The 72089-nt window shown below is 36.9% G+C and overlaps 1 protein-coding gene and 1 long non-coding RNA gene across 2 annotated transcripts; one reads left to right on the forward strand and one right to left on the reverse strand.

Annotated features, from left to right (window-relative positions):
- The first annotated feature begins 1268 nt into the window (after nt 1-1268).
- LOC127168683 (uncharacterized) lies at nt 1269-3628 on the forward strand. Its single transcript, XR_007828130.1, has 3 exons — nt 1269-1375; nt 1601-1668; nt 2092-3628. It is a non-coding gene; the product is annotated as an uncharacterized LOC127168683 (long non-coding RNA).
- Nucleotides 3629-23735: 20107 nt separating this feature from the next.
- sall1a (spalt-like transcription factor 1a) lies at nt 23736-36967 on the reverse strand. The gene is given in 4 exon segments (XM_051114964.1): nt 23736-24627; nt 24629-24991; nt 26233-29642; nt 36092-36967. Coding segments are annotated over 4 exon segments (3924 nt in total). The 5' UTR covers nt 36165-36967; the 3' UTR covers nt 23736-24549.
- Nucleotides 36968-72089: the final 35122 nt, after the last annotated feature.

Genomic DNA, 72089 nt, shown 5'->3' on the forward strand with positions numbered 1-72089 from the left:
TTAACACATTTCCTTGGTTAAATAAACATTACTTACACTATCATGAAAAGGAAAAAAAACGATTTTTACATTAACAATGTAATCAGTATGCTGTTTATTAAAGCCAAGTATGAACAAGTATGAAATAGTTAACAATTAGATAACTATTATTAGATAACTATTTGGATCATCAGTCATTAAAACTCAGTAAATATTGGTCACAGACACAGAGATTTACTCTAAGTTTAACAATGTTAACAATGACAATGTTTCTTCAGACAATGTCATATTATTTTTTCTTATTTTGTACTACAATTTCTTTTCTCATTCAGTATTTTGAGGAGGCATTGCCTCCCTTGCCTTTGAGCCCAACTAGTTTCCCAGTCAGAAAATGGCAAAAACCTTTTTAAAACAAGCCAAAAGACCAGCATGACCTGGCTGAGACACCAGAACTAGCTTAGACTGGTTAAAATGTTTTTGATTTAGTGAAAAAATAGGTCTCCACCTCAATGGATGCTTGAATGAAGTTGTTTGGCCGTCTAAAGCAGGGATTCCCATAATCTGTGGAAGGACAACAGATGAAAAGAGGGTCAAATACACACTTGTGATTCATCCAGCACACACACACATGTAACGTCTTTTGCCAGCGGCCACCTGTTGCTGCTCTTAAGCACTACCTCATCCTGGCATCTCTCTCTCGTGTCGTGTTGACTCTCTCTCTCTAACAGTCCTTCTATACTAACCTGATCTCCAGATGTTATCGTACTCAGAGTGCACTGTTACTGTCCACAGCTGGCCACCTACCACACTCAACTACCATTTATAGACCCTCTGGAGGAAAAAACAGCCGTTTTAGCTTACCGCCTCTATGGATGATAGAACCAAACAATGCCTGTGTTTCTGCCCATACAGAAGGTTTGTAAAACTAGAGGGCGATATCTTCCCTCGGCACAATGCTCTGAAGCACAGAGAAGATTTAATCACTCTGTGACTTTGGACATTTCCAATCACTTACATGCCTTTTTTTGATCAAATTTAATTAATGGATTGCAATTACCTGAGCTGAAATTAGTAGCATTTAAATGCATCCATTTACTTGATTAAAGTTAGATGATGAGAGAAAGAGAGAAAGAGGTAAGCTAAGCCTGGAGGAACTGAGAAGAACAGAAAGAAAAGGAGAGGGGAGTCGGGTGTCAGGCGCACACAGTGAAGCAAGCTACAAAAAGCCACAGGTAAATAAATGACGAGGGACCGTCGTGTCACTTCCTTGTCGGTTGAGCTCGGCTGAATATCGTGTAAGGCTCAGTCATCACGCGCTCTCGGATTCTCACCGAAGAGCGTAGTCTGGTAGCGTCACTCAAATCCGCTGTTCTCGCTATGTTCGTCATGTTTTCTGGTGAGTGTAACTTACATGTGAGAGAGATTTATTGGGTTCAGCGAAGTAAGGTGAAGCCCAGTGTGAGACACTGAACCCTGGCCCTCAGCGATAATCACCCGATTAGCATCAAAAGCTAACATCTGAATCACTCAGAAAAGTCTCTTTTTCTTTTTCTCTTCTCTTTGAAAGCAATATCTCATATCTCTTTATCTTTATCTACTAATTTGCCTTTTCTTTCTCAAGGTCCAAACCAACCAAAGACTGGGTGGAATGAAAATATCCAGAAGGCTTTCTGTCAAGTCCTGCTATCGGTAACTGTGGGTGTTTGGGACTTTATGTCACATTTCAGAAGCTGCTGCCCTAAAGTCACCTTTACAGAGCTGTTTTATATTGGCGTTGATATCTTTTATATTATTATTATTATTATTATTACATCCATTATTACTGACTACATAAGTAGTCAAATATGTGTCCCACACCTTCTTTAAAATTCTCTGCCGCTGCAGAGCTCTCTCTCTTTTGCCCTCATTTCTCATCCCTCTGTCCATCTCTCCCTCGTTATTTATTCAGTAAAATGGGAGATTGATCAGATAATTGCATTAGGAGGGGCAGATTGGTCATAATCATGGTGGTATTGGCAGCTCGGGGCTGGAGGCTCAGCACTGACATTAACTCAGACTCAGCAGTCAGAGGTCAGCACCACTGAGATTAAACTCTTCTCTTTCTATGGTCAGCATGGTTCGGGCCATTTTACAGCCTCGCATCACCCCAACTGACCCCTTGATGACCACTTGACAAAATGGAGGGGAGGGTGAGGACAAAAGAGAGCTGACCAAGGAGGATGAGCGGTGGGATGAAAGGAGGAGGGAGAGGTAACTGAGAGGAGAGGTAACAGTGGGATGAGAAGGAAAAAATTGCACAAAGACCGATGCGGCATGCCAAAGTAGTGAGGTCATGAGCCCTTGCTTTGCATCAAATTCATTCCAAGCATATTTTATTTTATTTTATTTATTAAGCTTATTAAGATGAATGCTGTCCATTAGGATTATTTTAAAATTTAAACCAACAGAGACTGACTATATCAGACAAGGTCACTTCTTAAGTCGTGACATACTTTACTGATAAAAGCCCTCCGCTTCTCTCACTTCTGCCCCCAAACTCTCTATGGAAGCAATTACATCATATTAAAAGGTCTAAAGAGGCATCAGTAATCAGAGGACATCTCAAACACAACACAAATTAAACCCATGGGCTAATTGTTGCACAACTCATTCTAAAAAGATGGAAATAATTGTAACCAGGAGGATGGAATATTCTGTGTACTTTTTAGGGAAGTTATGGAGATTACAACAACATGTACATATTCAAGGATCCCCCAAAGCAACATGACTGATCCACAGATTAGATAATGTTTCTAATTTACTTTTTATGTGTATATCTCCTCAAACAGGGCTGGTAGAAAAGTAGGGGTTGTAACAAGTACACTGGAATTTTACTTCAGATTTATGCGTCACATTTAAATGTAACACTGGGAATAATTTGGACTCACCATAAATGTTTTATATGTGTTCAAGCAATACTTTTCTCCTTTCCCAAAATAACAGACAATTTTAGTAACAGCAGGCAGAAAAAAAAAAAAAAGTTTGGTTTTGACTACATAGTTTTATATGTAATGTTTGGTAACACTTTACAATAAGGTTCATTAGTTAACATGAACTAAGAATGAACAATTCTTCTACAGCATTTATTAATCGTAGTCATTGTTAATTTCAGAATTTACTAATGCATTATTAAAATCACAAGTTGTGGTAACATTAGTAAATACACTGTGAACTATCATGAACAAACAATGACTGTACTTTTATGAACATTAACAAAGATTAATAAATACTGTAATAAATGCATTGTTCATTGCTCGTCCACGTTAGTTAAAACATTAACTAATGTTAACAAATGACATCTTATTGTAAAGTGTTACCTTTTTTATTTTAAATAGTTTATATATTATATATTTTTGTATAATATTATTTTTAATGTATTTTCTGCACAAATTACATGTTTTTGAGTAATAGCAATATTTCAAAATCTCTCTGATATTGCTGTCTCCTTGATGTTCAATGTCAATGAAGCAGCTGACTCCAGGTTAAAATACATGTTCTGCTGAAACAGCAAATGCATAAAAACATTACTCAGAATAACTTTTTATAACTGCTAAGGTTGTTTTAAGAATTTTATAAGGTAAATCAAATGTAATGTACCACTGAAATCAAAAGTTTACATACACTTTACAGAATCTGCAAAATGTTAATTATTTTACCAAAATAAGAGGGATCATACAAAATGCATGTTTTTTTTTATTTAGTGCTGACCTGAATAAGATATTTCACATAAAAGATGTTTACATATAGTCCACAAGAGAAAATAATAGTTGAATTTATAAAAATGACCCTTCAAAAGTTTACATAAGCTTGATTCTTAATACTGTGTTGTTACCTGAATGATCCAGTTTTTTTTGTTTGTTTGTTTGTTTTTTGTTTTTTTTTTAGTGATAGTTATTCATGAGTCCCTTGTTTGTCCTGAACAGTTAAACTGCCCTCTGTACTTCAGAAAAATCCTTTGGATTTTCATCATTTTTGTGTATTTGAACCCTTTCCAACAGTGACTGTATGATTTTGAGATCCGTCTTTTCACACTGAGGACAACTGAGGGACTCATATGCAACTATTACAGAAGGTTTAAACACTCACTGATGCTTCAGAAGGAAACACGATCCATTAAGAGTCGGAGGGTGAAACCTTTTTGAATTTGACGATCAGGGTAAATTTAACTTATTTTGTCTTCTGGGAAACAGGTAGGCATTTTCTGTAGTTTCTGAAGGGCAGAACTAAATGAAAAAAATATATATACACTGCCCTCCAAAAGTTTGGAACACCCCTGGCAAAGTGTGGTTTTGGACGATATCAGCATAAATTCTTATCATTTTTTTGGTGCAAATACATTAAAATAACTTGACATTATCACTATAGAGCAGCAATAATAATTTTCATTTTGATTACATAATAATGGCAATATATACACATGTCAAAGTCAGACATGCCCCTTTGCCTGCTGTGATGCCTGGTTACTGGTTTAAACTTGGCTCAGGTTTTTAAAAGATTTTTGGGTCAGCACACCTTAATAGCTTCAACAATTGATTGCCAATTAAGTTTAGAATACAATGAATTTAGGCCCAGATTATGCAGAGCTGGAATAGCTGCTAATGCTGGATATTTTGATTAATTGAAAATGTATTTTTTTTTATGTATAAACTGTTTATGTAATAAAATATGTTTTCATAGTTTGTGTTGTCCCTTATCAGTGCAAAATTATCACAAATTAAAAAGGATTCATGCCAATATTGCCAAAAACCCCACTTTTCTAGGGCGTTTCCAAACTTTTGGAAGGCAGTGTAATGTTTATCCAAAATAAGAAAAATGTACACATATTCATTCTGTTTAAAAGTCTGTTCACCCCCTTATGCTCTTAATGAATATGTTTTTTTCTTCTGGAGCATCAGTGAGCATTTAAACTTTTGAACGGGGTGATTTTTATAAATTCAAAATATAAAATTATTTTCTCTTGTGGACTATATGTAAATACCTTTTATGTGAAATATCTTATTCAGGTCAGTACTAAATAAAAAAGAACATGCATTTTGTATAATCCCTCTTATTTTGGTAAAATAATTAACATTTTGCAAATTCTGCAAGGTGTATGTAAACTTTTGACTTCAACTGTACTTTTTAATTTACTGATGCCATTACGCATTTAAAAAAGTTGAAAAAGTAAATTTGAAAAGTTGAAAGTAAAAATAAAATATTTTCTATTAAGTAAAGCATTTCGGTTTTCATGTATTTTTTAAAGAAGAAAGAAAGAAAGAAGAAAGAAACTGTTTAGTTTTGTCTTCATTTCTGGCCTTTTGAAATAAATTAATCAAGACTACTCAGCATGATGATAGCCTTTTTAGTCAGTTGATTAATGTATTCATCTTAGAAACATACTCTCTGTGATCTATTTGTCTTTTGTTTAACCACAATAATCTGGATATTTCATATGTCATATAAATGAGCTTAACCCCGTCTCTAAGCAGTGTTCTGTCAAAAAGTGTTGGTTAACTAATTTTGCTCATGTTGCTCTGTCTGCTGTGCACACACTCTTTGTGTCTCGTGGGTGTGTTTAGGGTGAAAACATCTGTATTTAAACTATTCCCCTTCCTCAGGCCTGAATACAACCACTTGCTCAGCAGAGCAACAGGAAGCCAACCATTTTTACAATAGCTGCACTTAAACATGCCAGAAAAATGCCACTGCGCAGATGCATGCATGCAGATAAAGTAATGGGGATAACCTAAAACAATGATAATAAAACAATTTTGCTTCATCTCTTGAATATGTGTGTATTGTACTGATTTGTTGATTCATTCTTCCATTTCATTCGTTCTCGTTTATTTGTTTATTAAGTCGTTGGAGGTGAATGTGTTTTAAATTGTATGTTTTTGGAACAAGGGAGTAAAACGTTAACTGATGTGGTAACTTAGATGCTAGAACACATGCAGATCTCCAAAACCTATTTTGGAAAATCTGTTTTTTTTTTTTTACTATTTTCATTACATCTATACGTGTATCTATAATCAGTTTATACAAACTGCTGTCATTCTAAATTCATTATTACAGCTCGCCATTGAGAGATTTCCTTCAATGCGGCTTACTTCAGCTCCCTACGGATTTCAGCCCAACAGTCGGATGAAAAGTGTGTGTACACACATGCCGTTTAGTTACTCAAACATTGTAAACTGTATAACTAAAGATTAGGTGTGATTCATATAGAGTTTACCCTGTCGATAAATCATTCAGTGCCTGCTGGGACGCTGAAGACTGACAGCGAGAGAATGGAGAGCAGAGGAGTGAGAGATGGCCACTGCATGAAAATACTTCATGTTTGCTTTTAAAGCAAAACCTAGCTTTAAAAAAAACCTGTTTTATATTTCATATAATTAATGAATGCAGAAGGACAAACCATATTAATTGTTTTGTTGCCCCTTTAATATGACCATAATTTAATCTTTGAGAATTCATGGTGACACTGCAATAAAATTATGGAAAATTGGATGACTGACCTTTGACCTTTTGAAACAAAGCAGCTCATTCTTCAAACTCTTAAAATAAAAGCTTTCGCAGATTCATCATCTCACAGTGAGCAGACATGTAAAGTAGTTCTATGTTCCTGTGAGTCATAAACAAGACCATCCTCACTGCAGGTCTTCACCATACAGCAAAGAACAGCATCAATCAAACAACAGGACTCCAGTACATACAAACGTGTAAGCAGAGCCTGAACAAGCCCTTTCTGCACACTCACAATTTCAACAGTCCCCCCCACCTCTCGTCTCTCCTCAGGGGCTAATGTAACCCCTCACAGGGCACAGGTCTTCATTTACATGCTTTACAAGTCACTTACGCCTTCTCACCTGATAAGGTCAGAGTTCAGCGTGATGTGGGCGCCCTCGGGCTGCAGGGTCTGTGTGAGAAGTATTTAGCCATTTTATTACGACTGCTCCCTGGCTGTTTTAATGTAAAGTTTAAAGAGACACACTTTACAAGGACTGGGTGTCTGATCAAAACCAAACTAAAGACCTCAGCTAGAATCGGCAATTTGAAAAAGTAAATCTTTATGTGGAATTAAAATATATATTAATATTATTTGTGGTATAGCCTTTATATTGACAGAAAAAATAAAGCTAACTAAATAAAGGCTGTTCATGAGATTAATCATAATTATTTTAACCTACTGACAGCCACAGTTTTCTATCTGGGGGTCTGCGGACTGAAAACATTTGAAAACAGCTGTTCTTAGCGACATATGTGACACACTCACTCTTACCAGAAGACGCCATAGTGGTTACAAATGTTGAAAACTAATACTCTTTGTTTGCATTTGATCTGGAAACCTCAGTGTTAGTCATAGCCACTTCCTCCTGTAACACCATACTAACTTACATGGGTATTTTGGCAGACACATAAACATGATCTTGACCATGCCTATTGTTCAAGCGCAAACGGCCTGGAATCCATCTGGTATATAACCATTACAGTAAAATGGGATGCCCTGACTGGAAATAGAAGAAGCATGATTACTTAAAAAGCACAATTTGAGATTAGTTGTATCAGATTTAACATGGTCCAAAATTTATAATCTATATCATCTAGAATATACAGAGCTAGGGAGTAACTGATTACATGTGATCTGGATTATGTAATCAAATTTCAAAAACTAAGTACTTGTGATTAGACTAGATTACATTTTAAAATGTCATCAGACTAGTTACATATTATTTACAATAATTGGCAATAATTATTCATAATTTATTGATTCTCCCTAATTCCTCTTTTTTTAATCTTTTACATTTTCCTATCTAAAATAGCCTACTGCTTATATACATTTAGAAAGTCTTCAAGTTTTGTGGACATTCATACAAAGATCAGTCGGTCACACTTTATTTTTCAATTATTACAAACCATTAACTATTAATTTTTGCCTCAAAAAACTACTAATTTGCTGCTTATTAGTAGTTAGTAAGGTAGTTGTTAAGTTTAGGTACTGGCTAGGATTAGGGATGTACATTATGGTGATGCAGAATATGTGCTTTATAAGTATTAATAAATAGCCAATATGTTATGAATAGGCATGCTAATAAGCAACTAGTTAATAAAGAACTGTTCCCGAAACTAAAGGTTAACCGGTCAGTCATTAGTCAGGTGGTGACACAGCATTTGACCACTAATTTATAAAAATCATTTCAGGTTTAAGAAGTGTTTCAACATTGCATCAGCTACTGATGAACACATTATTTTTTTCTCCACTCTGTAGGTTAACCATGTATTATTATGTCTTTGGAAGGCTTTTGTTTCCCAAGCAAATTAAAATGCATAAATAAGTTCACAAACTTTTTTGTCATCTGATCCTCTTTAACCTAACGAGTACCCTTGAGATTTTAGAATAAATATTTTAATAATTAAGAATCACATTTGCATGTTCATTGGTTCTCTGATGATGGTTATGGTCACATGACATGCAGGTAAACAAATAAAATATTTCATTTTTGTAGTAAGTTTATAATTTTTATTATTATTTTGATTGATTTTAAAATGATTGATATTAATTTAAATTAAGTGAAAAATAATCTAAATAATCTAAAAGTAGTCTGATTATACCTAAAATGTGCAATGTTATGGATTACGTTACTACAATACATACATACTACTGACAATGCATAATATTTAAAAAAAAAAAAATGAATATTTAACAAATGGTTTATTTATGTTTTATTATTTTAATATACAACTTCATAAAAGCGCCTTACCCCAGATTTTTAAACATTATTAACATTTTTAGATTTTAAAGTAGTGAAAATGCACAGCTTTCTTTGAAGAACAATGCTGTTATTCATAGTGCTCAACTGCTGTAGATCAGTGTGCATATGTGTGTAGATAGTCGGGGTGTTGATAATGCTGTAAACCCCGGGTAACTCACTCTGCCTCCTAGTCAGTGTGGCCCATTTAAAAGCCTTTGATCCAACCTGGGGTGAATGAGTCACTGACTAAAGCAAAGACACACACACATACAGAGCACCAGGGGTTGCATACTCTCACATACAGCATGGAAACCAATGATGAAACACGCACACATAAAATGAGATCACCATTGTCCACAGGAAACACCTCTGCCAACCAGCTATGACTTCAAAACAAGTGTATCTGTGTATGTGACGATATTAAAACACACAGATACAAACGGAAAGAGAGAGAGAGAGACCCTGAAGGACAGGTCTGCTCCCCGAGGAAGGCCATTAGCTCAGGCCTGGGTTTCATTAGTCTGAATAGTTTAACATTTTAACATGCCACTGCAATGTGTGTGAGATCAACAGCTACAGACCTGACACCTTCTCATCAACCTCTCCACGGGAGTCACACACACACACACACACACACACACATGAAATTGCATGCAAACCAATCCTTGACATATATCACCTATTCAGTACTAAAATATGCATATACAGTGTTGAGGAGCAACTAGTTACAAGTAACAGAGTTATGTAATGTAATGACATAAATCTACTGAGAACAAATATGTAATTAATTACAGTTACTTATGAAAATGTCAACTATTACAAAATGGGTTATATCAGAATTTCTTCCCAAATTTCATTGACTGCCCTAAAAAATGTTACAGGAGTTTAGGACACAGAATAGGACACATGTGTATTTGATAACTGTTTTATTTCCTATTTGGGTTTGTTTATATGCATTGTTTTTTAGGATTGGTTACAAGGTATTGTTAGACGCCAGTGTTTCCTGTCATAGCGATGCAAATATTTGATTTTAAAAACAGTACCTTAAAAACTTGTTATGATTTTAAATATGTATTTAACCTCAGAACAATCTCAAAATAAAAAAAAGATCCTAAAGTTTTATTTTTTGGTGGTTTTTTTTTTAATGTAATTATTATAATTTTAATTCAAGTGAAGGATTTTGAAAGTCTGACAGTAATCAGTGTTGAGTACTACTGTAAAGTTAACCCTGCCTGTTTTAAATGTTTCAAAATAATTAAGTTCAAAACATTTATTAGAAATTTAGAAAAGTTATCAAAAGTAATCCAATGTAATCAGTTACATTAATTTAATAAAGTAATTGAAATAGTTACACTACTTATTACATTTTAAATAGGGTAACTTATAAAAACTTCCCAACACTGTGCATATATATAAATATATCTAAAAAATTCAGAAGGTGATATATGTATATATTTGTCATGGATTGTGTTGCGGAATACAAACGGAATACAAACATATATTTTTAATGAATTTCTGGTATAAAAATAGAAAGATGAAAAGGTTTCTGTATTGTACTAATGAAAAATAGCTTAAAAAACAACTAAATAATGTAAAAACAACATCCAGATACAGTTAAAAGTAAAAAAAAAAAAGAGCGAGAGAGAGAGAGAGAGAGAAACTGTGTAAAGGTGGGGGGATAAAAGAAAACTGGCAGAAAGAAAGTCATTATTCTCTCTGTGGCTATGGATAAGATTATATTGGATTAGAAGAATTTTGCAATGCAAATGAAAGCTGGTGAAATCAATAAACTCTGTTCAACTCAATATGCAAACTAATTAAGAGGTAATATAATCAAAGTAGAATAACATGAGGAGCGAGGGTTCTTTAGAGAGAAAACCCAATCAAATCTTTTTATGAGAAAGATAAAATCTAAAGCGATCTCTCTTTGTACAAATGATGACCTGTTCTTTGTGCTAGCTTAATAAAGGAGGCTTGTCTTAAGAGGTTGTATTCAATGTGCATATTCCAATCAATATGAATTACATAGTCTCTTATCTATGGTATCACCAGCAGACGGCTAAACTAATTAATGTTGTATTGAGTGTTTAAACTCAATTATGTTCCAAAGTCACAGAAAGACACAGAGAAATGTTCTGCTCTGTGGGGATACAGGCCCTGGGTTGTTTCGTAGCGGTATGAGAGAATGCTCGTTCTCCCAGCGTGATGTCGTCAAATGATTTGAAATAATTATGAAGCTAGAATCGGTTGATAATTGATGCTTTTACACTCTTGAACAATTGTGAGATTTCTGCACTCCTTGTGTTTTTGAACAGGATGATGAAATAAATTAAAACCTGTTTGTTGATACTAGAGTGTTTGTGTTTTATGGTAAGCTATGCTAACCACTTCTTTCTCTCTCTCTCTCTCTCACACACACACACACACACACACGTTCTGTCGCTTTTCCATCTCGCTTATTCCAGCTGATAGCCCATTTTCTAATGCTAATGGCAGTGTGTGTGTGAGCGGGAGATGTGAGCATCTTTGTGGTATGAGCGCATAGTTTGTTCGTCCGTTCGCGTGTATGTGTGTGTGTGTGTGTTGGCCTGTATCTAATGTGCTCTGACAACGGAGACAGATCTGATTCAGTAGGGGACTGGATGTGGGGTAAGTGTGTAGCCACCCTCAATAGACTTGTTAAAGATTCTTATCACTCACTCACACACACACAAACACAAAGCCATTCATGACACAGGCACATACACAAAAGCATTCACAGACATGACGCACAGAAACACACACACACACTCATGAAGTTTGTTTCCTCGATTCTCTGTGCAGTCACCCAATGCGTCACTTATTACTTATTAACCAGGTTCACCGTGCCTGTATTAAACATCAGAATTTCTGTATGTAAATAATTTGCAAATATTATAATGTATTATAAAACAGTTAGTTCAGGTTCTCTAAATGCAAACTTGATGCTAACAGTGTTGATATATACTTTTCACTGTTTGTATTGCTCTACATGACCAGTTAAAAGTTCCAGAAATGCTGCCAGTCTGTGTGTTGCTTGGATTTATTGGCTGTATTATATTATATTATATTATATTATATTATATTATATTATATTATATTATATGTGACCCTGGACCACAAAACCTGTCACATTCCGGATTTTCAAGTAGTTGTATCTCAGACAAATATTGTCCTATAGTAACAAACCATGCATCTATTGAAAGCTTTATTCAGCTTTCAGATGTTGTATAAATGTCAATTTCAATAAAAAAAAATACCCTTATGACAGGTTTTGTGTTCCAGGGTCACATATTATATTATGAAAAATATACTGTAATGAAAATTTGTTAATTTATTCAGTACAGTGGCATGATTGCAGTTGTGATGAGGTACAAAATATATTATGTCAAAGTTAAACAACAACAAAAACTAAAAATATAATAAAATAATAATAGTAAAATTATGAAATTATAATTAAATTAATATACTAAATTATAACTTATAGTAAAATTAGTTATAAGCTTTAACATTACTGTTGTTGTTGATGTAATTATATTATATTATATTATATTATATTATATTATATTATATTATATTATATTATTATGCTTTCTATTCAGTAAATTTCTCCCTTGAACAGTAAGAATGTGGCTGTAATGCAAGCAAGCCATTCTTCTAGGTCAAACATTGGCTTGATCTAACAAAAGTTGGTTGTTACTAGTACTAAACCGATATCCGGAAAAAAACTGGAAATCATACAAAGGTGGTAAACTAATAAATCAAATAGCTATCTATGTGTAGTTCATGATGTTTTAGTTTACATTTTCCTAATCACTTTTTTTCTTGTTCATTCTCAACTTTTAATAAGAACATTGGGCAGCATGTGTGTCTAAGATGTTGCGATTTGGCAAGACTGGTGTTTACTAGTTCCTCCACGACCGCGTGTGTGTGCGTGTGTGCGTGTGTGGATGCAGAAGCTAGGTATGCGATGTGTATGTGTGCTAATGGTGTGAGTGTGTGTCTGAGTGTGTGTGAGGTCTGAGGTGTCATGTGACAGCTGTACAGGATGGCATTTCTTTGACACTAAAGAGTGTGAGCAGCTCTCCAGAATTTAAAATTCAGATTTCAGATTCTGTGCATATGTCGATACGGCAGTCACATCCGCACTGTGAGACTGCCCTTCCTTGCCAGGCAATCTGTTCATCTCCAGCCCTTCATTAGTTCTCATCTTTTCCCTCTCTCTCTCCTGGTCTCACACTTCTATTAGCTACTTTGTAGTTGTACTTATTCTGATTATCTAGCAACTTTTTTTCCCCTCCTAAACAGCACATTTAAGTGATTATTAAATGCTACATTCACAGTCTGATAGAGTTAATGATTAGAAAACAGTTGACTTAACACTTCGTATGTGTCTTGATGTAAGCAAAGGCCAAAAGAAAATCTGTTAAATAGAGAGAAAGAGGAACAGAAATAGAAAAAGAAATTAATTAGCACAAAAAAACTAAGAATGAAGAATACAATTCTATACATTTTTGAACTTAGTTCCGTTACTGATCCACCATTTCACACACCATGTTTTTCCTTTTAATGTTTGTGTGAACGCAACTACAATGTTGACAGGAAATCCTGTAACAACCCTCATCAACCAATCCCGGCTCAATGGAACAGTTTAACACACAGAACCGCTTTTCTCATGTCACCTCAGGGTACATGATTAACTCCCATTAAAGAGGTCTGTTGCCGATGGTTACCAATGCCAAGATGGTGACCCCACTGAATGTCTGTTGGTGGTGCGGTCTGGAAACACACATACTCCTATGAAAGCATATAGATCTTGTCTAAAGTTATTTACAATAAATACATTTTTCTTCAGTGTTTAACTGACTGTTCATTTGGCAGTGCTTTTACTTTTGGTGGCATGAAAACTAGAACTACACTAGAAATACTGTAGTATAGATAGTTTAGGTAGTTTAGGAAGCTCTCACACTGTGAGACTTCGCAAGAAAATACGTCAGCTTCTTTCTGGATTAATCACAACAAAAGCAGGTACAGAAAGGGAGGGAAGGAGAGTAAATTAAGCAACTCTCACTGAATGATGTCATGAATATATTCAGGGGATTTGCTTTTAAAACTATGACATGTATGTTAATGAATGCACATGCATTTCAGAACATTTAAGATTTGCATTGTTCAATTTCACTGCCAACGCAATATCAAAACAAGGATTTTTATTAATTATGCATCCTGAGAAATTGTAAATAGATTTGATCTAGCACTGTATTTCACAAATGCATGTGTGTGTGTCTTTCATTGTATTTTTACTCTCTGTGTGGGCCTTTATTCACCTGACTTACCCAAGAGATTCTCTTTATCTAAAAAAAAAAAAGGTTATTTCATTCAGCCGTCTGGCTTACAGCTTTGAATATAACTGGCTCCATCTTTCCCTCACAGAATTCATGCTTCACTTCACTCCAATAAAAGCTGGGCCTGGCCTGCTGCAGAATGGACCCTAGTGACTGTTTGGAGGCTATTGAGAACGTTCTCCGTTTCATACAGTCCCACTTACAGCTCAACGTTTTCATTAATGGTGGTGAGCGCATTAACCCAGGCCAGCACCCAATTACTGCCAACAAGGGACTGATCCGTCTCAGAGCGCAATCTGAAAATGTTGTCATGCAAAAACAGAGCAGAAAGAGAGAGAATTAGAGAAAGAGAGGGAGGGGGGTGGAGGAGGGGATGGAATTCTTTCATTAATTTAACACTCATTAAAGCTTGGGAGGTAGAGCTGATTTTAAGTCCATTAGTTGTGAATGCAGGTGACACTGACAGGACCTCTGAGATTCCTCAATCTGACCAAATGGGGTGGTTGTTAAAAAAAAAAGAAAAAAAAAGTTTGTGTGTGTGTTTTTTTTCGTATACTCTTTCTTCCTCTCTATCTCTCCCTCTCCCCGTCTCTGTCTTTCTCTCCCTGTAGGAAAATGTACCAAATCTCCATCCATATTTAATCACTGCCATCTGACATCACTTAGGGGTTATGTTACAGAAATGTAGAAGTCAGGGTAGAGTTACATTAATATATAATCTAAAACAAAAATGCAACATAATGTTCTGAAGAGTCTCAAGGCAACTGCGCCTTCTGAAATTAGCACGGACCAGTTCAGAAACTCCTCAGATATGTAAAAGCGAAGCTTGTGAATTGCGGTAAACTCCGGTTTGAGGCTGATCATCTATCACTGAGTGAGATGTAAATAACACCGGCCGTTGAATATTAAATATCGGAGATGTTTTACGGGTGTAAGTGTCACATGTTCGTGTGTTGAGTTTCATGACATGGCTCCTTGTGGAGCTGGGTGATAGCGCTGACTGATTTGAGTTATGTGGTGAGAAGAGCGGATAATCTTACCTGGGTCAGGCCTACCTGCCTCCATGGTCAGGGAAGATGACACCTGTCTTGTGTCCGCACTGCTGAGGAATGGAAGCGACTGGACCGAAATATAGGCCTGCATTACTGGATGAGTCCCAGGCATCCCAGGCATCATTTATGTGCTACTAAATGTCAAAAGGGATGCGCTTCTGAAAAGTTCTAAACAGTGAAATGACGTTTTTAGCATTGGTTGAGTCACAGTGGCACTGTCCACAGCACAGTGTTCTTAGGCAAAATAGTGTTATCATTTCCAGGCTATCAGAAATGTTTTCATAGTAATGACAGCTCAAGGGTTGTATTTCACGGCAAATCTCTCAGAGGAACACTGACACCCACACAGCAAACTAAATAAACAGTGATAAAAAATCCCCATCACAGATAACACACCCCAAACACACATACAGTATTCACATACTGCAGACTCTCTCTCTCTCCTCATACGGTGAAATGAATGCCTCAGCAGATCTATATAACAGTAATTCAACAACATAATCAAATTGTTAGTGCAAATGCTGAGCATCCCATTCTCTTTCCGCTAGTTTCCACCGCACACACATACACAGGGCAATCATACAGTGGACCACTGACCACAGGAGGCTTGGCCATTATAGTACAGCCATAACTAACCCTGATTAGAGCCGTATTGATGGTCTGTGACATGCAGTTTGCTAAAATATGCTGCCCGGTCAAATGGCTGCAATAATGAAGTATATGAGAATCACTAAGTTTACTCTGTTGTTTTAATATGGACGGATCGATTATCTAATAAAAAAAGCCAAAGGCCTCTAAGAGGTTTTAAACTACAGGGTGGACTCTGTTTCTATTGGTAAGTAAATGTTTTGTGCTGCAGATGCAGAAAATACAAGTACTCTGGGAACAGAAGTGCAAGTAAACCATCCCTTTAATTCTGGCTATTCATTAATATTTCCTCTCTCTTCATGATAGTCATAGCTGATTTTTAAATATTTCAGATTATAAAGGTTATTATAAGCTAATTTATTGGTAACGCACATCTAAATAGAATCACCTGCAGAACATGTCTTCAGGGTTAATTTAGAACTGTTAGAACTAGGCTTTAGCCAATTAAAAATTAACCTGTGAGACAGGATATTTGTCATTCATGCCAGATGTCATGGTCACGTCTGGTCTGAGAGCATTATAACATCTTTTTGAGGCATGCGTTGGATCAAACTTCACAAAATCGTATTTGGGTTAGTCACCCTGACGACTACTGCATCCGTAACACGCAAAGCTTCCATGCAGGTGTTTTAAATCTTAGTACGGGTCATTCGTGGTATACTGGAAAGAACCCGCTGATATCTGTATGAATGTCTACAGGTTTTTTTCCAGGCCCATAATACAACACTGGAAACTTAATGGCTCCTGTGAGAGACTCCTAAAAAGACCTATCAGGGCCTGTATCTCTATTCCCACCATTCAGAGGTGACAGAGAGAGCTCAGTATCCATTTAGAGTACACGCATACATATTCATGCTGACAAGGTTTATTGCGCTGCCTCACGGCCCTCATCGCAACAGGTTAATATTAAAACTCAGCCGTTACTCCCGAGACCACACCGGAGAGGAAGAAGGAGAATGAGATGGATTAGGGGAGAAATACAGAGAGAAAACAAGAATGAAATGAACATAAGTGTGATAGACAACAACAACCGCCAATAAATAAAATTAAATAAATAAAAACACATACAGATCTGGTGCGAAGATTAAAAAAATATTAGGTGAGAGGAAAGATTATTAATATTGGCTGAATAAAACAAATGGGTTTACAGTACATTTGTGACCCTGGACCACAAAACCAGCCTTAAGTAGCATGAGTATATGTGTAGCAATATCCAACAATACATTGTATGGGTCAAAATGATAGATTTTTCTTTTATGCCAAAAATCATTAAGATATTAAATTAAGATCATGTTGAAGAAACCTTACCAAACTTAATTTTTGATTAGTAATATGCATTGGTAAGAAATTCATATGGACAACTTTAAAGGCATTTAAAGTATTTAGATTTTTTTTTTTTTTTGCACCCTCAGATTCCAGATTATCAAATAGTTGTATCTCTGCCAAATATTGCCCTAAAAATGACCCTTTTGACTGGTTTTGTGGTCCAGGATCACATTTATTCATGTAGCAGTGGCTTTTGTTGAAAGTGATTTACAAATGCAGTAAATCATAAGAATCCAAGTACAAAGCCCTGCAGTGAGAAAAAATTAGCAGCATTTTTTGAGTTTCTCATACTGTTCATATGATAAGTATGATTAATAAAGAATAATTTTGTAATATTGAAAGCAAGTTAAGGCAATTTCCAGCATAATTAAGCAGTTTAAGCAGTATGATTGAGAGATTATACCAAACTTCAAATAACTGTTCCTGCTTCAACTAATTACAGTCAAAGAGCAATAATCAGAATTATGCTTATAATCATTTAATACAATAATTTTAAATTTATTATCGTATGAACGGTATATTTTATAACTTCTTTTTGTTAATAAATAAAATAATATTGTAGAGGACTGATGTCAACATAATGCCGCTCAATAAATAAATAAATAAATAAATAAATAAATAAATAAATAAATAAATCCTAATACACAAAACTCATGAGTGATCAAATGAGAACCAAACAGCGAACCAAATAGAGGAGATGGGATTGAATAAAAGTAGGCAAGGAATATTTATATTTTATATTAAGGATATTTTACGTTCACTACCAATCAAAAGTTTTCGAACAGTGATAGTTTTCATGTTTTTTTGAAGAAGTCTCTTCTGCTCGCCAAGCCTGCATTTATTTGATTCAAAGTACAGCAAAAACTGTTAATTTTTGAAATATTTTTACTATTTAAAATAACTGTATTCTATTTGAATATATTTTAAAATGGAATTTATTCCTGTGATTTCAAAGCTGAATTTTGTGAGTATGTGAGCTATTTAAATGAATGCATACCACAATCAGTGAGGCTGAGTGTATAGAAATGCATACGTTTATATGCATATGTCGCTTTCCCTTCTTTCGGACAACAGTTCCTCCGTTGTCATTGTACAGTAATTGTCAGGATTGAAGAGGAATGCGTGTCCTTACAGTGCATCTTAAGACACTTTGACGATGAGGAAACGTAATCTACAGGATGACATTAACGGAGGAGTGAGCATCTACCTGTCTTTGAGCCCCATGGCAGACAGTGCAGGCTAAGGTTACCGGCCCTCATTCTGATGGTGAAAGGAACACAATCAACCTACTTAATCTCCCACTGCTCTTAAAGGAAGAGGAAACCGATCTGGGCTCCATTCTACAGACAAACCACACAAGAGTACATGGGCTTCATCTTAAAATGGACCTACACATTAAATTACACTCAAGCACTGGAAGCACAGATGGCCTAAATGCAGGCCTTCTCTTCTTTTATTCACAAGGGAAAAAAAGAAAGGAGGGAGAGATAGAGGGAACTGTTTTCATAACGGACAGTGTCACCACCCTTGCGGCCCTGAGACTTGGAGAGTGAGCTCTGAGCCCCTAAAATTTAAGGCATTAGCATCAGAATGAGGCTAAATACCCCTCCTGCAATAAAACCCCAACAAAAGAACTTCCAGCAATTTCAGCAGTGATGATAAACCCAAGCCTGAGACAGCCATCGCTCTGTGAGAGGGACAAGACCTTACTGTACGCCCTCCCCTCGTACTGTTGGGAGGCTTCTGCAGGCATGAGTGCACTAATAAAGTACGCACCCAATGTCTGCCCACTGCCGCCTGGTTTTTAGGACCCCACAGTGAGAGTCCCACCTGTCTGTCTAGGGACAATGGCAGCTGTAATACAATATCTCTGTGTGTGTGTCGTTCTGTGCCAGGAGAAAAGCTGAAGGAGTGGACAGATAAATGACTCGCACACTTGGACCGTGGCCAGGCCCCTGTCCCACCTCAGGAAACCATGTAGAGTGAACCTGTGGCTAGACTGAGCAGAAGACAGAGCCCTGATTCAGGATTTACCGGGAGAAAGATAGAGGGAGATATGGCCTATAGAGAGAGAACGAGACGGAAGGAGCAAAGAGAAATAGAGAGATTAAGAAAGTTGTACTTTTTTTTACTGAAGTGTTTCCATAGGTGGCTTCGCACCTGCTCCGAATTCTGACTTCAGATGCAAGGCTGCATAAAAGCGCTCCTAAAATGAGAGCCGCATGTGCAAAACTCAGAGTTGAATAATTGGTCCCTGAGGTTTTTTTTTTTTTTAATTTTAATTTTAATTTTAATTTTAATTTAAATCAACACAATGTTTTTCCACCCTGGTCCACAAAAGCTATTGTTTCACAAAAATAATAAGCCATAAGTCACAAAAGTAATCATAAGTGGCATTTCAGATATCTGTCATTGTCTTGACAATCTTTGCTTTTCCAAAAACAAAAATTCTGCAACCTATTTACTACCTCAAGCACTTTTTTCATTTAAAAAAAATATGCATCCATTTAATTTTGAATAGTGCACTAACTAAAACACTGTTGTTGTGGCATGAAAATTAATATAGTTTTTCATTATATTTAAAATATGTATTAAAAATTTCATAAAAATGTTTCTGCAGTTTGAAATTCCATCCAAATGCATTTATACTCCATTTCTGCAGCGTTAAACGTATGTGTGAACTTATCTTTTCATTGTATGCAACTTGAGATGCAGCTTCTGTCCTGTTCTTGCCGTGTAAAGATGGCATATGTTGGCTTTGATTACTCTGCCATGATAACACAAACACACAAAGACAGGCTGAGAAATCTTCCTCCATGTTTGCTCTTTCAATCTAGAGGTCCTCTTTCAGCCAGCTGTGTACACGTCTCAGAGACTGAGACTCTTTCCTCAGGAAATCATGAACCATGAGAAGCGAGGGCGGGAGTGAGTTAAGAAAAAGGGAGAAAATACTGGAGTAGTCAGGATGAAAGTGAGGATAAAGGACAACACTAATAACATAGACAACGAACAGATGAAAAACAAAATGAGCAGTGGATCCATGAAGCACAAAAGACAACACTAATTGCCCTAATTGTATCCTTTGCTCCTACACGGCCCACTACTGTCACGCTCGCCTGTCACCTGGGAATGATTGACAGGTGGGCAGGTGTGGTGCTGAGCTGTGGCTCGGTCGAGCAGCGCTTCAATTGTCCCAAATGTGTCTTTGATCTCCCCTGCGTAGACCAAAAACACAGCAGGGAGTCACAGCCAGCCCTCAGGGCTAAAGCCAGCACAGACAATATAGAGCAGAGGTGGGTCCGTTACGTGAAGAGGTCGCACACTCTGTTGAGAACTCCCTGAGGCTCATACACGGCACTGAATCCTGTCAGATCTCATAACCTTCCTCTTTGATAAACTGAAACAACAGCCACCTGCCTTATTGTTCACTCATTCACAGCACACCTCCGTAACTGTACAGCAACGCAAATGCAAAAACTAAACAGTGAATAGAATTAAATACAGTCTATTATTACATCAGCCTTTTCTAAAACTGTGTGATCTTAACAAGATAAATCTACATAGCATCAGTCAACCTGAGGTATTTAAAGCCTCAGATTATAACTTGTTCTTTTTCACATTCTACCACTTTTAATAAATTTAAAGTTAATAGACTGATATGCACATAATATACTGTTAACCAACATAATTATTACAGTTAACAAAAATCTAAAATAAAGTGTCCTAGATGCACTACATATGACAAACTGACCGGTGTCATAAAACGTAAAAACAAGAAAATGATTATAAAACAAGAATGGGGGAGAGGTGCACTCAGTTCCTTCATATTTGTGTGTTTTTAAAAATGCATGAAAATTAGTTTTTTAAAAATTAGTCTCAGAATGCCTGTGGATGTTGCAAGGCAGGGGGTAAAGGGTGCCCTTATTCATATTATTATTATTTTAATGATTTTATTCCCAGCTTTATTTTGTGTCATTATTATTAACAGTGACTTGTTAGGTATAAATAATTTCTCACTTTTTCATAGTCTTTCGCATATACATGTACAGAAGACCTTTATACAGACACTCACATATTATTTCTTTTATGGATCGTGCCTGCATCTCATCCTGTGTGTGTGTGTTTTCAATAAATAAATAAATAAATAAATAAATAATCTATTGTTTCATATAAAATTGTCTACTTCATAAAAAAATTCAGAGAATGTTCAGTTTCAGTTTAAATCATATTACTAGACAGTCATGTGTTTTGAGTTGGTATAAATAAGTGAAAAATTTACTCTGCATTGAATAATAATAATAATAATAATAATAATAATAAATTAGGCAGTCATACAACAATTTACAAACATGCAGTGTGTGAACTGCAGACAGAGAACGTGACTGAAGCTATATATTAAAGATTAACATTTATCTGTTTTTAGTGCATGATATATTTACATTTTCTATGTACTCATTGTGTGTATTTGTTATTTTTTGTTTAAAGAGAAAAAAAAATTAAAAGAGGAAAATATTACTGAACAGTAGAACATTACAATTTAATGAATTATGGAACATTGAAGAAATGATTTGGAACATTTCTTCTTTTTTTAAATAAATTGTTCAGATATCCTTATTATTATTATTATTATTATTAAATAAAATATTAAAAATTAAACGATTCAAATAGCTATGTCAAATGGCTTTCTGATTTAAACTGCAATTTGGTAATATCCGAAATTTGTTTTTATTCTTGCGTATCGACATCTTAATGTTAACATACTTATACAGACATAAACATTTCGTTGTTTCATAATGTTTACCAATATCAAGCACTGCAACATTTTTTTTTTTTTATAATATTAAGGTTCCCATAATTATTTATACGGTATAATTAAATTATATATTGGCGTCACGAAATATAAACCATAATACGTTTTACAAAATTAAAAATAAGTAAATAAGAACTGCATTCGTCCTGGAGCACATTTTAACGGGTGTAATCAAAGAAGTTTAATTTCAAACACCGATGACAGATGTCATAATTGAGAAGGGTTTCGTGTCAATAGTGTCAATAAACTACGCGCGGTCTGTCACTGAGGAATCCGGAAGCTGACGAGATGTTCAAACAAAGCGCCTGTCTCGGGGTGCTCAAAGAGAGAGCACAGATTGAGAGGGGCGGGGACCCTCTGCCGCTCCCGGACTGTTTGCAAGGGTCATTTAGCATCGCGATCTTGTAAATATTGGGGAATTTAGCCAGCTATAAAATCCGGGGAGGAGGCGGCGTGGGGCGAGAGGATGCAAGCCTCGAATTAACAGATCCTGCGTTTCAGGAAGTGCATTGGTGTGTTAAATTAAATGCAGCTGGTGAAAAAGCAGGACATATATTTTATTTTAAACGATGATAGATTGATGGTTATTATTTTTATTTTTAGCTTTTTTAAAAGCCCACTATTCATCCATGTCATTCCCTTAAATGGTTTGTATGTTTTAAAAGAAGTTGAAAAATTAACAAGAATTAATATTAAAATTATAACAATATAATAGCCCGATAACAGTATATTTTATACTCTTAAAAAATTCTGTTTAAAGGGCGACGATACAAAATCCTGAGGCGAAAGCAAATGCAGCGCAAAATTAATATAAACAGGCTATTTTATATTGTTATAATCTTGACATTTACAGTCCGGCTAAAACCAAAATCTCCGGGTAACATGAAACAATTGTAGTACCAAATTAAAGTACAATATATAAAATAGTTTCAGCTAAAAACCTATTAAGTCAAAGAAAACGGGTTAGCCTACATAAAAAGTTTTCCTTATGAGACAGGAACGGTGAACCAATCCATCTAAACAAACGCTGAAAGAAAGGGGCTTCTAAAACGATCGATTGTTTAATTAAAGATGCTGAAGCCTGTCAACCGGCAGAATGATGAACTCAGAAATGTGACTTACAGCGGAGCTGCATGTGTTTTAATGAAGCGCTCTGTAATTGCATTTGCATCCTGACGGACGCGGTCTGACACGTTGAAGTTAAATATGTAACCGACTTTGGATTAACATTTCACACGTTTAATGCACTCTGTCGGGAGAAGAAATCCATAGTCCATCAGCCAAAGAAATTCTGCCTGAGCTAAAAACAGGATTATCGACTGAGCAAACTCAACATTTAGAAATGAAAAATACGTATATCATTTTAAATAGTTAAGATGGTTGAATAAACTTAAAAAAAAAAATGCAATACAAATGAATCATCAAGACCGACACTTTTTCTTTTGGAAAACTGATGTATTTGATTATTAGAGTAAAGAATTACAGTATCGTAGTTGTTAGTAGGTATTAAACTGTAGAGAAACTGGGCCCTAAAAGATCTTCCAACTTTTCAAGAAAGTGCATGTAACAGTCCATATATATATATTTATATAATATTTATAAAAACACTATCATCATTTGTCCCCTGGCCGAGATGGACCTTGTCTTCGAGTAAGACTATGTACAATTGCTGTAAAGGAATTTGTTGCTCCACATCCGAGAAAAAAAAATGTATAGGGCGCGTCAACACATGATGTGCAGTAGATGTCAAACAAAGACGCTAGTACCTAGCAGCAGTTCGAAAGCCCAGCTAAACCTCAAAGATCACACAAGGCATTTTCCCTCCCATTCTTAAGTGTGTGGACCTCTTCATGTCGTCATCTAAAAACAGTTTATGCTCTGTATCCTATAAGCACAAATAAAGAGTGTGAACTGAATGTAGTAAAAAGCAAAAAGAAGTACTAAGGTCTAAATAAACAGCTGAGGTGAAAACTTTTTTTTTTACTTTTCTTTTTTTTTTTTTTTAACTTCTAAGACAGAGAGAAAAGGACTAACCTATGTCCCTGGATTTATGAAATGTTGATATTTCTCAGAGGAAAGTTTCTACACAGCTTGTAAACCATCTAGCACAGATAAGTGTACAGTATTTACAGCCTTACGTTGCACTTTTTAAGCTCTAAATCATTACATGAACATCAAGTTTTGTTAACACATACTACAGATAGAAAATAATTTAATGCCATGGTGAAGTCTTCTACCAAGAAAAGCTAAGTTTCAAAAGCACACTTTAAAACACTCATACAGATTCACTCTGCTGATAAAACAGAAAATAACATAAAAACTAAGTAACTGTTAATATTTCCACTTGGTTTTTCGAGCAAGGTTATAATCACTAATAAATAAGCTCCATAAAACTATAACATGTTGTACATTGTACAAAAAAAGCAAGTTCTTTTCAAACTCCTCTTCATAAAGTCTTAATGGCAAGCAAAAGCAGATAGTTTTTTTTTTCTTGCTTTTCATTCTTTCTTTCATGGACGCATATACGGGAGCATGTGTGTGTGTGTGTGTGTGTGCCAGTTAAAGAGTGTATGTTTGATCATGAGCGCAACAAAAACGGTTCTCTAGTTGGTCACTATCTCCTTGTCCTCCATGAAGCGTGTGAAGCGAAAGTGAGTCCCGTTCTCGGTGCTGGCCATTTTTTTCTAGGCCAGCCAGAGCAGGATTGGGCTCAGAGTTATGCAGCTTTTCCATGCTGCCTGTCAAGCCTCCGATCGGAGAACTGCCCCCATTGCCCACGCTCCCTGACAGTGGAGGGGGCAGGCCTCCGTTCTGGATCACAGAGATCTCGTTGGTCTTCATGGCCAGGCCGTTAGAGAAAGCAGCTGCGTACTGATTCCAGAAGCTGGTCGGGTCTCCGTTTCCTGCCCTACCGGTTAGGTCCTTTTGGAAGAGCTCAGGGAACTTTACAGGGTTCGTGCCCAGGAAAGCCATGGGACCATCTACCGAAAGCCTGCGACCACGCCGTGCAGGAGCGCTGTTCCACATGTGGGTACCCATATGCACCTAGTGAGACAGAGGGAAAAAAGGAAGTGGAAGCAAAGGGATTAAAGAGTGTAAAAACAAAGGATCACGAGAGCTACGACATTTAAAATTTGGAAACATTAAAATGAATAACACGTGAGATGATGCAATGGAAAAAGAGGAGTAGTATGATAATTAGTATTAAAATAGGCCCACTGGAAGCAGCATTTGTCTAATTATTAAAACAAGGTTAAAATGTTGTAACGTTCACTCAGTGAGAATGGTGGTCTGCATATGAAACAAAGGGCCTGTGGAAGACGTGTGTTCTGAGAAAATTGCACTGTCCACTCTCATTGTGCTGGACAGCATTGTATCTGACAGTTGCCCCCAGTTCACCCTTGAAGCATGCAATACATTCTTGTTTAATTGTTGCAACCCTTACAGCACCGAACATCTGAGGTGTAAATTTATACCTCCATATTTTCACATCCTTACGCTACTTTAGCAATTTACAGAGCTCTAATATGATTTAGTGATCCCCCTTCCCCTTTTCAAATTCTTAACGTGTAATGCATTGCTAATTCATTATTCGTTTTTTTTTTTTTTCAAAGCAGTACATTTACAAAATCAATACATATTTATTCAGAGGGAAATTTATAGTTTGATATTTACATTTCTTCCTGAAAATGATGTCTATTGCAGTTCACGTTTCATACAAATTAGTGCAATCACATATCCATGTAAAACCCCCAGGATTCTGTTTATCTGTGTGCTAGGCTTTTTTATTTACTGCGATCAAAGATAAACTCTGGAAAAATAGCGAGCATGCCACTGCTAAGGGTGGTTGCCGCTGGTAACTGTGGTTAAAGCCTGTTAAGTGAAGCATTTCTGGCTATGTTCCACCAATTTCAAGCTCAGATTTTTGCCCAAATATTCATATTAATTGGATGACTCAACATTTCCACTTCCTCGTTATTAATTCTGTATACATTCTGTATACCTACCATATATATATATATATATATATACAACCATACACCCCTTATTCTTTCTGCAAAGCTGATGCATTTTTTATATGTGCTTGTGCTTCTCGCTTTCCCCCTTATTATTCACAAAGCATTCTACTTATTTTCCCTCATCAATACTTGTTTATACGGTCAATACCTATTTTGGCTGGCTTTTCACAAACATGAATAGCAAAATAACATCAAGTAAAATGCTCATATAATGTATTTCATAAAAACAGAGAAAATGATTTTCATCTTATATACAGCAGTAATTACCTTGAGATTTCCTTTGGTGGTAAATGCTCGTCCACAGATGGTGCAAGCGAAGGGCTTCTCTCCCGTATGGGTTCTCTCGTGGATTTGCAGGGCACTGGAGGAGGAAAATGTCTTCCCACAAGTGGTACAGTAGTGCTGCTTAGGCGTCCTCCGTGGTGGGGCAGCTGAAAGTACTGGAGAGGTGGAAGCAGATGAGGTCACCAGTGCTGAGGGCATTTCTTTTACTTCAGGTTGAAGACTATGCAGAAAGCCGTTGACCTCAGTCTTCATCATAGAAGACAAGGGTCCAACAGACAGAATGGATGGAGTTGGGCTGGAGGCAAGACTGGTGTTAGGCTCAAAGAGCTGGGAGGGCAAATCTCGCATCTGGTGGGTCAGCATATGTTGCTTCAAGTTCCCCTTGGTTGAAAAGCCCCGGTTGCATACTGTGCAAATGAACGGTCTCTCTTTGGTATGGCTTCGGTAATGGATGTCCAAGGCACTCTGGCAGGCAAATGTTTTGCCACAGATGTCACATGCTGTATTCTTCAAGGTGCCTCGCTCACGGAAGGGGAAAAGCATGCTAAGGGGATCTTTTGATGAGTTAATTGAAGTAAGATCCAAAGCTCCAGGACTGGCAGAATGAGACTGCATGAGACCCGCACTAATGTGGTCCAACGACAATGCCCTCTGCTGCCGATCCTCCAGACTAGGTGACTTTTGCTGTTGGATAGTACCGTTAGAGGGTGATGGAGCTTGCATGGAAGAGGTAGATTCAGAGACAGCTGGACTTCCGGCACTTTGGCTTTCGATGTCACCTCCAAGCGAAGAGGAGTCATTTGTGAATCTGTCTCCCTCCATTACTCCATTCTCCACTGATTTCCCTTGGTCACAGTGCACTTCCTCTTCTGCTCCCTGGTTGGCACTCCTCTCCTGGCTCTCCATGCCAAATGACTCCTGTGGTGTAGGGGACGAACAGAGGCTGTCTTGAGATGCATCAGCTGACTTTGGTGTGTCTGGAATGCTGCTGTCTGGTCCGTCCTCGATTCCTTCCATGTTTTCATCTGAGAAGTTGTCAAGATCATCAAAGTTTCTCTCATCAAATGAGCCAGCATCGGATCCCATGGACTCTGGGTAGTTGTCAGGAAGAGGGGTGTTAGGGATCTGACCACCCATGTGCATGCGAATGTGCTGCTGAAGCACCACAGCATTTGTGAACTTCTTCTGGCAAATAGGACAAGAATGCTGGACCCTCAGTGGCGGCATAGCTCGATGGACGCTGTAATGAGTCTTGAGGTTGCCCTTGGTGGTGAAGGCACGACCACACACTTTACATTTGAAAGGCCTCTCCCCGGTGTGTGTGCGGTAGTGCATTTTGAGTGCACTCTGGCAACTAAGAACACGGTGGCAGATAACGCACTCGTTAGGGTCTGTCACTTTCCTGTCGATGTTCTCAACGAGTTGCTGAAGCTTCGATGTTTCTGAACCTTGGAGAGGATCAAGGAGACCCCCGAAAGGAAACTTAGCTTTGAACTGTTCTGACATCAGGGGCATAAGAGGGTTAGTGGCCATCGGAGGGCTGTTGGAGGTGGTGTACTCAATAGTACCCTCCACTGCAGAGCTCATGTTTGTAATTAAACTGGACAAACGGTTGTTTTCTTCAACTTTTTCATTTGAGGTAGGCAGGGTTGTGCTCTCCCCTTCTTCCAGCACACTATCTGTGTTCTTCATGGGTGCATCAGCAGGACCTGAGTCGCTTTTAGCGGAATGAGAAGGGCTGCTTATAGCCACTGAGTTATTCTCTTCCTTCTTGATGAATGGAGGCAGGCTTGGTATAGTTGGTGGAAGTAACATGCCAACAGACGATGTCAGAGTAGACAGAACAGGTTTACTATCGAGCCAGCTAGTCACTGGCTTCTCAGGAGGCATAGACATACCATAGGGAATGCCAGTACTCGTAGGAATATTGTCTAGGTGCTCTGGGACAGGGTATGGGTTCATCTGAATGTGTGGATACTTCTCTTTATGACGCTGAAAATGAACCTTCAAGTTACCCCGGGTGGAAAAGCGGTTGCCACATATGTTGCATTTGTATGGCCTCTCCCCTGTGTGAGAACGTAAGTGAATCTGCAAAGCACTGTCACTGCCAAACACCTTGCCGCAAAACCTGCACTTATGCTTGAAAAACGTATCCTCAGAGCTACTCTTCGGTTCAAAAGAGGAGACGTTAGGTGGCTTGCCTTTTCTTTGTTGAGCAAGTGCAGCCAGTGAGTTGAGATCCTCAACTGTGGTGGTAGCACTGGGTAGTGCACTGGAGAATATTGGGTTGCCTGGTGGGGGCTGAGGTAGAAGGGTATTAGCCACAGGATTCAAAAGGCTTCCCATTGCAAAGGCTGGTGTGGATGACTTCGCAAGTGACGGATTTCCTAACTGAGGATGCAAGCTTCCTGCATTACCTGGCCTCTTGTCGGAAGGTTGGGCGTTAACTGTAGCTGGACCTGGTGCTCCAAGGTTTTGAGATGACTCTCCCACACTGGAATTGTTCTGAGGTAGCTGCACAACATTAGCCATCTGTTTCAAACTGCTAATGCTTGCAGACTGGCTAGCTATGCTCTGTGCTAACCCTGCAGCAGCTGCCAACTGTTGAGACAAATGGGAACTAAGAGTGGTTAGTGGGCTAGTACCTGAACCTAAAGTCACAGGGGAAGAACTAGGGGGTGCTTGGAGCTCAGGTGACTGTGAGGCAAGCAGAAGAATCTGGTGACGAATCTGCTCGATGAGCTGTAGCTGATGGATCTGCTGCTGCTGTAGGGCCAAAAGCTGCTCCATGAGGGCTGGCACAGCCACCCTTTGCCCTCCCGCTGCTCTGGTCTCTTGAGAGAACTGGGCCACAGCCACTTTGGTGCTCTGTAGGTTTTCAATGATGACGTTGCTGTTGATCATGGAAAAGTTGCCCAGCTCAGTCAAGTTACCCAGCTGAGGTAGTGAGGCAGAGATGACAGAGTTCCCCAGATTGGACCCAGTGCTGCCCAGAGCTCCATGGCTGCTCCCAACGCCACTGAGCGGGCTGCCACCTGCCATACGTCCACTTCCATCATTATGGGGCGCAGAGACTCCTGACATCTCCGTGTCCATGGCCTCCTCTTTGTCAAGTACGTTCTGCTCCAAAAGGTCGGTCAACTCTGCTTGATCTGCGTTATTAGTTGTATCATTCATCTGCTCATCAGGATTATGAGGAGAGGAGCCTGGGGAGAAGGTTCCGGAAGGAGACACTGGATTTTCATTCACAATTAGAACTAATTGATTCTTAGTGCAATTCTTCTGGTGTTGTTCAAGATCCGATAGTTCAAAGAACTCTGCGCAACATCTGCTGCAGACATGGGCACCCGAGTCTTTACAGGGGGAGTCGTCCGGGTTGGTCTCCGTGTCCCCTGCAGAGGAAAATAAGAGGGGGGAACAGGGGGATTAGTGATTAGAGATGTTTTGTATCTGAAGAAGCAGCTTTATCTGTTCAAATTCTTTTGTTGTTAATCTTCTGTTAATCAGTTTAATGCTTATCCCCCTCATGCGTTCAAAAAACAACCATCAAAAAAGAAACAAATACCAAATAAGACCAAGGAAAAGGCCTCCACACTATGTAGAGCTATGATGAAATAGGATAAGAAAAGAGACAAAATCAATAGCACTTTTACAATATTGCTTAAAAGTGATCTTTGAAGATGTGTATCAAAGTCCCATCAATTCAACCACCTTAGGTAATCATTTTCTTCAGATAATCCATCAAAACATAAAAATACTATGAACTGAGAACAATGGGCCCTAATGAAATTTCATAGAGGGCCATTGATTTCCAATATTTCATACTCCTCAATGTCTACATGTCCACTAGGCACAAATCAACCATTTGAAGGACTTATTAGACTTTCAATTTGCTGTCAACTTTGCTCATTTTCAACCAACTGCAGGCATCTTGGACAGGTTATCCCTGTCACTAAACTAATTTGTATCCAGTCAGCCTGCAATCAGGATCTGACAGGAACAAGTAAGCCTTTGGCATTCAGATTGCTACGCACTCTACAGGAGCACAGAAATTCACTCATACCAGGCTAAGCATGAATGAAGTAATTGCATAAGTTGTTTTAAAATGATTTGGAATACTAAATAATTATTCAGTCAGTAAGAACATTTATTACTCTTTTAGGTGATCATTTATGCAGCATTTTCGATGCAAGCATATATATAAAAAATAAAAATAAAAAAGTAAACAATTCCTGAACATTTGACTAAGCAAGAAACTCTTTGCTTGATTAAACAAGTGTAAGTTTAAGTGTACAGTAATAATATCACATGCCAGAGCACAATTTAAATTATACAGTGGAACAGGTTGGGACTTTTTCTAGAAAATGAACCATAAGCATTTGCAAAAGAAAGCGAGAAAAACTACTCTGCTCCCTCCCTCCGTTCTTTTAGGGCTGTGGCCTTTCTCCAGTTTCCTCATTCTTTCTCACCCCACCTCCTCTCTTTTTGTCCCTCAAAAATCATGCTGTTTAACATACAAGTTGATTTACAAATTGCAATTCTCTATGAGTCCCACTCATTGTGGGGCTTCGCTCTCAACATTTTCATCATCGTGGAGATTCATTTGCAAATGAAACCCCTGCAAGAAGTGTGTCCCAGCCCTGTGGAGAGACAGGATGGCTCCCCATTGTTCCCCAGCATGGGAGTGTCAGAGCAGGGGAGAGGGGCGAGGGCCCAGCCTGCTCATCACGGCTGGCTCTAAAGCAGATCCTGTTTAATTCAGGGATTATCTTCCCCCTGTGTCTCTCTGAGCTGGAACATCAGATAACGTTAAAGTTGCCATGACAGTAAAGCCGTGTCTCACACAAACGATGTGTTGCCCAGACGGGAAAAAGTCAACTTTTTTGATGAAAAAGTTTTAATATTAAAAGTCTGTTGAGGTGAGGCTAATGAAAGGGAAAATAGTGAATTTAGTATGGGGGTAGGTAAAACAATTACTTGGAAAGCAATTAAAGATTGACGTGTAAATCACATCACACTGCTTATTAGAACAAATGATTTGACATTACATATATATATATATATATATATATATATATAAAAAAAAAAAAAAAAATACTATATGCCAACAGTTGCTTTTTATTTACAGTCATATAATATAATACCAATTCAGTCAAAAAATTAAACAAATTTATTCAACGCAACCTGTTGAGGACCGTTGTTTTTGGTTAGCAAATTTCAGTGACTTCATCTCATCACAAAATAAAAAAAAAAAAAAAAAAAAACTTTTGCCTCTTCCTCAGTAAATATGTACCGCAAGACACTTACTAAAATATGAACAATAGCAAAAGTCTTTGAAAAGAATTTAAAAAAAAAAAATTGGGGGAGCCCTCACCCTCAATTCTTATTAAATGCTCTTAAAAGGACGAGTTTGAGAAAAGACTAGAGAAAAAAAAATACGTGTAAATTGCTATGCACAAAATTTGATACTATATCTTTATAAATGCATATTCAAAAGTTACATCACTGTGGACATTTGAATGTTACCAAAAAAATCTAGAATTATTCATTTCATTATAATATTTAGAGATTTAAAAGACACCTTATTTTCTTAGAAAATACAAGTTTGAATGTTGACATTCAAACTAGCAATTTCCAAACAACGATTTGACGATCATCATCATATCATGTGAATGACGAAATAAATTCTTATGACATATCTGTCCAAAGAGACATTTTGACACAACCTCTGACCTGTAATAAAGCATGCGCTTTATTCTGCATGTAAACACTGGTACAAAAATAAAATAATAAAAAAATACACATCTGCGTGACCAAAAATAAATAAAATAACATTTGAACAAATAAATTAATAAATTAGCATTATAAATAATTAATTTCAATTTAAAAACCAAAACAATATAAACCAGCTGAAATTAATTTTTTAAAACACATTTCTCGACTAGAAAAGCATTAATATTGGACAATTGAATTTTACTCAAACAATGTGAAATGGGCAGCTTACAAAGCCAGATGTGTGTCTATACAGTGCGTAGTCACTCTAAAGTACATGGAAAGCAAGAAACGGTGCTAGTTTGTGAACGCCACTGTACGCTGTGCACGGTTGTGTGCTGAGCTGTAGATTAGTGAGGCAGAGCTAGTTTTGATGAGAACAGTTCTTTACAGTGTGATGGCTTTGGGTCATCATTCAGCATGCTACAGAGCAGGTCAAAAATCTCATCCCAAGCAAATCAAGACAGAGAAAAGAGAGAGAGAATTGGTGATGTGGTAAGTAAAAAAAGAGAAAAAAAAAAGAATGACTAGAAAAAAAGAGAGGATAAACATACATGAGAATAATTTGTAATGTCTACGTTACTTTTCTCAGCTGCAGGCGCCTTGCTAGTTGTGACTTCGAAGAGTAAGTTACCGTACACTCAGAACCTCCTTGTGTGTCCCTTACTATCTTCCACCCGCCCTCAACTTTCCTGCTTTCCCTTAGCGTCCCTCCCTCACTTTCTCTCTCAAGCCATAGAAAACTTCCTACTGAACACTAGATGGTGTGCCTGGGAAAGACTTCTCTGCTGGTCACCGAGCCCTCATCCTCTATGACATGCTCTTAAAAGGACGAGTTTGAGCGGGGACTAAAGAAAAAAAATCCACTTCCAAAACTTTCATTACATAAACACTGGTAAAATGACAAGATACAAAATCTCTGTTGTTTGCGATGCTTGTGTGTTTTGGAAGGGGGGGACCTCCCTGACAATCTCTCCGGGTGGGTGTGTGGCAAATTTGCTGAGGTGAAAGGGGAAAGCAGCCACATTGATCTCAATCCACATCACCCCCACCTCCTCACACACACACCATCCCAGAAAAAGTAAGAGTCCCTGTTTGGCTAGCTATAGCACAGCATGGTGGAGGTCAGAGACATGGTACACACGAACACACCGTGACCTGATCTCTCCTCGCCTCCCCACAGAGGGAGCCTGGCAAAGGTTAAAAAAGCTCTACATCCCACCCTCAGTGACAGGCCAACAGGGACAGACTCCTCACCTCCGTCTAGCCGTAATACCGCTTTCTAATACCTCACACAGGCCACAAAGCATAGGGAGAAAATTAACCTCTCTGCTTTAGGTTTTTCTCAAGTGAGACACCAAGGAAGTTTACCCATGCTTATTAAGACCTGGTTTACACCAAAGGTTAAGGTAGGAAAGTTACCAAGCAATGCTTAAGTCATGAAGACAGCACTAAATTTCTGAACTGACATACAGGTTATGCCTTTGCCTCTTGTTTTGAATGAACTGTACGAAAAATCACATTGACGAAAATGTGAACCTGGTCAGCTGACAGCGGTTGACAAACACTGCCATTCACTTCTTTATTAAATTGAAAAGGGAAAATCCAGAAATGCCATGATTTTAAAAATAAGTTTTCTTTTCCGTTTCTGAAATTCTAGCAGTAATCACATAAAATTCACCTATGGATGCCCTTCTTACGTAAGCCGCCAAACAACTGCTTATGTAAATCTGGGCCTGTTCTCGTATTAATTTTTAATAATACCGAGCTGATTTCTGTACATCTACGTTCTCTACAAATTAAAAGGGATATATGTTAAAAAAGGGGATGCACTTAGTATTGCATCTCAACACACAACCGCGAAAATCAGTATTTTTAAACATACAGCAAGGGAGAAAATGAAATAATAACAATCTTATGCTTTAACGATGATCACTGATCTATGTATTTTTTTTCTTCTTCTTCTTATAAGCAAACATAAACATACTGTAAGTTTAAGGGACGTCTTTGAAACTAAAGTTGTGACATCTAAAAGCAACTGGTGTCTATAGCGGCCCATGATCTGTAACGAAAAACACTCTAGATTTATTTTTATTTATAACCTTAGATTAAAAGTGAACAGGAGGAGCGTAAAATAACCTTGCTGTTTACTGCAATATTAGACAGCTAATAGTCGTGTTGTGCCAGTAATCTTTATGTATTTTACCTAAAGATTGCCGAGGAACGGTCATTAAAATAACGGTGTGCTATATTTCTATAGCCTACTCACTTTCCTTTTTGCATTAACGGTATAAGTAGGTCACTTCTGTTAATTCGTCACATGTTCCACAACGGAATATTGAAAATGGATTTAACTGGAAGCTGAATAAAAAATAAATTGAAGAAAATTATTTGGATCTAGTTTCGATACGGAACAAAATCCTTACCTCTTCAAAGGTCCCATTCTAATCAGAAACATGATAGCCTACAAAACGCTGAGTTAAGCAAGAGATAGGACAGTTCCCCCGAAACACCCCGTTTTAAAACGGTTCAAGTAAGACACTTTACTGATCAGAATGTTCAGAATGCCCTTTAAATTCTTTTTATAGCTCTAAGGAACGGGAGACGGCCTTTGATAAATGCAGTTTAAAAGTAGTAAAACAAGAACAGGCTTAAAATTTGTAGTCAATGACTGTTGCAAAACCTGTAGCCACTGCCTGTCTGACTTCAGAAACAGAAATGTTCAAACGCTGAAAACTATGAAATTATGAAAGACTACATTTAGTACGGAGGCATATTAGGAAGAAAAAAAAAGAATCATTTATGTAATTAGGCTTCTTATATCGTCATTTTACACGTCCAAAGAAAATAACAATTTTATAATGCATTTATCAATATTTTGCACTCTTATTTATAGTTCGAAAAACGCGTAATGTGTGTGTAGTAAATGCACGTTTTAAAAGCTGACAAGGAACGAAAGATGAGTTTGGTCACAGTGTGGGACAGTGTGTGTCGGAAACTAGCTACATGGCACGGGCTAGCAAGTCAGCTCTTGATCATAAAACTTATTTTAAAACTCAATTAAAAGCAAACGAACGAGATAACATATTGGTGTAAGTTTTCGATACCCCTCTAATGTATGAGAAGGTACAGCAAAAATTAATAAGACGCAAAAAGAGTTTAAATTATATAAGTGTGAAGTCATAATGGAAAAGCTCGATTACATGAGATTATGTGATTTCGTTGTCCGATCGCCCGTGACTACATGCTAGTTCAGTTTGATTGTGCTTACTTATCACTATTACAAAGTTTCATAAAAGTTTGAAATACTGGGGGAGTGTTTTTAAGAAAATAAGTTTCGCCGACATATCCTCCACCTATAAAGGTCGCATGACATAATTTTCGATAACGGAGCGTGATATGCACAGCTGGTCGCTGAGATAACAGTGTAAAACTAAACAAAAGCAAAAAGAATCGTTTAATTAATACATTTCATGTTGTTTCAGTCTAGGTTTTGGCGCTGCTGAAGTCTAGAGATGCAATATCCTACAGAAGAGGGGAGGAGGGGGAAAAGCTGAAACCATGCGAATCCCCACTTGTGTGGGCAACTTAAACGGGCCAGAACAAAACTAATTCTATGAGCTTTAACTTTTACCAGTGAATACCGGTGCATTTTGTAAAGCTTTTAATAAATTAAAATGAAACGCGAACTTCATATTATACTTTCTTTCATAACTTGACTGACTTAATAAAATAATAAAAACAAAAACATGAGAACGGTATAAAGGGATTCTTCAAAGAATCACACAGAACTAGATGAAACGTGTTTTGTTTTAGCGCAAAGTGATAGTTTTGAGTAGTCTAAAAGTTTTGCACTGTACTTAAATAATAGAGCTCTTACAGCGGGTCCCTTCGGTAGCACAAATATAGCTATAGGGAGATTGCGAGTATCAATTCCTTGTCTGAGATTAAAAACAAGGGGGAGCCGCTCTAAATACGTTAAAAGAAAAAGAACCAAAATAAAGTTAGAAATCCTTTTTGGTCAAAAGTGCAGCGCGAGTTTCTGTGTGTAATAAGGGCTTGAACTCACCATTGTGCTCGGTTAGGACCAGCTGCGAGTCGGACTGGAAATGCTGCGGCTTCGCTTGTTTCCTCCGCGACATGCTGGCTCACGCATCAGCCACGAAAGAATAAAAAATTACTATCAAATCTGCTCAAAATTACGGAAATCGAGCCCATCCACCGCGCATGTGTCCTGTTATGATTATCAATAATGCCTCGCGATTAATCATGGGAGGGGGGGTGGAGGGGGTCCTCTGAAAGGCGATTGGCACCTTGCCAGCCCCCTATTCAAATGAAGTCTCTTTAATCAATTAGCCGCTGATTTGCTGGGGACTCTTGTCTCTCTTGCTGCTCCCACCCAATGAGTTGATCCGTGTGGAAGAAAGGCTGGATTTTCCAACTCCCTTTAGATACAGTTTAACCCTTCTTAGCAACCATCTGGTGGCTACGTTAGAGCTTAACTTGGCCACTACAGGAATGTCAATTTCTCTTTCGAAAGACCAACCGTATCTTTTGATCTTTCTGGGCATCAAACCGCTGCTCAAAAGTTGCAATTCGCCGAAAAGTGTCCGGGTAGCCAAACTCTCTGCCAGAGGTCCTCCAAAGCCCTTTCCGTGGCTTGACGTTTCAGAGCGTATCGCGTATCCTCGTTTGTGATTGGCATTAAAGTTGTTGTAATTCAGCCCCTGGATGATTGCAAGCGCACCGTTTCTAACCAAGCCGTTCTTTCCTCAAGGCAACGGTGTTAAAAGTAGGTCGGTCAACGGAGTTTCGTGCGTAATGGCAACTATCGGCGTCTCGAAAGTCCAAAGAATGTATCAAATGTCCCAAATCAGATTCATCTGATTATTGCCGAACGGGATCAGTAACACGTTTTCATCACACGCCGCATTCAGCGAACAAACAAACTTTAAGGGCCCATGCAGAACGGTGAGAAATCCTCAGCCCCACCCCTCTGTTATTCTATTGGTCACTGCTCTGTTCTATCATAACTCGCGCTCTCTGTCCCTCTCAGTCTCGCACCCACCTCTCCTTCCCACTCTCACTCGCTCACCGAGCGACGGAGAGACAGAGGAAGCGCTCGGGCTTCACATCGAACCGCTTCGGCTGTGCGAATGCATCCCATCCAGCCTGTTTGAAAACCAAAAACAAATTTTGCTTTTTATCTTTCGAGGCGGTGGCCGACAAGACAGTCCTCATGCAATAAATCTTTAGCGCTAAAATGTTACAAGTCGCACAAAAGTGAGAAAAGTCTGGAAATCATCAACAAAGTCTTCGGAAACAAGTATATTTAGGAATCGATTAAAAAAAAAAAAAAAAAAAAAAAAACGAACTCTCTTTAAATAATTTGCTCTTTTGACGAGGACATGTGCAGTGTGTTCACGCTTACTAAAATGTGTCTGTTTGATTGTTTTTTAATGTGCAATAATAAAAAAATGGATTAAACATGACAAAAATAATATGAGAAACGTATTAATTTGCTTCAACCTTTTTTTCAAGTGCTTCAGCTGCTAATAGACCAATTATCTGCTGAGCCACTTATTGTTTAAAAGTAAGAATTACGTATTTAAAATGTTCAATAGCCTATATATGCACAACCAAATGTTTTAATAATTTCACATGCGTGAAAACAAAAAATGACATTTTTATCATTCCAAACGTAGTTATCTGTCCATTTTACTTTACGTTTTATGTAATTGAAAATCCTGTCTAAAGTGCTAATTTAAAACTATGATATTTTAATAATAATAATAATAATAATAAATTATATGAATTATTATATTTATGAATAGGCAATGCTTTAAAGGAGAGAGATTCCCCCTCTGATTGCACTGCAGCGACCTGCAAAGCTGAAGATTTATGCCCTGGAAAAGACAAACGAAGCTATCAGTCTAGCTGATTTTGAGAAATGAAGATAATAACGTTACTATAGGTGATGTCTCGGATGCCATTATTTCTCACTGAATATTTAACGAACTGCTGCCGGCGAGATGGATCAGGTCCTATAGCGTCAGCTATCTATACTTAAGGCGACTGTTATTTACTTATTAATGAAAGAAGAGAGGGAAAGAAGAGAGGAGTAAACGGAGGACGTGTACTTTTGCTTGAGAAAAAAATGATATACGGAGGAGAAATCAATATACTACTTACCTTTAAAGCACATCAAATTGTGCCTGTGTTTTAAAGTTATTTAGATTGTTTCATTTCTTTATTACACCCATAACGTATGGCCTATACGTATTCCACCCGTCCACAATAATTGAATATGAACAGGAATATTATTTTTTTTCGAAAACATTTTTAATAACACTACTAACCTCTAATTCTTTCTTTCTTTCTTTCTTTCTTTCTTTCTTTCTTTCTTTCTTTCTTTCTTTCTTTCTTGCGTCTTTTAACAACTCACACAATAAATTATGAAAAGTCCAGACAACACCTGAAAATCATATGGTGTCATAAATGCAGGGATACGGACTGTGAGAAGGGGGCAATATTGTGATGTCCCCGGTGAGAGGATCGATGCTCGGTTAATTGATGTGAGTGTTGGTGTGGGGCTGTAAACACGCTGATTTGCAGCTCAGCCGAGCGCGAGACGCTATAAATGAGATTCCCCGCGCGCGCTCGGACAATCACTGCGTGAATGACACTAACGGCGAGAAATTTGGGCTGTGACTCGAGAGAAGTCAGGGGTGCACCACAAGAATGGGGGTAGGGGTTAAGTGAAAGCGCTCAAACACTCCCTCCCTCCCACTATTATGCGGCGGCAATTAATTGGCAGGGCTGACAAATGTTTGGAAATATTATTTGGTGACACCGCGTTACCGATGCGCACGAGTTTCATTTGAAAGTTTAAAGACGTCTTCCTTAGACGTGAGAACATTTATTACGACCATATATAAATCTTTAAGATAACGTTTCTCTTATATTGAGCAAAGAACAAGTCAGGGCTCTTTCTAGAGCGCAGATGCTCGCGCTCACTTGGGGTGTCACGCGCTAATCGATAAGAAGCATATAGCAGCGGGAGCGCGTGGGGTCATCATTCACCATTATCACTGACAACCGATAATTGATCATTCCACAGAAACAGAGGGCGTTTGACCGCATAATTGAATAGCATAAGCAGTATGGATGATTTTTTCGCCTTCGCGTTTGTGGAAGCCACGCATCACCGTTTTATGTCTTTTATCTCTTTTAGAAGAGCCCCTTTTTGTAGCAGAGTTCAACATGTAGCTTTCAGCGAGGGGCTGAACCGCTGCACGCTCTGCGTGGAGAATTACAAACAGTTGGATCACACTTTAAACAGGATCAAGTCGAAACAGTGGCGAATGTATAAAATCTTAAACTTCATGTCACAAGGAAAAGCGCGCTCTCGCTGCATCCTCCTAACTGTTGAGCTATAAATGAAAGATGTTTCTCCTCACTCTTTCCTCTTGAGGAATTTGATGCTGCTTTTTTATCAGGCTGATTTACACTCTGTCTGTTGGAGGTAGACGCACGACTGTTTTAAGCTCCGTTTATCCACATTCATTTGCGCTCGATCGCTTCTTGCAGGATAAGAGTGGAATGCAAAATACACGGGGGCATTCACAGTTTTTAGAGATGGGAACAGAATAAAAGTAAGGGACGAATCTTGACTTTGAATTATGATTATGAATTATGTCTTCTTGTTTAGAAAGTGGACAAAGTTTAAGTGTGTGTGTGGAGTTGTAAATTGCGATCTTGTCTCCATGGCAGGCGTGATGATCATGTCAAGCGGCAGACAGTCGCCTCCTGATGACATCTACCATCTGTTATCAACAGATGACGGGGATTATTGCAGCCACCGAGGCATTTTTCTAATGTGTTAAGTTCCAGACCTCAGGGTGTGAATGCTTTATATGACATATAGTTTATTTACCTTTATCTACAGCTGCTGCTCTCTGTTGATAATCAATAGTTAACTGAACTTACGTGATCAATGTTGAAATACATTTTTATTTGATTATGGAAATAACTTTGATTTGCATCATTTCATTAAAGTAATGAACAAACGAACAGGTTGCTTTAAATATATCATACTGATTTCAAGTATGAGTAAACATGATATAAATATACCCTCTGATTTAACAGATGCATACATTTTTTACTGTACATACAGACATTTTATAAACAAAAGGTTAAATCTCAAACATGTTTAAAAACTGTCATTTGTCAGTCTGTCATTTGTATATTTCCAGAATTGTAAGACCATAAATCAAGAGATCAGTGTGGAGCTATTGTCCTCTAGTGAACCCACCCTCCCACTACCACAAATACAAGCTCACAGCCAACATTTGATCCAACATAGGCTTTACCTCTGTAATTGTTGCAATCGTTTGTTTTTGCATTGTCATAGACAGAGCTGCTGTTCCTCTCTGCCTTTTTTCCAATGGTGCTGCCTGAGAAAACGTGTTAAAAAAAGTTGTGTACACAAAAAAGGAAGATTATGCTACGAATAGTGAAGAATCAATAAAAATGTATCAGTGAATTCAGTGACTGCCTCCGTCAAATGGAATAGAGAGGAGTCATCTGCTAGTCACCAGTGCTCTACCACTGTAAAAGCCTGAAATAGTAGAAAAAGAACACTACAGCACAAATTAAGGAAAAGAGATGAAGCTGTTGCATATGCTCAGATGTCCTGATTTTTATTTACACATACCACCAACAAGCATCTAGCTGTTTGGGACAGAGGATTTCAGTGTCGAGTTACCAGGAAAGAACAAGAGGATGGTCACGGGGAGGTCTTACGTTGTGTGCATAAGAGTGTGTGTGCGACGGAGCAAAAAGAAAGAGATGTCTGTAGAGGTTTATCTTCAGAAAAGGCTGAATTACTGATTCACGACTACTTATGTCTCAGTTTATCCTGGCTTCAGCACAGAGATAACACAGTAGAAACAGCACATTCTTGTTTTCCCTATTTCTAAATATGATGCAAATGTGCAATATCAATCAATCCTACTTTTGTGATTCCGCACATTTGACATGTTGAATTCATCCTATTTGAATACCGAAAAACAAAGTAAATATATATATTCCACAACATAAATAATTGTAACAATGCTTACGCTAAAACAAAATGACCACTTTAGTCAAAACATGCACGGTCTGTTTCAGCTTAAGTGTGAAAACTCTCACTTGCAAACAAAAATCTCCATTAGATGTAGTTTAACAAACGAACAGAGCAGAGCTGATGACGACTGGCCTACATGAATCACATCCACTTCTCTGATGACACTGATGAATGGTATTTGGAGTAAGAGCTCTTCAGCATTTTGTAGTGAGAGGAGGAGATTATTCTGACACCTAAAATTTGGGGGAAAAAGGGCAAAATTCACCTTGTAAATAATCTTAAAGAAACCATGCATAAAACATGGCAAGCAAAATGATTAAATAAAATAAAAAATAACTCAATATTGAGAATTTATACACACTGTGCCTAGATGTCAGAAAAAGGAGGAAGTGTTCTCACCAGCCCACTTTGCCTGAACACATACACACTCACAGATTCAAAAATGAGAAGAAAGAGCGTGACTACAGAGCTGCTTATGCTTTTAAAAATGTGTATAAATCACTAATAAGCCAGTTAGCAAGAGTGAACAGATTAATAAAATAAGAGAAGAAACAGCACATAATTGACTTTAAAAATCGTTTTGAAAAAAAGATGAAAGTATCACTTTTGGCTTAAGTGATATTTTCAGCCCGTAAAGACAGATAAAAAAAAATCCCTCTGTTTCCGCATGAACATTATGATGTGACCTTATTATTGTTGAACGGTTAAAAAATTTCCAGCACATTTTAGGAATAACTGGGATGTTTAGGAAGAGGTGCCGCAAATGGCACGCACAAGACATTTTCAGTGTGAGAAATGTAAAACGAATGTTTCAAGATGTTTACTCTTTCATTCACATCTTTCCAGCACCGACAAAGGAAAAACGACATTAAATTCAAGCTTTTCATTTTTAATTGTTCTTTAAAACAAGCAATAACACACATTAGACGGAACTGGGGTTTCGGTGGTTTGAAACTGCCACTGTCTGGAGGGAGGATAAGCAATATGTGAGTCTGTCTTTGAAAAGCAGACTAAGCAGTCTCATTCACAAAGACCACACAGTAAAACACATGCACACTCGCTGGAAAGAAAACCAAAAAACAAGTATGACATTATCAGCATACAAACTGAGCAGTGGAGCCAAAGATGCTGAGGAAAATTGTCCTTGAAATTAAGCGCAAAGTGCTTCCCTATCTTGTTTTGTTTTTTAAACATAACAGTGTTCCTGTTTGTGTTTATAGCTTCATGTAACTAAACATGTTTGAGTACAACTACTGACCTACTGACCACCCACTGCACACACACACAAATGTGCACAGGTTCCTGTGCAGGGAAGTTTGCTGTTGTTTTTATTGCTTCCTTTTCCATTGGCTGGCTCCCTCCCACATGTACCACTATCACTTCCTTTCTTCCTTTGTGCAGGTTTTAGAGAGCACTGACAGTGCTAGCCTATTACCCTCTCTGGCCCAGTTTTCCCGTTTCTTTATCCTTCTGTCTCTATCTCAGGCGCTTTCTAAGATTTCATGCCCTTATTCTCTCCCTCTGTTTCGCTCTCCTTCTTTCTTTCTCCTTCCTTTTCTCTTTCTCTCTCTCGTTAATATTCACAGTAAGAGCCCAGGCACTTACAAAGTCTCCTCTAGAGTCACAGCCAACTGTGGCCCTGTGAGAACAAACATACACAGCTGACAAACATTTACAGGAGGTGCCACTAGATCAGTCTCCAACACAGGAATCTGAATTAATATCATGGTTCACAGCTCATATAAAGTTCTTTATGTACATGCATGTATTCTAAAATGGACCATTTGGAACAAATGGACCGGTTAACCATGCATAAACATTAGTGCGCAAGAACGTAGACACAAATCAACTGCTCTTTAGAAGCATCAATAAACTTCTGTTTTGCCATTTCTTTGCTGTTAAGCTATTCTATATGAATTATTTTTTTTTATATTCATACATTTAAACTCTATGATGACAGTATGTATGCTGTATAGGACACCATTATGCACATTTATCTCCTGGTGTATGTGACAGGAAGCAGACAGTCTATTGAAGACCCTCTCTTGATTTTAACAGGCTCTGATTGGACAGCAAACTCGCATTAAGGCTCTATTGATCCTCCTGCCGTTTCAGAGGTGATCAATACAATTGATTAGAGGAGGCTAAATCTAATACAATAGAAAGTGTACGTTTCTCTGTCTGTATGTGCATGTATTAAAACATAATAATAATGATAATAATAATAATTTGTATGAGATACAATTTGAATATCTGGAATCTGAGGGTGCAAAAAATTCTAAATATTGAGAAAACCGCCTTTAAAGTTGTCCAAATGAAGTTCTTAGAAATGCATATTACTAAACAAAAATTAAGTTTGGATATATTTACAGTAGAAAATGTACAAAATATTTTCATGGAACATGATCTTTACTTAATATCCTAATGAATTCTGACCCAGACAATGTATTTTTGGCTATTACTGCAAATATACCTGTGCTACTTAAGAATGGTTTTGTGATCCAGGGTTACATATATACTTTTACAGTGCCATTTTCCCAACACTTCAGCCTTTAAAGCTACAGGAAAATTCAACACTAATTAATAAGATTAATCATTTGCAAAATGGTATCAATTAAACACAAAAAAGGGTATGAACTAGACTACATGTTCAGCAATTAGGAACAAAGAGCTTCTCTTAGCCATTATTGTATGTTAATCACTTATTTCTATGCGCTAATTATGATGAATATAATTATACCAAGAGTTCTCATTGGTCATTAGTGGCAGGTTTATAAAGAAAAGGCAAATTTGTTCCTTAATTTTGCTGTTAATGAGATTAAGTATATTAATGATTCAATTACACGATGTAATGTCTGCTGCTTATAACCTTTGCAGAAAGGGAGATTGATTGTATCAGTAATGAGAAAAGTGATTTATCTGTCTCAAAGGTTGTTCAAAACGAGTAGCATTATTTCTCTACACAAACCGTTAATTTGTTAAGTGCACTTAACTTGCCTCCCTAGCTAATGGTTATTAACTGTTTGAATATTAACAATATTAATGTATTTCATAATCGGTTATGTCAGCCTGTTAAATGTTATATAATCTCTCCTATGCTTCATTAATGGCTTGTAATTATCCTGTTCAAAGTTCTAACTCAAATTTATTTTTTAGAATTCCTGACTTTAAAGGGATAGTTCACCCAAAAATGAAAATTCTGTCATTAATTACCAACCCTCATGTCGTTCCAAACCCGTAAGACCTAGTTCATCTTTGGAACTAAAATAAATTTTTTTTTGATGAAATACAAGAGCTTTCTGACCTAGCACATTCAAGTCCCAAAAAGGTAAGGACATCGATAAATTAGTCCATGTGACAGCAGTGGTTTAACCGTAAGTTTATGACACTACAAGAACACCTTTTGTGCGCAAAAAAAACAAAATGACTTTATTCAACAAATTCTTTTCTTCCACATCAGTCTCTGCCGCATGTTCAGGAGAGTACCACAGCGCATATGTGTGTATTCCTGTGACTGAAAACAAGGCACACAAAAAGTATTCCCTTAGCATTAAAAATGACTGTTTTAATGATGTACTTACTACCTTTCTGGGCCTTGAACGTGGTAGTTGCGTTGCTGTCTATGCAAGGTCAGAAAGCTCTTGGATTTCATCAAAAATATCTTAATTTGTGTTCTGAAGATGAATGAAGGTCTTACGGGTTTGGAACGACATGAGAGTGAGTGGAGAATTTCCATTTTTGGGTAAACTAACTGTTTAAGAGAACTCCCCTCTAGTCTGATTATTATGCTGATTTTAATGATTGTTAGTGCTGTTGTGGTGAAAGTGGATCTCTTGTGTTTTCTGCCTGATACTAAGTAACCTAATTGTCTTTTAAACTTTTCAACCTGTCCACGGCGTATTTAAAGCCAAGATGACTTAATGGCCCAAATGAGAGTGTCTCGTACAAATACAATAAGGGTGAATATTTACCACGAGCTTGTGTTAGTTAGTCACACACAACACATGTAAACATGCAACTGTCCTCTCTTTTCAAACCTGACCCAAAAACACCACCAGAACCTCTCATAATTCAATGTCAACAAATCCAATTGACAAGAGCCAAATTAAATTTTCTCACCAAATGCGGCTGAAATTTTTAGACATTCTAAATATACAGAGAACATGCTTAAATAAACAAAGCATTTGTTTGTCGGGAAGTCACAAACAAATAGAATTATGTAGTGTTCACAAATTTAAATAAAAGCTTGTGTGTGCTACTGCACAGTTTAAAAATACCACCGGGATTATTGGAAGAGACAATAATTGGATTGTAACAGTCAAGCAGATGCTTTCTCACACCACATCCAATTCATAAAGCCTCATCCTGTCATTGGTGATTTGAAAAACTTCTGATGGTGTAATCAGTCCACATAAAGGCCCATTCATTTTATGTGTTTATTTGTAGATTCTGTTGGGGAGGATGAGAATGTACTAAAAAGTCAAATTGTTTAATAGAATGTGATACCTGACATATGCTGTCAATAAACAGGAAAAAGAAGGAGAGAAACAGAAGGAAGTGTGATTGGCTGGACGGGTCATTATCCTCAAACCAGCTTTGACCTGCTGACCGCGTGGTTCCTTGGTAGATAAAACTTTGTGTGGTTAAGAAAAAAGTTTATGTGTAAAAGAACGCGCAATCTAATAATTTTAAATAAATATCTGTCTTATGTTTGTACATAAAAGTCTAACAAGGGGGAACGAGAAATGTACTAATGATATTTAAATAGTAATTTGATATGATGTAGTCAAATACTCATAAAACAAAGGCGCCCACACTTGACGTAAGCACCAGTTGAGATTGTTCTGATAGTCATATCCTTCATTCATCACATCGCATTCAAATTTAGTCAAAACTTTTCTCACTTCAATCTAATAACAACAAAACCTCTGAGAATTTAAACCGAATAAAAGGTGAAGATTCTGTCCATGAATTATAGCTGCTGATTTAACCAGCCCTTTTCTCTGTGGATTCATTTCAAAGCGTGATGATAGGCAAGCAGGACAAAGAGGAAAAACATCAGTCATGGGCTGTTTTATCATTTCAATTTGAATAATGATAATATACACAGGCTGTGTGCAGACATATCTTACACCTAACAAATGGAGAGAGAGAGAGAGAAGCAGAGGGAAAAGTGAGTAGAGAGGCTGGTGGTTTGGGGGGGAGCGTAGAGGAAGTAGAAACGGGGGGTGGTCTGAGGTTGCGAGCAGCAATTCCTCTTTGTTATCAAGTGAAATGACTCTACAAATATGACAATAAATCACGTCGGAAATCAATCTGGGCGGAAGCGACTGGGAGGCGCTGATAATGCATCAATCAATATTTAATGTTTAGAGTTTAATTAATCCAGCACTGGAGAGCATTCTTTAAGTGACAGAGAGAGTGTGAGCGAGGGAGAGAGAGAGAGAGAGAAAGAGAGATGGGTGCAAAGTGTTTCAGCACAGAGATGCTCCTCTATCAAAGCACCTCTCTGCGTGGAGAAGGCCCATCACTCCTTTTCTCTCTCATTCTTTTGTGGCTCTTTTTCGCTTCATCTGTTTATACTTTTCAGATTCATTCATCCACAGATGCATGCAAGAGGTTACCTGTGGGTGAGAAGTTGTAGTGAAAAACTGTGTGTGTGATGCTCTTGTGAATCGTGATTGTGAAGACTGAAGTCTCTCTTTCTCTCTCTCCGTTCAGTCGCCCCAGAGGGCAGCCGCACAATTACCGCGACCGCATACACAGGCTGACATTTTGATCCCTACAGTAGTGTTGGGTCAGTGATCATGCTGTTTAACATCGTCACGCAGAATCAGTGCTCAGTGATAACAAGACACACCAAGAAGCACATGCTGATGAGATATGATCCCCCTCTGCCTCTCTCTCATCCTTATGGAGATTTGTGTAAGAGGCTCTTGAGACAGGCTAAGTAGCTTACCTGAGGGAGTTTTGATTTTCTTCCATGCGGTCTGTCACACAGCTTTCTTCCTCTTAAAAAAAAGTTATAAGATAGATAGATCAAAATCTTTGTAAAATCTGAGTGGCTGTTCCATATAAAAATAAAATAATATATACATATTTCTATATATATATATGGGTCAATGACGTGATGCCTACATTTTCTGTCTGATTGTATTTTTCCGGTTAAAATTGGTTTAAATGCATTGAAAAGATGCCATATATATGAAGCACCTCTCCTATGTATGGACACACTTAAAAAAAAAAAAAAAAAAAAAAAAAAGATTAGTTATTTGTAATTTTTCTGTTATTCAAAGTGTCAAAATATCATGTGGTGCAACCGTCTGGCCATAACTGTCTTTGAAATTACCCTTAATTTATTCAGATATATTTTCTGCACTATTTGGATTTTAAAAGTGTTTTTGTAATGCTGTATAAAATTGCAAAGCATTTGTATTTATATTTCCATCATAATATACAAACAAACTTTGTCCAGTGATTTTCATTTTCTGAAATATTGTGTGGTGTGACCATTAAGAAACTACAAAGATATTCAAAGATAGGATTTTGCATCATATACCAGTTTGCCAATGACCCATGGAAACGTGTGGGTAAAAAAATAACCTTTTTAACGGTTGGTATGTAGTTACCACATTTGGATGTCATGTTGTATGACCTAAAAAAAAAACAACAAAAACAAAAAAAAAAACAATGAATATTAAGTTATTTCTACAAGTATTTATTTTTATTATAAATTTCATAGTGACCCTTTGTGGGAAGCTAGCTTTTATTGTTTAGGTGGCCAATTCTGTGCTTGTAAATTTCGACTGAATTTGAAATATCATGTGGAAAAATATCATAATTGGAAATATCATAATTATAGATAAATGTCCCAGATTGGCAGTTTTTGTGCTTTTATATTTAGTTGATGCTTTATATAAATGGAAAACTTTATTGTAGTATCATTTGGAATAGGTTTTTATGCAATTTGGGTCATTTCAGTTTATGTACAATATGAGAAAAAAAAAGCAAAAAAAAAAAAAAAAAAAAAAAATTAGTTTGGTAATTATACATTTATTAGTAATTTCTTATTTATTAATAACTATTTTAATCTATTTTACCATATTCCAGTGCCAAGCTAAGTAAAATAAATGCTTGCCATAGGCAACATGTTAATTCTGACCCTGTAGTTAAGCACAAACTCCAGATTTTATTTTCTGCTGCAAGATGTTCATGCTGTCATCACTGAACCTGAACCTGAACCAGCAACCTCCCGCTACTCTAAATTGACCATTTGCAAAGACCCGCCCCCCTTAGTTACTGTCACTTTTATGCCACACATCATGTTCTGAGGCAGTGAAAAATACATCACAGTGCAAAGGTGATGTAGGTATGGTTTGTCTTTAAATGCAAGATATTTAAAGTGTACCTGAAGTATACTTGCAATAGCTCCACTTTAGCATAATCAAATACATTTCAGTATATTTTTAGACAGACATTGGGACTTACACACAAAAATAAAGTGCATTAAACACAAAATTAGTTGTTCTGATTTAGCAGACTTTCAGTATACAAGTTTAGTATACTAAAAGTACAACTGCATGATATTTTTACTAAGCACATAAATATGCAAATGTATTTGTAGTATACTTGGCACAAATACATTTGAGTTTTTTTTTTTTTTTTGACTAGGGTCCTTTTTTATTTATTTTTAAAACCATTTTAAATCATTCATTCCAATTTATATAAATACATTCATTAAATTCTATTTTAGCTTAAGTTTGAAGTCACTTGTGTAAGGCTTAAATTATTATTTGCAGCTAAAGTTTTTGATGTCTAAAGATTAACACAGGACATTAGTGGCAAATAATAATGTAAGCCTTACACAAGTCAAGAGGATGTGTCATAACTGTACTTATGAAATATCTCATCTTTTGCCATCATGCAACTGTGGAAAGGTACAAAATATGGCAACATATTTCACGGTCAATTATGACAGCTTTTAACGACCATTTCCCTTTGGTAAAGTATGCATGCATGTGAATGTGGTGCAAATATGTGTATTATCTTCCTGTTGTTTTGTAATGGGTGTGAAATTTATGTCTTGCTTCATCAAGTGGAAAGGATGATTTTACTCCATACAGTCCTAGCGTGCGTCTTCTGTGAAAATACTAATATCCAATCAAATTAATCATAAAAAATGTACACAGTGGATTTTAAAACTTTGTTAGTACAGTCCTAAGCATTGTCAAAAAAACACCTGTAATGAGTTTAAGACAAGAATAGTATCACTCTCAAACACCGGTAGACAGCGGCACGCACTATTTATGCCTGTCAAAGCAGAAAAGCTTTATAACACAACAGCTGCTTGCAACACTAGACTAGTTACACACTCATCACGGATAGAGTCAATCTGTTTGGGTCCATAATGAAACATAAATATACACACAAATGCAAATACACACGCCACATAAACACACATGAGAATCTAAGCTATAGCCATGCTTACACAATGTCAGATACAATGTGCAACTTTATACAGCATAAATCACTGACACAGACTCTACAAACCTGTCTTAGTCTTGTGTCCCCTCGACACACAATAGCTTGCTGTATGAGGGGACAGGATGCGTTGCCAGTTGCACATATCTGATTTGCTACACTCATTAAAAACAGGAGCAAAAGCAAGCAGCTTACAGAGTAAACTATTCCGGGGACAGGGCAGATTTTTGATTTATGTTTAGTATTAGAGTTACAGATAAAATAAAATTGAGTGTGAAACAGCCAGACAGACAGACAGAGGTCAGTCAGACAGTAGTAAGACACTTTAGCTCTCACTGACAGTTGATAAGTCTCTGTTAACACATTTTAACATGTGTTGATGTAAAGCTACTTCTTATCATTAGATTCTGCCTCTCTGTGTGCTTTAACATTTAGCCAGCCAATAAAGATATTATAATAGCTTATTATAGTAGCATGTTTAAAATAATTTTTTTTTTTTTTTAAAAGTCTTCATTAAATGTACTTGATTTTAAAGGTAACAGCATCTGCTATAAATTTCCTCGAGTGCATCCAAAATACTTGGCATGGATGTTGTTTTATTCTCTGAAAATTTTGCATGTCAACCCAGTCACTGACTGACAGTATATGCTAAAATATTTTGCTTTTCCTGACTTACACTGATCATGATGTCCAGGCCTAAACTACCCTTCTCCAAATCAGACCTAGTTAGAAAGCTATTCATCTTTGCACCTCATTATTTGAATGAACTTCTGATAACAATTAGTACAGAATGAAGCTTTGAAACACATCTGCTTCAGATTCACCTTCTCATGAAATACACCTTGAAAAGCCCTAGGTCTAATGATTTGACTCATTTATGGGAATCTGTTAAATATGTATTTACACGTACAGTTGATTGCAACACAGCAGCTCCCTGGCTATGCATTTGTTCAGCAGTGACATGACAGGTTTCCCAATGATATTGCAAATTACAAATTACACTTGCAATAACATTTACTGTTGCTCGGTGAAAGTTCACGGAAGAAATTCAGTCATTTCAATAGGAATAGGAAGTGTGAGTTTGCTTAAAGAAGAAATTTCGCTCATGCTAAAGTCAGTCTCACTAATTCACCACACCGACTAACAGAAAGTTGGTTGTTTTGAAAGTAATTTTGGTGTAAGATTATTTATCGCTACACTGTTGACAATGGACTGTGGACCTTTTTTTACCCATGAAATTTCGGCAATGTTTCACAATCACTTCAAGATTAAAAAGGGAACTTTTTGTGTAATCTGTACCATATAATTTAATTTCCTCAGACAACATACTATCATTTGATAAAATGAATGCATAAATAAATGAATGAATAAATTAAATTTCGGGGGGCAGTACGTTTTTTTTTTTTTTAATTTTGAAAGAAGTCATTACTGCCATACAAAAGTTTGGAATCAGTGAGATTTTTAATGTTTTTAAATGTCTCTTATGCTCGTTAAGGCTGTATTTATTTGATCAAAAATACAGAAAAAACAATAATATTGTGAAACATTATTGCAATTTCCAATATTGATTTCCTATTTTAATATACTATGAAATATAATTTATTTCTGTGACACAGCGCTGAATTTTCATCAGCAATTACTCCAGTTTTCAGTGTCACACCTTCAGAAATCATTCTAATATGCTGATTTATTATCAGTGTTGAAACAGTTGTGCTGCTTAATATTTTTTTTAAACCTGTGATACTTTTTCTTTGGTTCTTTGATGAATAAAAAGTACAGCATTTATTCAGAATAGAAATAGAAAAGTCTTTTCTGTCACTTTTTTATCCATTTAACACATCTTTGCTGAATAAAAGTATTAATTTTTTTAAAAAGAAATAATAAATATACTGACCCCAAACTTTTGAATAGAAGTGTATATTGTAACACAATATTTGTATTTTCATTTTTTGTACATTCTTTTTTATTTTTTATTTAACAAAGAATCCTGAAAAAAGTATCGCAAGTCCCAAAAAAAAAAAAAAAAAAAAAAGGCAGCAGAACTGTCCAACATTGTTTAAAAATCATGAATTCTGAAGGATCGTATGACACTGAAGACTGGAGTAATGATGCTGAAAAGTCAGCTTTGCATCACAGGATTAAATTAAACCCTAACCCTAACACTAAAGTATAATAAAATAGAAAACTGTTATTTTAAACTGCAATAATATTTCACAAAATTATTTTTTTTTTCTGTATTTTTGATCAAATGGACACAGCCTCGATGAGCATAAGAAATTTCTTTAAAAAACATTCAAAATCTTACTGATCCCAAACTTTTAAATGCCAGTGTGTACTCACTAAGTCTGTATTTATTTGATTCAAATATTGTCATGATATAGACAAGTTCTCAGTTATGTACAGACGTTTTAGCATACTGTAGATGACAAAGCTTTCAGGAAATGTCATAGAAATGAAGTACAATTTGTGCAGCTAAGTGCTTCTGAAAACCAGGCCATGATCAGATGCTGTATTTTTAGTCTGGACAGCACTGCAACATTGTGTACCTGGATAATCAGAAGTGAGATTTTATGGATAGCATACTTTGCAATCAACTTGTTTAAGGAGTTTCATCTTGGCGGTTCTCGCTGTTCTTTTAAAAGCAGTCTGAAAAGTTGAGATGTTTAACAGCACTTTGACAAGCCTCTTTGATCCTTGGTGACCTGCAAACAGCGTTTCTCCCGTCCTCTTGGCTCCTCCTCAGTGTTTAATACAGGTGAGTGAGTAAGTGAGTGGAGAGGTAACAGCAGGGTGAGTGGGCATAAGAGCTTTTAAAAAAGCTCTCTGATGTGGTCACCTAAAGACACAACAAATACCCAGAGAACAATCAAAGCTACAAGGACACCTACAATTAAGAACACACATTAAACTACACAGAGTTAGTGAGAGAGGGAGAGAGTTTGTTTTGTCTGACATAGCGTTCTGGTTGGATCAGTACGGGCATGTGATGATGTCATTCGTTTTATCATCCGTTTGATTAATCCTTCTGTCAATTTGAACCCTTAATTCACTGCTGTGGTTTTTAGAACGCATCCAAGCAATATACAAGCTGATTGCATATAAAGTCAATGGCACTGTAATGAGAGCGATGTATGTGCGCCTATTCGCATCAGCGTATTTAAGTGTGCGTGCCTTTGGAAGCTTTAGGAATGTTGCATTTCAGTGTCCGTCGAAAAGTGCCCACTTCTGAGTGTGCCAGAGAGAGACTACAGGATTAATCTCTCTTGATCTGGTAAACACTCAATCCAAGCAAGATTCACATGCACATACTCTTGATTTTTTTTGAAGAAAATGTGTATCTCTGGGCATGCAGAAAAAAAAAAAAAAAAAAAAACAGATGGAAGACGCAATGCATTTAATCTGACTATATATGTACAGATTGAAGCCTGAGATTAGGAACACAGCCGGGCTTGTTTCAAAATAATTATTGCCAAGCTAAATTAAACTCATCCTCTTAAAAACGGAAAACATACGTAGCTGTTCCACATACCCATTAAAGACCAGAAAATCCTATTGTGATTCCTGACATCGCTGTAAATGTATGTGTGGTATTTGGCCCGGTAATCCCTTGTGTAAACATGTTTTACAGAGATGTTTTTAAAAAGATGTTGAGTTTCATTTTATAGAGAAGATTATTTGAAACTGATAACAAAATACTACCAGATGTGTAGTTTTTGTTTTTCAAGTGAAGATTTTAAGATGTTGTTTGTTAACCAGCATCAATATATTTAGTTTAATATATTGTTTTGTGGAATTAGTACTTTTTCATTTCATTCTGACATCTTAGCACTTTTTAATGTTAAGAAAATAAAATAAATAATAATAATATTAAATAAAATGGTAACACTTTACAATAAGATTCACTGGTTAACTACTTTAGTTAACATGAACTGGAATAAACAATTCTTCTACAGCATTTATTAATCTTAATGTTAATTTCAACATTTACTAATGCATTATTAAAATCACAAGTTGTGTTTGTTAACATTAGTAAATGCACTGTGAATTAACATGAACGATGAACATCTGTATTTTCATTAACTAACATTAACAAAGATGAATAAATACTATAATAAACGTATTGTTTATTCATGTTGGCTGATACATTAACTAACATTAACTAACTTCATTGTAAAATAAAATAAACATTCAAAAGTTTGTGGATGGTAAGATTTTTTTTTATGTTTTTTTTATGGAAAGAGGTCACTTATGCTCATCACTGAATTCATTTGATTAACAATTACAGTAAAAACAGTAATATTGTGAAATTTAATCACACTTTTAAATAACTATTTTCTATTTTAATATATTTTAAAATGATTGCTGTGATGGCACAGCTAAATTTTTAGCAGAAATTACTCAGAAAACACTTTACAATAAGGTTCTATTTGTTAACTATACTTATAGCATTAACTAATATTAACAATGTAACCATGTTACACTATTTATTAATTTTTGTTAACGCTGGCTAATAAAAACACTGTTTATTGTTAGTTCATGTTAGCTCAGGTCCATTAGATAACATTAATATATACAACTTTTGATTTTAATAATGTATTAGTAAATGTTAGAATCAATACTTCAGAATTTTTTTTTTTTTTACTGTTAGTTAATTTTAATTAATATTGTTAACTAATGTTAACAAATTGAACCTTATTATAAATTGCTACCAATTACTCAGTTTTCAGTGTCACATGATCCTGAGAAATCGTTTTAATATGCTGATTTGGTGCTCAAAACTTGACTTATTATTATCAATGTTGAAAACACTATTTAATTTATTATTATTATTATTGGATGAATAAAAAGTTTAAAAGAAATGCATTTATGTGAAACATTTGTAACAGTTGATGTTATTACAGTCATTTTTGATCAATTTAATACATGCTTACTGAATAAAAATATGAATTTCTTAAAAATGAATTTCCTTACTGAACAGTAGTGTATGTACATTTTTATTAAGTGTATTTGAATTCCTGCAGCATTCAGGCTTATCATAGAGTGATTGATTGAGCTGTATTTAACTGTGCTGTACAGTAGCTTGGCAGCGGTGCTGAAAGGGGCCTTGTATTCCATTGTTCTCCAGCTGTCTTGGCTACATATGAGAAACAAATGAATAATTCTGCCTTTCATTCCATTAACCGAAAGACAAGGCATTTATCCAGGTCTCTGTCATGAGACAATACCCTACAAACTTATCTCTCTCCCACCCTCCTCCATGTCCTTCTCATTGTCCCTTATAAACCGGCCCCCCTCCCAAACTCACACACAATCACACTATCACACTCCGCTGCTAATTGATGGCACAGTCAGCGGCGTATTGAAAGGAGCGATCTGTGTGCGTATGCATGTGTATGTCTGATATGTCCCGAGCTGGGTGGCTAAAATCACTGCTCTCCATGGCCCAGGCTGGTCTTTTGTGTCTTTTATCAGGACGTAAACCTGTAAATCGCAGATACCGTCTGCAGATCCCACTCTTTACAAAACCACACAGGTAAAACATTTACCACCACGACAAGACCAGCACACCCTCGCTCTGATCTTATCACAGAGGATGTTCACATTGAAAGCGGATACTTGGTACTTTGTTTTGGGATTCACACCCCCTAGCACACACACACGCACGCACATAGACTCATAGCCCCTCCAGGCAGGGGTCTCACCCTCGTCTCTCCTGCCTGATGTTATCTGACGCACGAAGACCCTCTTTCCTCTAATCATAAGCCCTGGTGGAAATGACACTATACAATTTAGTAATGGGAGTCTGCATGCCTTAATACTACAGGAACCGGCACACAGCCTCCGAGGCACTGAGAGGAAAATGAGAGAGAGGGAAAGAGATTTTAAAAAGCATATGTCTGGAGTCATTAGAGGGCCGAGGTGTGCTCGAGAAGCTGGACATGATTTAAACACCTTTCCAACTCGAGGAAAAGTGCTACACGTGAAAATGAATTCAAGCTGCACTTTGACATCTACAATACTTACTTTTGTGTTTGTTGTTGACGATGTTGTTTTTCTGCTCCGTCTCGTTTGAATGTTAAATACCAAAAAAAAAAAAAAAAAATCCCTGTTTAAATAAAGCCCTTGTCCTGTAGATCCTCTTCTCCACTTCCCCGGCTCTCTCCCCCCGAATATTCCTCTCTATCCTTTGCAAATGGCCCTTGGCCATATAAAGTTGTTTGGTGCCAGTATCATGCTCAGAATCTCAATGCCTGAATTCTCCTATGCATTCATCACAGGCCTTTCTGTGAAACAACCAAAATATTATTACAACTTTCAAACCCTGTCATCATAAATTCGAAAGGAAAGTTGGAAAGAGACAGAGAGATTATATTAACTAGATAAGAGTTTTTATAAAGAATAAGAGAAGAAACATGTGGATTTTGCGGGCTGTCAGAGAAGGCATTGACCCCTAAGTAGCCTAACTCAAAATCGCTTTTATCACTGAGGAAATATAACAGATAATAAATAATTTTTATTACTTAAGATGGTTACATTATATTTATTTTACGAGATTACACATTATTTTAATTTTAGCAAAAACATTTCACTAATTTTAATTAGCAAAAACATGTTTAACTTGTCCCACATAACACTGTTACTGCAAGATCTTCATGATCTACATTTTTTATTATTTATTTATTACATTATTATTATTATTATTAATAAATTGCTAGCAATTAATTAAATCACACAACTCAGGGTTTAAAATTGTATGTATTATTGAATTTGGTTATGTTACAATATTGCAAACCTAATTTAAAATAAAAAAGTAACTTAATAAAACATAACAATGTTAATTTCAACATATATTAATGCATTATTAAAAATTAAAAGCTGTGCTTGTTAACATTAGTTAACGCTCTGTGAATTAACATGAACAATGAATGACTGTACTTTCATTAACTAACATTAACAAAGATTAATAAATAATATAATAAATGTATTGTTCATTGTTTGTTCATGTTAGTTGATACATTTTAGTACAACCTTGTAAAGTGTTACAAATAAAATATATAGAAAGAAAGAAAGAAAGAAAGAAAGAAAGAAAGAAAGAAAGAAAGAAAGACAGAAAGAAAGAAAAACAAACAAACAAACAAACAAAAACAACTTAATATTACCTTCCTTAATATTACTCTCCCCTTGCACATCTTCTACTTCTACTGTACCAGTGTTGCCAAGTCCACGGTTTTCCTGCAGAACTGGGCTACTGTTGCTACAGGTTGGTTTTCCTGTCCAGGGGTTGAAGTGACCCCAATAACATAATATTTAGCCCCTGGAATGTGAAATTTATCAGGGGAACTCACCAATAAAAAAAAGGGTATTTTACCCCCAGAACGCAATTTTTTAGCAGGGACCCTGACTTATTCTTAAAGCTGCAGTCCGTAACTTTTGGCGCTCTGGCAGTTAACTAACAGAACTGCATGCATCTTGCGGAAGAACGTTGTAGCCAGGGTTACTTCTCTCTGTTTATGTCTAGGACGAGTCATGCCATTACAGCAGTTCTCACCAGAACCAGTCTAAAATAGTCAGAATATAAAAACTTATTATAGGTTTACTTTGGTGAATTAGGATAAGCCAAAAACACGGTTTGGAAAATGGACTCACAATGTGTTCACTTATTATATAAATTTTGTAAATGATGGACAGTAGCTTTAAGTGTAAAATATTTCATACATTTCATCTAGTCTGATCTTTTTTCATCGGAACTTCATGTGAAGCGTGAACTATAACTTGCATTAAGCCATCAAAATCAAATCTTCTTTTTTACTAAAAGCTGGTGTTTCACACACAGACTCGCTAATATCTGTGACCCCGGACCAGAAAACCATAAAGGTCAATTTTTTTGAAACTGAGATTTATACATCATCCGAATAAGCTTTCTATTAATGTATGGTTTGTTAGGATAGGCCGAGATACCACTATTTAAAAATACGGAATTAACAACTAATCAAAAATTAAGTTTTGATATATTTCCAGTAGGAAATTTACAAAATATCTTAATCGAACATGATCTTTACTTAATATCATAATGATAAACATTTTGACCCATACAGTGTACTTTTGGCAATTGCTACAAATATACCTATGCTACTTTTGACTGCTTTTGTGGTCCAGGGTCAAATATGATGCTGTGAATGACGTGACCTGTGCTGTCTGTCACAAATCTGCAAGAAGAAAAAAGGTCAAAAATCAGAGTTTCCTGCATCTGATGTATGTGATTAAAATATTCCTGAACGCACCCACTTCCCCTCTACCCCTTAAAACACTACAGTGGAACTCCTAGAAAAGGAGATGAGGCGAGAGCGCTGCAAATTGTACAAGTGTTCTCATTTGCACTGTTTCATTTTCCATGGGTCGTGTTAACCTGACTGTGGTGATTATTCTGTTCAGGGCAAAAGAAGAGAGCGACCAGCTGCGCTGTAATGGACAAACACATACGCACACAGAGGCCTTACAAAGCAAGACTGCAACCTCTCTGGATCAGCCTGCACTCGCATACTTCATAACAATCCACAAACATTAAGCACACTGACTCTTTCTCTTTTTTTACTCTGTTTCTCATAAGCATCTGTGCTGTTGATAAATGTCTGAGGATAGAACTCAATCACATGACTATAAACCCTGAACATTCATTCTTTAAATGTACCAGCACCTTTTGGTAGTAACATTTTTTTAAGCTGCAGTTTGAAAATTGAGATAATATTTGTGATTCTGCAGGAAGAATGATAAAAACAGGTACCAGTAGACTACTATATACAGTACATTTGCTTTACAACCTCATAGATATTAACAAATTTTAACAAAATAAATCATTTAAATAAACCATTTGGGGATTCCTTCTGAAGAACAGTTGACAGTTGAACTGTTCAAAACAATGAAAAAAAAAGCACTTTTAAGAGCTTTCTTATTTTATCAAAATGATTAAGTGTTAATGTAACACCAAACATCAGAGAAGTGCAGCAGTGTCTTGACAAGCCCAAACTACTAGGAAAAATAGAAGGAGTGAAGTGATAATGGATGGAACATCTGCTGATCTGCAGGTGTCCTTCTCTCTCCCCCACTATATTGTTTATTTTCACTGAGTTGTTGTAGAGGTAAAGTTATAAAGAGATACTGCTGAGATGTTGTTGTAAACTGCATTAACTGATCAAGTGAGCCAATCAATACAAGATTATAAAATATTATGTTATAAAATGACATCTCTTTGACATGACATTTTGAACTTCACAGAGGCCAAATATCCACATCTGATTCAACAACCGTGACTGAACAAAGCTGAATGCTGAATAAAGCCTGTTAAGCACCACAGCATACCTGCAACACTTTGACATTTACCAGCTCTGAAATATAAATGTCATTATTGTGAGATATAAAATCACATTTACTATTTATTTATTTATTACTCTGAGCCAGAAACAGGTTTACATAAGTATTTCCTGTAATAATGGCAATTAAGCAGGCCATTGAGAATTATTATAAATACACTACCGTTCAAAAGTTTGGGGTCAGTAGGTTTTTTTTTTAAGAGAAATTAGTGCTTTTGTTTATCAAGAACAAGTGACCGTAAATGTTGCTCTTTTGAATTTTCTCTTAAAGAAAATGTATTACAGTTAACACAAAAAATTCAACATTGCTAATAATGTTTTTTGAGGATCAAATCAGCATATTAGCATGATTAGAATGAAATGTACAGACTTATTTCAAAACCCTTTTTTAAAAAAAATCTGTCGACCCCAAACTTTTAAGTGACAGACAAACCAGTCTTACTTAGCACGCGTAACAATGCATTGTATGGGTCAAAATGATTGATTTTTCTTTTATGCCAAAAATCATTAGGATAATAAGTAAAGATCATGTTCCATGAAGATATTCTGTACATTTCCTACTGTAAATGCATCAAAACTTAATTTTTGGTTAGTAATATGCATTGCTAAGAACTTAATTTTTAATTTAATTTTTAAAGGCAATTTTCTCAATATTTAGATTGTTTGCACCCTCAGATTCCAGATTTTCCAATGATGTATCTTGGCCAAATATTGTCCTATCCTAACAAACAATACATCAATGGAAAGCTTATTTATTATTTATGTATAAATCTCAGTTTCAAAAAAGTGACCCTTATGACTGGTTTTGTGGTCCTGGGTCACATATATATTTTATCATTTAAAAGATGCTTACAGCTGTATTTTTCAGCTTTTTTGATGCTCATGCTATATGTGAATGTTGTTACCTGTTAGTACGGACACTGAAGTAAATACACACCACTTACAAAGCAAACCTATGACTTAACCTTAAAGTGACTGTGTTTAACTCAAGATGAAGAGGACATAATTTTTTAGCAAATGCAGATGGCCGCAGACTTAAAAGGGCCATTAGTGTGGGCTAGTAATGGGGAAAAGATAAGAGGAAAACAATGCTCAGAAGATAGAGGGAGGGGTCGGGGGCCAGACCAGTCTTCAAAGAAATATCCATTTTGCCATTAGCTCAGTTTGAATTGATTTTTTCCCCCTCAAACACTAAGAAACAGATGCCAAGATGCTTTTTTTTACATGGTCTGCAAAAAAATTACGTCGAAAATTGAGAGACAGAACGATAGACATAGAGAGAGGGAGAGAGAGAGAGAAGAATCCAGCATCTTTGAGTCCTTTGATTGCTATCTTGGGGCTATACAGTGCAATTACTGGCTGGAACCATTAAAAGACTTGATTACAGACAGGCAGGCCAGACAGTGAACAACAGACACACATACTAGCGTTAGACCAGGTACTGTCATCCGGACACGGCCTCACACACATACACACACACTCATAAACTCTTCCTCTTGCTCTCTCTCTCACACACCGACACGTAATAGAGATAATTTCACCTTCAAACCTGAATACATCACTGTTCAAAGTGTATAAATATGCTCACAGCTTCTTCTAATTATCTCTGTGTCAGCGTCTGTAACATCCCAATGCACCTGTCCTCCCGTCTCACTTCCTTTAACTCTCTCCCGCACTGTTGCCGATTCGTCTCTGAGCTCCCGAGACGACAGCAGCGGGACGACGCGCCCTAAAGCTGTCGATTTATCCGCCCAGAATGACCAGGGTTTGCGATCGTCCTCATATTATTCACACACACTTCCATCCGCACATGTTTCCACATGTAGTATGTGGGGGGTGAGGGGGAGTGAGGAGAGCAGAGGAGGGCTTGATCATTTGTTTTCAGTTTTCTCACAGCTTTAGGGCTGGCACCCCCTCTCCTCTTCATTTACTGCTTTTCTCGACCCAGCCACATCTAAAGCGCTAATAATTACAGGCCTCTAAAACTGGCCGCTTTAGGGCAGCTGGAATCAGATTTTTTGGCCTGAATATGTCTCTCTCTCTCTCTCTGTGTGTGTGTGTGTGTGAACAATGTGTGGGCATGCGGGAGTTGTTTGGGTCTGCGAGTATGAGTGTGTGTGGCAGAATGCGCTTGTAGTAGGAAGGTGTAGCTTGTACCTCCACCCTTTTTCATAGTTTTGATTCCCGCGTGTTGGTTCGGCATAGTCAGCGAGTCTTTACAAGGCCATTTCTTCCTCTGAGAGGCTTGTAGTAGTGATTAAATATATCCCCAGAGCAAGGCATCAATTACTGGGATCACACGGGCCCGGCTGGCTGCTGCCGCTTCGCTGGCGTCCGCGCACCAACCCGCCGCTGCAGCCAGGGAGTGGCGTTAAGAGCCAAGCCTGGCTAAGAAGCTCCGTACTGGGGCCAGACATCAGCCTCTGGGGGCAAACTCTGGGAGAGGCTCCAGGGAGCGGGAGTGGGTGGTGGAGGGGTGTTAAGTGGCTAATGTGCCATGTGCGTGTATGGAAGCTCTGATTTTAACTTTATGGTAACAGATTAATTTGTTAACATTAGTAAACATATTAGGTACTATTACCTAATAATGAACAGGTTTTTTTACAGCATTTCTTAATCTAGATGTTTGTTCATATCTATGTTTACCAAAATAAGTTAAAAATTCAAATTATAAACAATAACATTAATTGTTTATAAAAAAAAGGCAGAAGTTTAAACACACCTTGTAGAATCTGCAAAAATGTTTATTTTTACCAAAATAAGAGGGATCATACAAAATGCATGCTATTTTTTATTTAGTACTGACATGAACAAGATGTTTCACATAAAAGACATGTACACATAGTCCACAAGAGAAAATAATAGCTGAATTTGACCCCGTTAAACAGTTTACCTACATTGGATTCTTAATACTGTGTTGTTACCTGAATGATCCACAGCTGTGCTTTTTTTATTTAGTGATAGTTGTTCATGAGTCCCTTGTTTGTTCTGAACAGTTAAAACTGCCCGCTGTTCTTCAGAAAAATCCTTTAGGTCCCACAAAGTCTTTGGTTTTTCAGCCTTTTTGTGTTTTTGAACCCTTTCCAACAATGACTGTATGATTTTGAGATCCTTTTGAGATCTTTTCACACTGAGGACTCGTATGCAACTATTACAGAAGGTTCAAACGCTCAGCGATGCTTCAGAAGGAAACATGATGCATTAAGAGTCGTGGGGTGAAAACTTTTTTAATTTGAAGATCAGGGTAAATTTAACTGATTTTGTCTTCTGGGAAACATCTTCTGTAGCTTCTGAAGGGCAGTACTAAATGAAAAAAATATGATATTTAGGCAAAATAAGAAAAATGTACACATCTTCATTCTGTTCAAAAGTTTACACCCCTGGCACTTGGTGCATCATTTTTCCTTGTGAAGCATCAGTGAGCGTCAGTGAAACCTTCTGTAATAGTTGCATATGAGTCTCTCAGTTGTCCTCAGTGTCAAAAAGATGGATCTCAAAATCATACAGTATTGGTGAAAAGGGTTCAAAAACACAAAAATGCTGAAAAAACTAAGAATTTGTGGGATCTGAAGGATCTTTCTGAAGCACAGCAGACAAACTGTTTAGGACAAACAAGGGACTCATGAAGAACTATCACCAAACAAAAAAACAAAACAAAAAGAAATCTGTGGATCATTCAGGTAACAACACAGTGTTAAGAATCAAGTGTATGTAAACTTTTGAACAGAGTCATTTTTATAAATTAAACTATTATTTTCTCTTGTGAACTATAAAATAGTATGCATTTTGTAAGATCCCTTTTATTTTGGTATAATAATTAACATTTTTCAGATTCTGCAAGGTGTATGGACAGTACAATGATGTATAAAAATGTATAAATTAAGAGTCTTATCACATAAATGTTAATATATTTATAAATTAACATCGATCTAGATGAACAAACGCTGTAATGCTTAGTTTATGATACCTAATGCATTACCTACTGTTAATAAACGTAACCTTACGCTCTTAAAAATGAACGATCCAAAATAGATTTTTTTTGCAGTTAAGCCATAGAAGAACCATTTTTTTGGATCCCCATTGAACAGTTCTTAAAATAACATTTTTTCTTTTGTAAGAACATTTTAAGAATCTTCTGCCACTATAAAGAACCTTTTGCGTGATTGAAATTTTCCAGGAATGTTAAAGCTACTTCATGAAACCATAGATGCCAATAAAGAACCTTTATTTTTACTTTTGAAGTGTTACAAACTTCTCTTTTTTTTTACTTTCAGAGAAAGATTGACAGAGAAACATTCGACCGACTTTTGACAGCAGCATCCAAGATTGACTACAGCCACTAAGCCAAAAATCATCTGCACCTTTATCAGAAACCCATAAACATCTGCAGTCTCACTCAGCAGGCCGCAGATGTTCAGAACTCATATTCTCCGGTCTCATGCCCTTGTCTTTCTCATGACAAATATCTCTGATGTTATTGGATACTTTGTAAGCTCAATAGCTTTTTCTGCCACTGTCTTCGGTTCCCCTGGGAACGGAAATCCCTGTAACTTCAATGACGGTGGTCTCAGGTTGATGACCTCACCTCTGGAATGGCAGCTATGTTCTAAATGGAACTGTGGAACTTTTTCATTCAGTTTTTTCATACGCTTCATTAGCACTGCTGATTCCTGCCTTTATGCACCTGTCAGAGAGAGACTTCCACTACAGTTAAATGAGGAAAAGAGCAGGGGGTGGGGGAAAGAAGAGTTCAGAAAAGTACAGTGAAAAACACGAGTACATTTAGAAGACATTTTTTAACAAAGCGACTTATTTTAACAACAGTTGCTCTGCTCTTTAACACAGAGGTGACAGCCAACATGGCAACTTTCATAACTTCATAAATGCCTGGTGATTATGACTTCTTCCTCTGGATGTTCCGCTGGCTGGCCCTTGGTCATTATACAGCACCACCCATAGAAAGACAATAGGGTGCCACATGAAAATTATTATAAATCAAACCAAAACATGTTTAAAAAGATAGTCAAATTTTAAAAAAGAAGAACATATATATATATATATATATATATATATAAGCTAATGATCACATTTAATAAAAACATGGAACCTGTAACAGTGTTTTTCACCAGAATTGTAATTACTTCATGGAACTTCACAAGGAGCCTGCCTATCGGTTATGTGGTAAGAAACTTTGAAGAAAAATCATCTACTCTGTAATCTGAGTTTAATCCATGCCTGTATATTTCTCCTGCTTCTGATGGTTTTGCCTCGTCCTTCTAGTCTCTCTCTTTTTCTCCTCTCCCTCGCTTCAGTGAGCTCCAGGCGAGGGGAGGGCTGAGGGGCGTTTGGAAGCCCAGGCTGAGCTCTCTTACTGGGCTGTAATCCTGGCCAAATACCCCTACCTCTTTTTTCTCTCTGGAGGGGCTTCTTTTGTCTTGAGGGGAGTGAATGGGTCTATAGAGGCCGGCAGGAAACCAAGGATGTGTGTATGTGTGTGTCTCTGTCTGAGAGAGGTTTTCCAAGTCGTTCGTAACAACAGAAGAGATTTTTAAGGCTGATGTCAGTGGCATTAATAAAACCAAACAACTGTCATATGGTTCCATGTAAAGACTTGCTGAGCGATGACAAATAGCACTTTGTCATCTTGAAATAACCCTCAGTCATACACACGCTCTCTCTCCCTTAATGTATCTGCCCACATACCCTCTCTGAATATGAATGTGTGTGTTATGTATCTGTACCTGTACAAGTGCATATATCTTTTTTATTGTAGAAGCTAACCATCTGTTGTTCATCCTGCATCCGTCCTCGAATGTACCCTCATGTCTCTCTTTCTCGGCCTGTGTGCTTGAGTAGTCTGACAGTGGAGGGGTGCTGTACTGGAATGTGGGCTGTGTGTATTGTTTGTAAAAATAAACCATCTGGACAAAGATATTCACTGAGAATTTATATTAAACAGCTGAGAAAGCAGAGCTTCTGAAAGTAGTGGGGACGGGTTGTGATGCAACAGACCACACCATGAGACAGCGAGAGAGAGAGAAAGACAGACATTACGACTTCCGATTCATATATTTAGCTTGTACACCAGCTTGAACGTCATCCATCATGTTTTTATATTTTAAAAAAAAAATCACTAATCAGTTCAAATTTTACAGTTATTTAGCTATTATGAAATTCAAACATTCATTCGAATACAATACCCCCTTGTTCACCAGTGATGTCATATAATATACTTCTCTTGGTTGAGAACAGTCATGTCGTGCCAATCGCACACTGATGACCTAACAGGAGAAGAAACCTTCCCACTCTCTCACACACACACACACACACACACTCATCAACATGGTGGCTTGCAGGCAAACTAAATAGCTACAGATGTGATTGGTCTGCATGCAGCGGCCATCTGGCCAAGTCAAATATTGCCTCTGCAGATTCTCACCCTTCTCCTGCTCTCTTTCTCTCTTGATACCTATCTGTCTCTCTCTGATGTATATTTGTCTTTGGCAATGCTTCATTGTCCATACTCACACAGAGGTGTCTGTCAATTTCAGAGCCACCCAAAAACGCAAGGCGGGGCGTTGCAGACGCGATTGGTTCATTCTCTGGATGGCGTCACTTCCCGACAGTATCTATAAAGTGTTCGACTAAGGTTCTGGTTAGGCCTGATATCAGCATCCGTTGTAGGTGGTCCATGTGAAACGAGACAACGCTAAATACAGGTGCAAATGGCGTCCAAAACATGTTGAAATGTCCACCTCAGCTACATTTAGAGGTGGTTGAAATTACTTGGCGACATTGTGACTGAAGTGTAAACATAAATGGACCACAAAACCAGTCTTAAGTACTAAAATATAGCATGGGTATATTTGTAGCAATAGCCAACAATGCATGGTATGGGTCAAAATTATCGATTTTTTAATGCCAAAAATCATTATGATATTGTTCTGTGAAGATACTTTGTAAATTTTCTACTGTAAATATATCATAACTTAATTTTTTATTAGTAATATGCATTGCTAAGAACTTCATTTGGACAACTTTAAAGGCGATTTTCTCAATATTTAGATTTTTCTGCACCCTCAGATTTCAGATTTTCAAATAGTTGTATATTAGCCAAATGTTGTCCTGTCCTAACAAACCATACATCAATGTAAAGCTTATTTATTCAGATGATGTATAAATCTCAGTTAAAAAAAATTACCCTTATGACTGGTTTTGTGGTCCAGGGTCACAAATATGTCTTGATAAAAAAAAAAGAAAAAAAAAAAAAAAATATATATATATATATATATATATATATATATATATATGCATAATAAATTAAATTAATATAAAAAAAAGTTAAATCAAGAAGTGTGTAAACATTTTTTAAGTCTAAAATGTCAGTATTTATTTATTTGTTTTTACTTTTTTCACATTTAATCAGCACGCACTAACACTCCAACAACGGATACACAACATAATAAATACACTCAAAACAAGACGTTTTGAGACCCGTTACTACTAGGTGTAAACAAGGTTTAAAAACTGTTTGAAGGCACAATGAAGTAAACACAGTGAAGCAAACAATGTAAATAACACACATTTTCTCAGTACACTGTTAGTTTCTTTTAACCCCCCTTTCTGAGGACAATTACAATAAATGCATAAATTACCAAAGAGAAGGAAGGAAAAAAAGATGGTATGAGAGGAGGAAAGGAGAGACTGCCAGATATCACAGGCTTGAGATTTCAGACAAATGCAAATTTTTGCATTCATGGAGCTGTGTAACACTACAATTTTATTGTTGTGATATTGTAAAAATGTAATTCTAAATATAAATTATAAACATGATAGATTTCATAAATAAAACTATTAAAATTGATTAATATGCTATATAACTTTATATATTAAATAGGTTATATGTATTAAATTCTGTATTATAATAAGCAAAAAATCAGTCACTCAGTTCTGTTTTAATTTTAAGTTAAAAAGTCTTCAAAAAAGTTTCATGCAAAAAGAAAGATAAAATGACATAAAACAGAGAAAATATTCATGAATATGACTGAATTCTGCAATCCTAATGAAGCGCATTACGTCATGGAAGAGCAACTCTTTCCTCCTGTAATTATCCAGACACACACACATAACCATATACACATGTATACACACTGAGCCCGGGGGCGAGGTGCAGCTTGGGAATGGGATAGAGGATGTGATTGTGAACAGCCTCTTGTTGTTCCCCCAGATGTGTTGCATAGATAAAGATATCAATTTGGCAACATCATTTTTGTCTTTTGAACTCCAGTTTTGCAAGACAAATGATGCACTGCCAAGATGCATGAACCTACAGAATTATATCTAATATAATCTGCCGAGGCTGAGCGCGACTGAGCTAAGTTGAGCTGTCATTGAGTTGCAAGATGTCTTGTTATTATGCAGGATGTAGACAGATTGAGTCTGTGATGTTCTGAGCTGATCGGATCACAGGGGCCAATAATAGCAGCGGAATAACTCCAGTGACGCTCTTTAGAATGCACTTTTAATTGGTTAATAAATTCTGCCAATTATGGGACGGAATTCTCCCGGGTTGCAGAAGTCACCTTTGATAATCCGCTCACAGAGACATCAAACGCTGGCATGTCACAAGGGCTAGACATACACATGACAGAGGAAGAGAAATAGAGAGACTGTGTCAAAGTTCATACACCCGGTTAACGTAAGTACGCTTGCGTGATTCGACGCTGAACAGCATTTGTTCATATTTTAAAACGTATGAGCTTGTGAGCGAATACGGGATCATGTGAATTGTACACAGCCGCTCAATTGGATTAGCAGATTAGCCCATCTCACCTTTGCCCCCAACTTGTTCTTAGACACTCTAACACTTGCCTGACTAACATTTGCCTCCACACACACTCAAACTTTAATAACACGCACACACACACACTTGCAAATGTAATCATAGTTCCTTGACATGCCCTTTACCTGCTGTAAAGCGAGAGGCTCTCTGCTTTATCCAGCGTGCAGTCGAGACAGGTTTAAATTGGATCAGCATAAGTGGAAAGGAAGAGCTTAACCATAATGAATAACAATGTCTGATACACAACTCGTACGCTGTGGAAAACAGCTATATAAACGGATCCAGATTTACGAATTTACAATGCAAGTGGGCCACAGTGCCTGCCAGGTTGTTTGATATCAATGTGGCTAGCATTTTGCAAATTGCAAATGAATAAAGTAGTGTAATCCTAATCATCGGAGATCTGGATGGGAAACGCAAAGATTGCAGGTTCGGTTCCAAGCAAGGGATGACCCAGAAACAGGACAGTTACTGAAATCAAAATCCTGCTGTCCTGGAGCCAAACACCCAACCCGAGTTTGCTTCAGGGGTCCGGCCCTTGAGTTTGTACTCATCAGGTTAGATGAAAAGCATCTGGAAAGTAACGGGAACTCACTTTGATATTTAGTATAACTTTGCATATTTTCCTATGATGGTTGATTTATACTCGAGTCACTAAATCACCACAGAAAAGCTTGTGTTCCTTAAAACTCAGAGTCACGAAGTGTGAACAAGCCGTAATGTGTGTGCACATTTTCTCCAGTTCGTTGGATGTAGGCTTTTTACTTGTTTTTACTCACACTCACACCTCTTTACGCCTCAAAGTGACCCTAACAAAGTGCACGCTGTACGCACACGCATACGCATCTTTTCCTCGCTTTTAGCCTGGTACACGTCTCACGTGAGCGCGTTGGCCGGTGGCGGTCTCTTACAGGAGCTAAAGACATGCTGCTTCTATTGGCAAAAAGCCTTTGAACAAAATGACTTCCTGTAAATACCACGGCTGTAATTAAGTGCGAGCAAACAGAGAGCAGGTCCCACAATTTGCACCGCAGCAAATCATATTTCCACGGCGGAGATAAAGACATAACCAATGATTTAATACCAGGAATGTCATAATTATTTTCCTCGTCTTTTCTGCGCTACGGAGGGATCGGGTTGCTGTTAATGGGCGTTGGGCTGAAAGCTCTAATTAGGTTTTGTTGTCGACTGTCACTGACGGAGAAAGAAAAGAAAAGGTGGCAGAGTAAATAAAGTTCCCAGCGCAGAGGCCAAGGCTGTAATTTGAGCTCAGGCTCCTGTACAAGGGTTAGCGCGAATCACAAACCTCCTCTCGGCAAACACAGAGCGAGTAATTGTGAGGTGTCGACCCACACCTTGTGTTACTGGGAGAGCGTGCGCGTCTGTGTGTTTTTTTGGGGAGGTTGTGAGATCGGGGGTGTATGATTAGTGGGGTATCCTCTCTATATGACAGCGAAGGAGTGTGAGAAAACACACAGACACACACACACACACACACACACACACACACACACACACACACAAAGATTACAATGTGAGCTGATTTAATGGGAGATGTTCCAATGAGAATGGTAGATAATTTACTAGCTCATATTTAGATGGAGGGGAAAAAACTCTCAGCAGACGGTGGAGCTGGAACATCAAAGCTCATTATGGTACATCTGAACACACACACACACACACACACACAGGTGCAGGAGGTACAAGAGAGAGAATACAAAAACACATAACACTATAATGTAATATTGGATTAATTCCCAATGGCAAATGGTAATTTAGGATAAAAACAATTTATTTGTTTGAACTATGGAAAAACAATGAGTCATGATTGAATGGCAAAATATGATATTCTAGATAGGTGATATAAAGATAGTTTGCTGGGTTTCCAAGGCTGGCCGGCTTAAAAAAAAAAGTTTTTTTTTTAATGTTTTTCAGTCTATTTTATAAAAAAATACATTAAAAAAGACAATAATATTGTGAAATTATATTACAATTTTAAATAACTGTTATCTATTTTAATACACTGTCGTATGATTTTTAATTTTTTAAAATTCAATCAAGGCTGCATTTACTTGATCAAAAATACAGAAATAACAGTTATATTGTGAAATATTATTACAGTTTAAAATAATGGTTTTATATTTTAATATATTTTAAAATATAATCTATTCTTGTGATGGCAAAGCTGAATTTTCATCAGCCATTTCTCTAGTCTTCAGTGTCACATGATCCTTCAGAAATCATTCTAATATGCTGATTACTTTCATTATCAATGTTGAAAACAGTTGTGCTGCTTAATATTTTTTTGAAACCTGTGATTCTTCTTTAAGCATTCTTTAATTAATACAAAATTAAAAAAAGAACATCATTTATTCAAAATATAAATCTTTTCTAACAATATAAGTCTTTGCTCTCACTTTTTATCAGTTTAACAGATCCTTGGTGAATAAAAGTATTAATTTCATTCAAAAAAAGAAAGAAGAAAAATTAACTGACCACAAACTTTTAAATGGTTAGTTTATATTTTAAATAAACACTGTTCTTTTTAACTTTTTACTAAAGAATTTATAAAAAAAAGTCTCACAGATTTCAACAAAATATTAAGCAGCACAACTGTTTTCAACACTGATAATAAATCAGCATATTAGAATGATTTCTGAAGGATCGTGTGACTGAAGATTGGTGTAATGATGCTGAAAATTCAGCTTTGCATCACAGGAATAAATTACATTTTAAAATAAATTTACATAGAAAAGTGTTATTTTACATTGAAATAATATTTCACAGTTTTACTGTTTTTCTTGATTTTTTTTTTATCAAATAAATGCACTCTCAGATATAAAGGTACAATTAAGGTACAAAAGTGAAAAGGTACATCTTTGTACCTTACCTACTCCTAAACTGTACATATTAGTACCTTAAAGGTACATTTTAGTACTTTGAAAGTACATATTTGTACCTTTTCATTTTGTACTTTAGAGTACCGCCCAAGCGACAGAACTGTACCTTTTTTTCTGACAGTGTTGATGAGCATAAGAAACTTCTTTCATAAACATTTAAAATTTTACTGTGATGACAAGGCTGAATTTTCAGCAGTCATTTTTCCAGTCTTCAGTGTCACATGATCCTTCAGAAATCATTTTAATATGCTGTTTTGGTGTTGAAGAAACATTTTTTATTATCAGCACTGAAACACTGTAGAAACTGTAGTGTAGAGGAAAATATATTGTAAAATACACTAAACAGGAAGTGTTAATGTCTTTCAGTAGTGTAAGCAAACTGCTGGAATTCATTTGGTCCTCGACACCCTGCATGTCCATTAGAGATGGCCTGTGTGATATCTTTATTCAGGCTCCAGTGAGAGGTGCAGAGCGTTAAGACTTAATACAGAGGTACAGTATTAGCTGAGCTCAGGCTAGCGGTGAGCAGCGTGTCCGGGTTTCCCCAGGTGTGCAGCAGGAGCTGGCCTGTGTCCAGTGAGAAGCACTCCACACTCATTAGGGAAAGAGGAGAAACATCCTGCCCCCTGGCACCTAGCAACAGACACACGGCAACACAAAAGCCTGTGTGTCCCAACTACTGAAGGCAACCTCTTGACAAAAACTCACCCATTCAGAACAACAAAACAACTGCATACAAACATACCAACATAATTAGAAGGATTGTCTGAAGAGGTGCTTACACCAGTGTCACTGAATAAAGCATACTGAATTTATGTATTTATATCCATAAATATTCAATTTATGGATTTCTAATATATATAATTGGCCACAACTTGAGAAGTATTTCCATTTAACCTATGTTTTAGTTAGAGTACTGTATATAATTACAAATTCATTAACATACACTGCAAAAAAATAAATATTCTTTGTAAGTTTTGTCACAGCTGCTGTATATGTGTGTGTGTGTGTACTTGTTTTTGGCTACATTGTGGGGACCAAATGTCCCCACAAGGATAGTAAAACCTGAAATTTTTGACAAATTTTTGACACCGGCCTGCGGTCCCCACAATGTGTGTGTATGTGTGTGTGTGTGTGTGTGTGTGTGTGTGCTGTACTGTTGGCTGGTTTTGCTCTGTCTCTCTGGGATGTCAACTCTGTGATACATGATGACCAGAGCAAACAGGAAGGATGTGAAGCAGCTCTCAGCGTCCCACACAAAAGAACCTCAACTTAATGAAGCCTGCAGCAGCCGCTCACAGGATCAAAGAGGGAGAGAGAGAGAGAGAGAGAGAGAGAGAGAGAGAGAG

This window comes from Labeo rohita, chromosome 7 (genome assembly GCF_022985175.1).
Source record: "Labeo rohita strain BAU-BD-2019 chromosome 7, IGBB_LRoh.1.0, whole genome shotgun sequence".
NCBI lineage: Eukaryota > Metazoa > Chordata > Actinopteri > Cypriniformes > Cyprinidae > Labeo > Labeo rohita.